Source organism: Epinephelus moara, chromosome 8, assembly GCF_006386435.1.
Source record: "Epinephelus moara isolate mb chromosome 8, YSFRI_EMoa_1.0, whole genome shotgun sequence".
Taxonomy (NCBI): Eukaryota; Metazoa; Chordata; class Actinopteri; order Perciformes; family Serranidae; genus Epinephelus; species Epinephelus moara.
In genome coordinates this window covers 25,613,148-25,679,117 of record NC_065513.1, presented here as the reverse complement: position 1 = coordinate 25,679,117, position 65,970 = coordinate 25,613,148, and the positions used below count along the sequence as shown (strand labels likewise).

Below are 65,970 nucleotides of genomic sequence, written 5' to 3'. Positions count from 1 at the left end.
CTTTTGCCAAGAGGGAACTTTAGATATTGGTCCCTAGATTATGTTCACCGAGTTTCATGCAGATTGGTCAAACTTCCTAGGAAGAGATCGATTTTAAGTGTTTTTCAAAAAATTAAAAATGGCGGAAAATCTATAGAACTGGAAGTTATGGGTTCTTGAAGTGTATTTGTTCCTCATGAGGAGAGACATCTCTGTGCAAAGTTTCATGTCTCTACAACATACGGGGCACGAGATATGCCCATTCAAATTTTGTAATTTCAATCGGTTGCTATAGTGCCCCCCTTCGGCCAATTGATGTAATGTTGCTTCATTCGCATCCTCCCATGACCCTCTACCACTGCGCCAAATTTCACATGGATTGACCAAGTCAGTGAGGAGAAAAATGTGAAACAGACACACAGACACACAGACAGACAGAGTTTTCGTCATTATATAGTAAGGTTAATTAGCTCCTACGATTACTGCTACAACTAAAACTACTACCACCAATACTACTACTACTACTACTGCTACGACCACATCTGCTGCTACTACTACTACTCTTGCTATGACTACAACTTCTGGTACCACAGCTACTACCAAAACTACTTTTACCACTTCTAAATCTACTACTTTTACAACTGCTGCTGGTACTTCTGCTACTGCTATCACTACTGCAACTACTACTACTACTTCTTCTACTACTACTACTAAAACTACTACTGCTACTATAACTGCTACAACCACTGCACCTTCTACTACTTCTGCTACAACTACTACTACTTCTACTACTGTTACAGCAGTGCTTCAGCATATCTTATTATAGCCTTTTCAGTTAATTTTAACCTTTGACAGTTTTAGAGTTTAGCTTCCACCTTCTCTAGCAATGTATTTCAGCTCTTAGCATCTATTGGTAAATGAGTTCAGCTTCCAGTTCTGCACATTTTACACTGAAGCTTTCAGTTTTTCTTTATTTTTCTGCATTCTTAGCAATGCATTTCAGAATTCAGCATCCACATGCATTTTCTGCAGGAAATGCATTTTCTAGACAAACTTGAAGTACCCAAAGTAAAATACTCATGAGGCAGAATGAGCCATTTCAGCACGATTAATGTAATATTATATTACTGGATTATGATTATTGATCATCATTAACATTGCAGCTACTACAGTGATCATAATAAGTACTTAATAGTCCTAAATCTAGTTGTTGATTATATTTTCTATTAAAGGTCCAGTGTGTAGGATGTAGTGGCATCTAGTGGTGAGGTTGCAGAACTGAAACTTTTTCCATGTGCCAAGCGTGTAGGTGGCCACTATGGTGGCCAATGCAAAATCACAAATGGCCTCACCTGGAGCCAGTGTTTGATTTGCACACTCTGGGCTACTGTCGAAACATGACAGACTTCGTAAAAGAGGACCCGCCCCTTATGTCGATATAAACATGTCATTCATGAAAACACAATGATTCTTATTTTTGGGTTATTATAAACTAATGAAACAGTTTTATGACTATCATGTGCCATTTCTGCCAATAACTAAGCTGTCAAATAAATGTAGTGGAGTAGAAGTGTAAAGTAGCATAGAACGAAAGCACTCATGCAAAGTACAAGTGCCTCAGAACTGTGTCTAAGTGTAATACTTCAGTAAGTAGTTACTTTCCACCACTGCACATGACTAAAATTGAGGCCAGGTGATGACAACTGAGTTAACTCAGATTTCAAGATACAGTATGAAGCTCTGGCAAGAGCTAGTCAGTAGATCCTGAGTTTAGATTTATGCATTTATTCATTTTTGTCAAACCTGTGATTCATTTGGTTCTTTCTGAAACTTTCTGACACAAGAGCCAAAGTGTTTACCCTACAAAGGACAACAAAAAATACTTTTCTTACAGAAGCTGATTTCAGTTTATTTCAGGCTCTATTTTCCAAAGCTACTGTTGATTTATGAAGCAATTATAGTTTCGGGCAAAAATACATGCCTGATTTTCTGCTCCAACCATCCAGGCCATCGAGGCTTCTGGGACAGGTCTGCTTTGTGTCCCCAAAGTCAAAACTAAACATGGAGAAGCAGTGTTAGTTTCTATGCACCACATATCTGGAACAAACTCCCAGACAACTGCAGGTCTGCAGCAACTCTCCGTTCTTTTAAAAAAAGGCTGAACGACTTTTCTGTTTGCTGCTGCCTTTTAATAAATCAAATAATTATTAATCCCTTTTAAATTTTAGTCCTGTATTTTACAACTGCCTTACTCTATTTCACCTTGTTTTTTTGCTCTTTAACAACTGTTTTTAAATGTCCTTTTGTAATGTGTGTTTTTTTTTGTTTTTTTAAGATAGCCTTTAATCAACAGGACAGACAAGTGTGAAAGGGAGAGAGAGAGAGAGGGGGGGGGAGTGACATGCGGGAAATGGCCTCAGGCTGGAGTTGAACAGCCTTGTACATGGGGCACCTGCTCTATCCACGAAGCCCCGTGTCACAATGTTTCTGATGTTTTATGTAAATTGCCTTGTTGCAAAAACATGCTGTATAAATAAATGTGCCTTTAGAACTGGCCTAAAACATGACATTTACATTTTTCATATTCATTGTTAAGCTTGAGGAGAAACCATGCATCCTTGACCCAAGGCAGAAAGAAAAGGAGAGACAGACAGAGAGATAGACAGAGATGACCTTTGACCTCTTCTCAGGAGCTTAATAAGCGGTTCAGAAATGTTATGAGACATGATCTCTGTAAACTGAGAGGTCAGTTTTGCATTCATGCACAGTGGAACTCTGAGCTTCCCTGCTGCCGCTTCTTTGAATTAGACACGCTTATTTATGACTTCTGCCACCGTGTTTATGTGTGTGTGTGTGTGTGTGTGTGTGTGTGTGTGTGTGTGTTTGTTCCCAGTGGGAGATCCATAGCTGCGTCAGTACTCCTACACTCCAGGTGAGTGTGTTTACATGTGTGAACCTGTCCTGCTGGCTCTCAGCCTGTTAGCGAACGGAGGTGTTTTCAGTCAACGTGCCTGCTTTAATAAAGGTTAACTATGTGGACAAACACACATAAACAACATGCACGGACAAAAATGAATAGTTGCACACACACACACACACACACACACACACACACACACACACACACACACACACACATACAAACACACGCACACAATTTGTTCTGACACCTGACTAGTGCTGTAATTGTATATGGTGTTAAAAAGCAACATGATCTGTGCATGTCCTGCACATGTTAAACTCACACTGGCTTCTGCACATGCATGTGTATGTGTGTGTGTGCGTGTGTACTGTGTATGTGTGTATACATATCAGTAAATTACTTAAGCTGTGTGTGTTGAGGAGCTTGGGAAGGCAGTGGGGAAAGTGATCAGTCTAATTGCTTTTCCTGCTGTGCCTCAGACTCGTGTACCTTCTCTCTGTTTCTCTCTGTGACGTCAACACATCAACATTTCTCCAAATGTAATATGCACCTTTTGGCCTGATCGAACATGTGACCTGTAACTCATACTTTTAGCTGATTTACGTGGGTGCATATTTGAGTGCCTTAAATGCCAACATATGAATTTCCTTTGCAAAGGACAACTTGGGGCAGGGATGAAACTCTGGACTGGAGCACAGGTGCCTAACCTGAGGGTTGGTGCCCCTTCGAGGGGTCAGGAGAGGAATATAAGACAATTAAAAGAATAAAAAATTTAAATTTTGTCCCAGTAATTTTCTATAATTTTTCTTTTCTTTCCTTGTGAAAGGACAGCTGGACAGTTTTATCTCTTCAAACCTCAGAATAATGTTAAAATGTAAAAATCTGTAAATCTATTTCACAACCGACACATGCAGTGTGTGACAAAGGGGTCCCAAGTTGACTTTGTGTCAGTTTTAAAGGGCCAGTGTGTCAGATTTAGGGGGATAAGTTGGGAAAAATGGAATATAATATAAAAAAGTATGTATTCTTCTTAAGTATAATCACCTGTTTTTGTTACCTACTGTAAGAATGAGCTGCTTTTATCTGCATAGGGAGCGGGCCCTCTTCAATGGAGATCACCAGTTGCATCACCATGTTGTAGCCCAGAATAGAAAGCTTCAGCCACCATAGTCAGGCGCCCCTCCATGACAAGCCACTTATATTTAAAGTGAAACTGCTTTATCCTGTATTTTTACCAGTTAAAATCATTGTGCCTGTTTGTTTTACACAGGAAGAGACCTCTGTGGATAATTCAGCTCATAGTAAAAACCACCTGAATGTCTGGACCTTTCGCTAAGCCCCGCCTCTTTGTGATGGTCAGTCAAACTGTCGCAGTAAGCATGGAGCCCACACTGTAACTAACTGCACTCCCTGAAGAAATATTATCATATTTTTGTTGGGAAAATGAAAGAGTGATTCCAGAGAGAGGCAGCCAGAGGGGTCTACAGTCTGTGTTTGAAGGATATATCCAGGATGTCAAACTGACTCAGCAGCAACAACAGGTTAAAAAGACAAAGATAGTTAGAAGCTAAAGCCAAACTATAGGCTACAGATCACAGTGTAAAAGTGAACCACCACATCACTGCTGATCGCCACACAAGACAATGAATATAAAGGGAAACTTTGCTGATATTGAACCAGCTGTGTGGCATCACAGTGTGTGCAGGTGAACAGTGTTTGGCTTCACCCCCGTGCTGCTGCCAGCACCTGGACCTCTGCTGCTGGACGGGCAGGGATCTCCGTGGGAGTCAAACAACATTCATCTGCGCACACTGCGATGACACACAGCTGGTTGAATATCAGCAAAGTGTCCCTGCTTCCCTTCACTGGTTCCTGTACAGCAGGGTCGGCCTTTGTTTCACTGTTATAATCATTAAAAAGCAAAAGCAGCATGTGTATACATTCAGTAGGCTATATCTTCAGTAGCTAGCTAGCTAACCCTACACTTTTCAGGGTTTGATTTTGGTTTTGGAACAGGGAAGAAACGTATATCTTTTTCCAACCTCTCCAGGTAACGAGTATCATTAATACACGACGTGCCCCAGGCACAACATTTAGCTCCAAATCCACAAAACCAGCCTGAAAATGAAGGAAATCTGAAATGATTGCTTGCTCTTTTTTATGCACTAGCCTTAAAATGTTGATTTTCTGGCATTGCAGCCCTAGAAAACCATTTTAAAAATGTAAATACTTCAGTAGATGTGTCGTAGCATCATCATAGAAAAAGAACAATACCATAACATGTTTGGATTTCACATGTATAACTGGTGGTGATATATTCACGCCTTCAGCTATTATTTCTTTCTGACTTAGACTTGCTTTACTGCTTAGACACGTCATCTAAAATACGTTATTAAATGACAGACATAAAGAGCAAGCTACAATATTAACAGCTGAGAGCCTGTCTCACATCCAGTGGTATGACGTGCATCAAGTCCATTTTATCAAAACACATTCTGCTTATCTTGGAAGACCTCATGAATCTGCCCCCACCACCACCTGTGAGCTCGGCAGCACTTTTCTGACTGTCATTTTACTGATATCATCAGCCAGTCAAGTGATGTCCTTATCTTGAGTGCCTCTCACATAGCCACCGTGACATAAGTCCTTCCTTCACCCACACACTCCACATGGTGATGTACAGCGGAGGCCATTCACCTCTGACCACACATGACCTGCTGACAGTGAGTTATATACTCTCCGCTGCTTTAATGTGGCACAGTGATTAATCTCTCTTCATATATATCAAACTGGAACATTTTAAGGTTCACAGTTACCATGGCAACAGCATGTTAGATGCACCTAAATATCTATTTATCTGCTCGAGTGCTTTCAGTCTTATCACATTATCCTCATCAGTCTTGGATCGTGTCCGAAATCATTCACTCATTCACTGCTCTCTACTTACTGTAGGGAGTTCTGTGTACATTCATTGAGTGCAATGCATGATGGGATATAGTGCTTGGTTACTGAGTGTCGGTGGAACACTACTTTGCACAATGCATTGTGGGATTCTTTGAGTGTCTAATATAGGGCATAATAATTCTCACTATACATTTGGACAGCACTACAAAATGGTGGAGTCACTATATAGTGAGTCGTGAGTGATTTTACACAGAGCCCTGGATTGTCTTGGAATTGGAGGTGATTTAATTTTTTTTTCTGAGCACTTCAAAGACTTTTTAAAGTCAACATGAACAACATCTGCTCATAAAAGTGCTCATAAAACAATAAAATTTGACCCACAATTGAACGACAACTGGTCCAACTCCATGTGCTCATCAAAGCTCCAGAGCGGCTGTCAAATGGACCTCATGGTGAGACTCTTTATGTAAGAGTGAAGGGTTTTGTTCTTGCTTTCTTTGCCTATATATGTTAGAAATAAGGTATATTGACATTTAAACATTTTAATATATAGATATTTGTGACTGAGCTATTTCATTGTAGTAATCCACACAAGTGTATTCGTGGAAAGACTATGTGCAAGGAATGTGTCCTATTTATTTTTAAATCCATGTTAACTTTATACATCACATGGTGACATTACCTGGTTTTAATTTGGTCTTACAGTAAGTAATACTGTGATGTTACTCCATAGCCTATATCTAAAGACAAGAATAAAGTCGTTGCAAGTGGGTCACTCCTCCTGCCAGAGATGTGTCTGCCTCAGCTCTGACTAAAGGGAGACTTCCCACAGAGCATCGTGGGATACACACAATCAGAGTTTAGACTTACAAATACGCCTGACATACTGCATTGAAAATGTCGCCTCTGCTAACAAAGCTTGGTTTGCTGTGGGTGAAACAAAACAACAGCAAATCTGTTTTAAAACAGAGTGCAGCAGGAGCTTCTGAGAGGATGGCAGCCAGCGGTTTATTATCACGTTGTCTCTGCTGCTGCGACTCTGCCAACTGTGCCACAGAGAGAGTGAGGCAACATTTTGAACACAGTCACTGTGATAGAACAGTTCAACATTTATAAACATTTCTAAAAAAATCCTTACCCAGGGCTGATGCTTGCTATTTGGGTGCCCTAAGCGCAACTACGGAGAGTTAATGCAATACGACTGATGATGATCATATGGATATAATGAAACTGTCGAAAAGATAACCTCTTACAAATATTTAGGTACCTTTTTATTAAATGTGATGTAAACACTGCAGATATTGTGAAGCGAGGGCAACAAGGAATTCACCTTCTCCATAAACTAAATTTATTTATATTATTTTTCCATCAGTCCCGTCATCCTCTGCCATTTTTATGTCTTTTACTGAGAGCCTCCTGTGTTTGTCATTCATCTGCTGGTTTCACTGCCTCACACTGAAAGACAGACACAGTCTAAATAGCATTGTAATAATCTGCTCTAAGATCACAGGGGACTTGACCGATTTTTGCAATCAACAAATCCTCCAGAGAGCCACATGTATTTTAGCTTCCTCTGGACATGATCTTACGGATGAATTTGCTCTGTTGCCATCAGGGCGCTGTTGCATTTTACCTGCTTGTCAAACTAACTGTTATTCAAAATCTTCTATCAATAATCAGTCCATTAACTTCTTTTATTACTGATTCCTTTATTCCACTAGTGTCCTTGGAACATTTTTTCTTTTTATTTATTACTCATCCATTTATGTGTCTACATGTTACTGTATGCTATAGTATGTGTGCAAGGCACGCTGATTAAACATATTGCCCCTGGTTGGATTAAAAAGTTGTCTGGATTTGCATTGGGCTGTATTGTTGCCAACCCTAGCACTGTTGCCCCACACACAGTGCGTGATGTGCCTGGCCATAGCTGTGGTGCTATCATTACCACCCTCATGTGTGTATTGTAGCTTATCTTAGCTTAGCATCGTACAAGACTGAAAACAGCTAGCCTGGCTCTGTTTAAAGGTAAAATCTGCTAATCAGTGCCTCTGAGTCTCACTAAATAACACATTTGTTCAACCTGTACAAAAACTAAAATGCAAAAATGACAAGTTGTGGTTTTACAGGGGGTTCAAGTGGTAGACTATTGATGTGGACTAATTACGTAATCCAACTTTCAGTAGAGAGCAAATAAGTGTATTTTCACTCACTGGCAGTCTGTGTTGAAAGGCCCAAACTTTTTACCATGCACAAGCTTGAAGAAAGGTATCCACACATCCAACTGTCTCAGATGCAGGTGTGTTGGAAAATATCCCTTAAGTCTTTGAACAGAAAATCCCACACACTGCTCCCGCTCAGCTTCACAATTTACTTTCAACACTAACATTTCAGTCCTCCTGGACCTTCGTCAAAAGTGTTCAACACCATTATTTCCAACGCTGAGCTTAAATAGAAACTGCCCCACTCATTTCACAGGTGTGCACAGGTGTAGGGGAATTAATCAGCTGTGGGTGTGTTTCTTAATAACTGACAACAGCCTGTGCTCCATATGTCACATATCCCACAAATGAAAGAACAAGGGACCAAGACAAACATTGGAAAAACCTAGGAAACTCAAGCTCCTTACACAATAAAGGCTATTTAAAAGATTATTTACAAAAAAAATGCTGATCTTATGAATGAACACATCGGCCTTGCAGCTTTCATAAATCATTCAAAATGTTCAGCATTGTATGCTCTTATGCCATGTATCATAAATTGGTCTTTTTAGATCCCTAAATCCATTATAGCATGACATGCCATGGTATCTCATCATTTAATCCTTTGGGAGATGGTGTTTGCAGATTAAATATCCAGTACACTTCTTTTCTTTTTCACAACAAGATATCATGTTTTAAGTCACTGAAATGTACAGCTACTGGGTGATCTATCATTTCTCCCTATGGAGCTCTTGTGTTCACTTATTATCTGCGTCAATGCATGTGATGTTTGACCAACATAGCATAACCCGCAAGGACATTTGATCATATAAATTACATGCGTGGTGGAACATGTGATGACATCGTTGATGAAATACTTTTTCCCCAGTGTGTGGATGAGTAAAATAGTTCCCTTTGACCCTATCGTTACATTGAGCACATCCTCTGCATTTGTAGCACCCATATGGAAAAGGTTTTAACAAAGACTGTGTATTTATTTTCTGATTTTGCATTAGCATGTACCAGGCTGTCTCTAAGATTACATCCTCTATGTGTGGTGGTTCTTTTAAATATACCATTTACCATGCTCAAGCAAAATGCAAAATGTCTTTGAGAAACTTTCAAAATATATGGGAAACCCAAGATGATTTACTTTTGTGTATAGACTCATGTAATGCTGTAACATCACATTATCATTTTCTCATTTTGTCTGCCTCCGCACTCTCATCTTGAAAGCTGACTTTTGATTGAAACTCGTACTTCTTCTTACTGGATTAGCTCAGTGTTTGGTAAGAAATGCTTCCTGAAACTGTTTCTCCTGAACTGATTCATACAGTGACGCAGTGTCATGTGAAAGTAGAGGAAAACACCCCTGCTGTAAGTACAGTACATCGACTTCACTCACTTCTAGTTAACATGGTAAATCACATTACCGTAAAATGTCATGGCATCTGTTAAATACTGAGCACCAGCTGTGGCCTGGCCTCTTCTCTGTAACTACACTACCAGTTGATTAAGCATTAACTAGAATAAGTGAATGAAAGCTCACATGGAGCCTGGGGATTGTTAGAGGGGTTTTTATTATGAAGCTCTGTCACTGAAAAACGTTAACTTTGTGCCCTTCTGTGTTTCTGTGTGTGTGTGAGAGGGAGAGGAGAGATAAAGTTACAGAGATGCCCTGCAAGTTTAAGAGAGGAGTTGATTGCAGACGTGCCGCTCAGGGTTCACAGGGTGTAATACAAGTATGTGTGTGAGGTTTAATGAGCAGGCTGGCCATTCTAAAGTCCATTGCTGCTTGTGTCACCCAACCCCTGGTGTCTTTAAGGATGGCTAACGCTACAGTCAGAGCAAGTTGTTCTCACAGAGAGAAAGTTCAGTTTAAAAAGTAATTTTGCACAGCAGGAAAAGGGAGACTATGATGGGTGCCATCATAATGTGCAATTAAACCCCCCCCACACTGCCATGCACCTTTGAACTCTGGCTGACATTCAGTCCTGGCTTTGCTGTTTTTGGAGGAGCCTTTGGAGGTGTGTGTGTGCCTGAAGGATTTTAATGCCCTGAGGACTTCTGATGTTCTGACATATCAGCCACAAGTGCTTTGATGGGAGAACTGGAATTTCTATTTCTAAATCTGGCATGTAGGCAGATCAGCTCATGTTTATTCCCCTCCCTTTGCCACACCCATGAGTCCATGTGCACCCCAATTTATTCAACTCCCTTTATTAATAAAAAAAATAGCACTCCTGTAACAATGGTTTGGGGACTTCAGAGTTGCATTTCTGCTCTTTGCAGATGATGTGTTTCTGTTCGCTTCATCACATCGTGAACTCCAGCATGCACTGGGCTGGTTTGCAGCCAAGTGTGAAGAGGTTGGGAATGAAAGCCAGCACCTCCAAGTCTGAGGCCATGGTTCTCTACTGGAAAATGGTGGATTGCCACCCCTCCAGGATTGGGAGAGAGTTACTGCCCCAAGCGAAGGAGTTTATCTCAAGGTTTTGGTTCACAAGCGAGGGTAGAATTGAGTGTGACATGGACAGGTGGTTTGGTGTGGCATCAGAAGTGATGCAGATGCTGTGGCGGAGGGAGCTGCACCAGTCAATTTACTGGTCCATCTACTTTCTGACCCTCATCTATGATCATGAGCTCAGGGTACTGACCAAAAGAATAAGATTGTGGACACAAGCAACCAAAATGAGTTTCCTACATAGGGTGGTCTAGCTCCGCCTTAGAGATAGGGTGAGAACTCAGACATCTGAAGGGAGTTCGAAGTAGAGCTGCTCCTACTTTGCGTTGCTAGAGGCCAGTTGAGGTGATTCAGGCATCTGAACAGGATGCCTCCAGGGTACCTTACCGTTAGAGGTGTTCTGGGGACATCGAACTGGTAGGAGACCCCGGGGCAAACCCAAACAAGCTGGAGGGATTATATGTCTCATCTGACCTGGGAACACCTCGGGTTCCCCCAGGAGTAAGTCGAAAACATTGCTCTGGAGAGGGTCATCTTGAGCACCTTGCTCAACGTGCTGCACTCGTGACCTGGCCCTGGATAAGCGCATGAAAATGAATGGATGGATGGACTGTTGCCTACTTTACCTACAGTACAATGCAACTTGATCAGCAGACAGTTTGGACGTAGAATCAGGTCTGTTATGCAAGTGGCGGCTATTGTAGCCTCGACCTGCTAGCTTCAAGCAGAGAGGAGGCTACAGAGGTTTGGAAATCTCACTTCTTACTAACTCAACAGCCCCATAAATCCTTTCTACAACTTTAGGCTACGTCCTAAAACCTGTAAACGGACTCTCATGTGTAAAATTTAATTGAATTCCCCTTTAAAGCACAATTTGTTCCTAACTGTGTGTGCATGTTAAGATATGGAAACAAGGGAACACAGGGAGCTAAATTTAGAGACGAGAGAGGATAGAGAGAGAGAGGGAGATGTAAAAGCTTGGATGGACGTATCAGCGGTATCAGTGTGATCATGAGTAATGGACACCAGCAGGTTGAAGCATCTAGTTTATCCTCTGGACACTGGATCTGTCCCTGTCCGATCCCTGGCATCTCAGGAGCAGAGCAAACACTGTTGCCGCTCTTTGTGTGAATTATCAACTGCTGAAAGTGCCAGGCCAGTAAGAGAGGGAAGGAGACTGTGTGTATTTGTGTCTGAGTGTGTGCATTTTCACACCTGCGACTCATTATGTGTCTCGGCACATGAAAGCATGACATAATTGTCAAACATGCAAACTAGACAATACCAGACAAGCACAAGATTAGAATAGAAAAGACAAGAATAGAGAATCAAACCTTGCTCCGTAAATGAGGACATTTCGATGAGCCTTGACAAAAACCTGCATTATACATTCGCACATTTGTTCCAAGGCTGCAGTTCTGACCATGACTGCTCTTTTATCTGCAACACTTTGCGCCCACATACTCAGGTCTGTGTTTGATTGCAGAGGCGCAGTGAAATCCTGGGGAGGGTACAGTGAATGGTGATTAGACAGAAAAAAGGAGCTACCTTGTGGAAATGGTGGATTCTCAAAAGAGCGTGGGCAGGCCTGATGAGTCAGTGTGGCAGATGGTTTGGCATTGGCAACAAATGTGGGCACAGCCAAGCATTTACTGATCAAGAGGAATTGTTGTTGTTCAGGGTGAATTCTGAAAGAGGGAAATGAAAGTGTTTTATGAAATGAGGGAAATATCAAAGACAAACAAATACAGAACCTGACAGGAATGGGTTTGTTTTTCAACTCAGAGTTCTATCTATTGGTCGGAGATGAATACCTGAACAGGAGCTTGGATTGTAACTGAACGTGACCGGCCCGTTTTGATAAGTCATTGTGATAAGGCGCAGACTTTGATATTCATCTTCTCACATTTGCGTCATGAGTCATGTCACCTGCCTCTTACCACACCAGATACAGTAAGTACAGTAAATGTCAATAAAACATGCTCCTTGTGTTTGAAGTGTAAAGCAACTTCATATTAAGCACTATATTACTGCATGTCTGCAACTCTGACCTGTGTCTCACAGAAACTAATCTGGAGTTAGTTTTCTGAAGAGGCTATCTCACAGCAGTGACAATCTGTGTGAAATAACATGCACAGCTGATGTGAAAACAAAACTCATGTTACATTTACTATGATAAAACAACAATCCAACAAAAGCTGAACCACAAACAGGCCACATTATTTATTATAAAGCTTTGTTTTGATGGTGGAACCATCATTAATTTCAAGTTCCCATGACCTACCTCAGTTTAGAATAAAGGGGTTAGGACAGGATCAGGAAAAGAGTGCATTGTGCACCTTTTACAACATTCTTCTTTTGGAGCCATTCATGTTGCTGCTGCCAAACTTTGAATCTGTTCTCTTCTCTGGTCCTGTTAGCTGTCATTTTAGGCGGAAGTGTAGCGCCCTCCTCCACCCCATTCACCTCCAGTCACCTCATCCAGAGCCCAGGACGAGCTCATCGAACTTTTCACATTTGTCATACTTATGTGCAAATGTAAAAAAAACTGTGTCAAGAAGTTGTTAAAGTTACGTGTTGGTGCATGTACGTTTTTAGAATCAGTAGGTAAGTAAGGTTTTTTTTAAGCTTACATTATGATTTTGCACATTTATTTCTCCTATATTTACTTTGTATTGTATGTTTTCTTATTCTGCAAATTAACCTCTCTCACAACATTCTCAGTCGTTAAGTAGCATTTCTTGTTGCAAGGTACTTTGGAGAATTTTTCTTTTAACAAATGATGCTCTTTAAAAAAATGGGGACAAAATTGGCCATTTCAGAAAGTGGCAGGGACATGTCCCCAGCGTCCCTGATGTATATGACACCTTACGCCTTGTTTCCACTTACATATGTGTACAGAGACGAGGCACTGGGAAGTACATTCATTCCTATAGCAATATCCATAATATTCGATGTGCCTGCATAATATTTCGGTCCGGAATTTCCCTACATTAAAAAAATTGAACTTTTGTGGTGGATTTCGGAGAGACAGTACTATAGTGTGCTAGCTTAGCTAACAGGATGCTAACTGGCAATTTCCTTCATTTCAGTTACCTGTGTTCATTGTCAAGTGAGATTGTCTGATTTAAAAGAACTTGATAATCTAGTTTTAACACATCGTGAATCTGAGTGATGTTATTCTGCTAAAGAATGGTCATACATCATATACAGTGAGATTGTCATTATGACTCGTTCAGCCTTTCGTTTGTCTTTTTAATTAAATATTTAACAACACATGCCACGTACCTCGCAGGTTAATGTTCCAAGTGCATAATCCAAACTACTGGATGGTGAAAAATGGACAACATTATCCTCTCCCCCATGGCTACAGGTAGTTTCTATCAGGTATCTATCCATACGTAAAGAAATGCACTTCCTTGCTTTGGACATTAGAGGCATCATCCGTATATTTACAGATCAATGGACACCAGTGACATTCGTAAGTGGAAACGAGGCGTTAAATGTGTCTTTCACTGAAGGTCAGTGAAACCCCAGACTGGCTCTTCCAGGTCTCATATTTATATCAGTTTTATAGATTACACAGACCCCAGTTCTCTAAGCCATGATAGATACTAGCATATGGGTGAGACTGAAAAGGATGTCATAAAACCGGAGACACCGATATGGGTGACAAACTTAGTTTATGGCTTCCATGAACTTTGTAAAGGAAGGAAAAGTTCTGAGCTTCACACACTGTAACTGACCAGCACCTGGTTTCCTGATTGTGAGGTAACAAATGCCTGGCTAATCTGTGAGTAAAATGGCCGCTGGGTTTGGCGGTGTCACCGCCTCACTACTGTCACTGGCTTAAGTTTCAGGATACCTACTCCTGAGTATGTTCGTGTCAGGGCAGCCACCAGCAGCAGCTGTCCAGGTTACCCCAAATGCCCCATGTGGAGTAGCTACAGAGAAACAGATCCATCCTCATTTATTATCTCCTGAGCTGACTGAAATATCTTTAGGAGAGAAGTGGTGACAGACAGAAGATCAAATGAGGCAACGGGGGTTACACTCTGTGTTGACTGGTTTCCAAGTAATGATTTTAACACAGTGTTAAGTTGTCATATATAATATTCTATAGACCCTGAAAACTTATTTTTTGTACTCATCCCTTTTTTGCTGTGAAAAATAATCCAACATGTTTTAAAATGTCGACTTCAGAGATGTGGACCAAAGTTTATTGGAGAACACAAACTTGGTGACTCTGATGAAGATGCACCCCTTGTCGAAACGTTCGTCCTCAAATAAAGTTTGTTGCCTGAAGTCCGTGTGCTCCAGTACACTTTGTATCAAATCTCTAAAGGCTCTCCTGATGCAGACTGCCCTACTCTGAGAGCAGCGGACAGGCCTATTTCTTTTGAAGCACGTGTAACCTCTTCCTTTATGTTTTAAAATGGCTTGTAAACCGTTTCTCATGACTAAAAGGAAAATAAAAGGGGAAATATCAGAAATGCTACCAGGGCGTGTTGGTGTCTGTGTTTGACTGACAGCAGAAAAACAGAGACAAGCCCCTTCAAATCACACCCACCACAGTACAAGACAAACCCACCAATGCATCAGTTATTTAAATAATTGTAGTAAAAAGATCCTTTTACTGTTAGTAAACAGTATGTTTTTTGGTGGGCGTGGCTTAGCTGGATGCAAAACAATTCTCCACAGACATTAGTTAGAGCTAGGGAGCAAGTTCTGTTGGCTTGTTTTTGACAAATGAGGAAGATAATGCAAGTGGTGGTTTGAGAAATATTCATCCAAGTGTCAGTGCACACTCTGGCTCAAACTGGACTGTTAGTAAATTTAGAGTGGCTTTGCAGATGGCCGGCTTAGTGGTTAAGTACTATGCCAATCTTACAAAGGAGGACGTGAATTGTTTCCTCCAGTTTGTTTTGCTATGGAAGCTAACGTTAGCTAATGCGTTAAAAGTTAGCATTATGGAGAAATCCAAAATTCCTCTTCATACCTCCCCAATTTCTGATTAGGTGGACATAACTCTTAATACACGTAACATTATTCATCCCTACAACAACCCTAACTTGATATGAAGTGTGTGCTGCACATGTGAGCATTTTTGAGAATCGCCTCTGTCAAGTCTTTTCATCTTATCACATTTAACCATAGTTGTCTTTGTTTTTGTTGACGGGCAGTGGGGGCTGGTATGTTATAAAATTTAGGTTTTGAGCCATGACTCCTTCTATTCTGGCTCCCATTAACACAACAAGACAACATTTTAAGACTCCTATGTAGCCTACAGCCCTGTGGTGGAGAGCCATCTTTTGCCTCCAGCTAACAAACTGACATCATTGTGAAGTCGGCTCTAAAAGGGTCTATAAATGTGAGACCAAGCTTAATAACTTTATGAGTCATTACAAATGAAGACATTATTCACCAAGTAACAAAATATAACCCTTACCCTTACCCTAACTCTAACTAACTGCCTCTCGTTTGACCTAACACTAGCCTACATAGCTAACTTAGCATTTTATTTAGGCCCTCCACTTCCAATGAGCAAAGGAGGCTGCAGTGTAGGTATGGTGGGCAAGTCATGTTGCTGCTCGAACCACAGGTATACCTTGAAATCAGGGGCCACGATCATAAAACCAAAAAAAATATATAAAGTACAAATTTCTCTGTGCTTTAATTTTCTCAAAGGAAAACACTGTGATTCACAGCGCAGATGAAAAGGAGACTTGTTGGACCTGAATATTTGAAGCCAAGTTGGAGCTTTAATATGCAACAACAAGTATGTAAATATGTAGCTCTATGATCAAAAACATGATCACAACTATTAGATTTCACACTGTGGCTCAGAAGTAGAGCAGGTCATCCACTTATCATAAGATCAGCGGTTCGATCCCCGGCTCCTCCAGTCACTATGGCAAAGTGTCCTTGGGCAAGATACTAAACCCCAAATTGCTCCCAGTGGCTGTTCCATCAGTGTTTGAGTGTGTGTGAATGGTTATGGAGTAGCACATGGCACCATGTATGGTGATTGTGTGTGTGAATGAGTGAATGTGACATGTAGTGTAAAAAGCACTTTGAGTGGTCAGCAGACTGGTGCTTTTTAAGTGCAGTCCATTTACCAGGAGGTTAAAAACACATCCTGGTTACAAATTTGGTTACAGCATTTGAGTTTAGCAGAAAAATCACTGGAGAAGTAAAAATGGTAAAAGTGGCACGATGCATTAAAATGAATCAGAACTATCTTTAGAAATACAGCAACTGAGCAAACTCAAGTGTACTAGAATAACGTGGCACTCTTATGATGCACTTGATGCACACCATGTGACAGGGATGTCCCTGGTTTGAGTCCAGCCAGATATCTTTGTGCCCCACATTTTCTGTCTGTATCTACACTGTATGCTGTCCAGTGAAGGCAAAAATGCCAATAAAGAAATACATAAATAAACAAGGAGTGAGTGTGTGTTTGGGGGGTGGTGTGCAGGAAAGTGCAGACGACAGTAGGCTATGTCTATGTGCATGTCTTTTCAACACTGTACATTAATTAGCTTGAATGACTGTCTAACTCGCAGTCAGAAGAGGATCTGTGTGTGTGTGTTGTTATTCGTATGTGTGCATTGAATTTGTGTATTTGTTGTTATAATCACTGCCATGCCAGCTAATTCTCCCTCTATTCATATGAGTGTTGTTTTGACAGCTGACTCAAAGTGGAAAGTGTCGGTGCCAGAGTGCTCGGAGAGCAGCAATCACTCTTTCTCTCTCTCTCATACACACACACACACACACACACACAGACACACAATAGATAACTTTTATAGTTACACACACACGTACACACACAATTAGCAGCTCCCCTGGTCCAATCTGGGACATGTGTGTGTGAGTGAGACAGAAAGAGAAACAGCGAGGCAGAGACTGTGGAGTCCAGCCCAGACCAGTATCAGATTCAGACCACAGTGATCCCCATGTTAATACCCTGCCTATCTATTTTAGCTGCAGGGGCTCTTATGTAATCGGTCACGTTTTCCCAACACCACTTTCTCAGTCACCACCTTCTTATTTTACATTCAGCAGGTGCTCCTCTCATCCATAGCAATGCGCTGCGAGTGCATCGGAATAAACAGGAAAAAAGAAGTGGGGTACTCTGGTGAATCAGTGCAGATCAGGCTCCATTTCAGCTCTGTTTAGAAAAGACTGTGTTGATTGATTTAAATGTCCCAGGGCTGAAGGACTCAAAGGAGTCAAATATTCAGCGGGCGATGAGTTCAGCATGTATTCACACTGAGGAACCTGTGGAAATGTATCTGAACTCTGGAGGGTTCAGTTCATGTGGGCAGGGGAACACACACATGTGTCTGTGTCCCCTGTCAAGTCATAGTGAAGTGGCAGTGAGGTTTGTTAAGAATAGAAATGTAATCTGTAGTACAGTAAACAGCACAGAAACATTTGGTTTTAAAGGGTATTTTGCTATTTATCAGTCCTCATTGTTTTAGTGTGAGTTGCCAAGTGTTGGAGATATCAGCCGTAGAGATGTCTGCCTTCTCTTGAACATAATGGAACAAGATGGCACTCGGCTTGTGGTGTTAGAAGTGCCAAAAAATACATTTCAAAAACTCAACAGCAATGTCTCTTTCCAGAAATCACAACCTGGCTACTAAAGATAATACACAGACCTTATTATTTTATTTGTACCCAACTGTACCCACCAGCTGTATCACAGTGCAGAAGGAAGCATGCATTGACTCACTGGCGAGAAGCTTGTGCTCCTGACAGCGTGAGATGCAAATATTGGCGTCTTCTTTGGTTGAGCTTTAACGTTAGCTAGCTTGGTGGTGCTAGATGAGCTATCAGTAGATGCACGCTTCCTCAAGCCCAGTGATTCGGTTGGTGGTGGATTATCTTGAGTAACTGTGTCATTATTTTTTATGGAAAGAGACATTGCTGTTGAGTTTTTCCAAATGTTTTTTGGCACCTTGAACACCACAAGCTAAGCGCCAGTATACTGAAGAGAAGGCAGACATCTCTACAGCCAACATATCCAACACTCAGCAACTCACACCAAAACAGTCTAGACTGATAAATAAAACAACAGGTAAGAAGAGGAATACGTGCTTTTGATTTTGGGGTGAACTGTCCCTTTAAAGATGTAAGGAGGTGGATGTTGACATCTGACAGCTGGCAGTTATTAATGCTTGGAAAGTCCAGCATAATGAAGGTGAAATGTCAAAAATTCCACTCCCATCAGAGGCTTTGTAAGACCAAGGTAGTGCTATAGTCAAGAAAAAAAAAAATCTCAGACCAGGTTCAGGCAAGTCTGAGGCAAGACCAAGTCAAGACTGAGTCTGGCAGAAAGCAAGACGCTAAGCCTAGCCTAGCCTATTTCAAGAAACCAGATTTTATCATGGAGGAATTTTGCCATCTAACATTAGCTGAAGTAGCTAGCTCGTAACTTGCTGTAAGGGAACTGTGGCGGCAAGTGTTTAGATCAGAGCCAGCATTGCTTGCAGAATTGATGCAATGCAAGACGGGAAAAGGCAAAGGGAGGGGCAATTTATTCGCACATCATGTTTAAGAGCCACCGCTGCTCCTTCGCGTCAAAAGGTGTCAGTTGAGTTGGTTCGGGCATCTGATTAGGATGCCCACTGGGCACCTCCCGTTAGAGGTGTTCTGGGCATGCCCAACTGGAAGGAGGCCCCAAGGCCGAACCAGATCATGCTGGAGGGATTGTATATCTCATCTGGCCTGGGAACGTCTCGGGGTCCCCCAGGAAGAGTGGGAAAGCGTTGCTGGGGAGAGGGGAGTCTGGAATACTTTGCTCAGCCTGCTGCCCCTGCTACCCAGCTTTGGTAAGTGCATGGAAATGGATGGATGGATGATTCAGTAACAAGCAATGCTCTGTACAACTGATCCTGAATCAGCAGTGGGAAACAACTTGACAAATTCTCAATAGCCCTACACCAAGACAAGTGCAAGACTTCAAAAAAGTATTTCCGAGACTGGACTACAGCTCTGGCCCAAGGTGCTATCAAATGCCTCGTTTATTGCACTTTATGCTTTTACCCAGTTTAGTTTTATGTCTCTGCCTGAAATATTCACAATAAAACTTGATGAATGTACCTTGCTCAGGTTTTTGGGTGTATATATACCATATAAGCTCAAATATATCAATATGTTTCCTATGAAGAAAATGCTCTCCTCCTTATCAAAAATCTTTCTCTTGCCTCTAATTGTAGAAATGAAGGTGGGAGTTAACTATTTGTTGAGTCGTGATCTGATAAATTCATCCAGAAAAAAGCAGCAAAAATGTAAACCCTACAGAAGACAGCAGTTTCTCCTGCTGCGGTGGTGACCAAGGACAGAGAGAAGGGAGGACAGAGAAGAGGAGAAAAAATAGGGGAGGAGGAGGAGGTGGCAGACAGACACCTACAGACAATGACAGATAGATAAACAGACACAGTCATACAACATTAAAGAGACAATAGGCCTAATGTCTTATTCATGATTGTTACTGCTCTCGTGAACGTGCTCTGGCATCACTCTGCTTGTCAGTCATGTCGATACAACCTGAAATGAACTGGACTGATTGGCACGTGGAGACGGATGGAGGCACGGGGAAAGGAAAGGTGTCTGAGGCGAGTTCACATGCAGGTATTCAGAGATGGAGGCGCACACTTAATGTAGGACAGCTTTCCAACAGGGCATTCTTACGCCCTAAATATAGACAGGACAGAAGTAGGCTGAGCTGGGAGCACCGCCAAAAAGGCCATGAAAAATAAGCCATAATGTGAAGCCTTGTGTACGGTGTGTGAGGGCTGTGTGTGGTGTGCACTCATACATGTAACCCTTGTGTTTTGTTAATTGTTTAGGTTCCCACAGACCCCACTGCTGTACAACAAAAAAAGTCAAGTCTTCCCTTGGCAACAAAGTGAACTCGCACATGATGATGACAGTGACAGAAAATATGACCATAAAGCTTTATAACACCAATTGAAGAAATATTTCATGTTTTATATGTTGAAGCATCTATACACACACAAATACATATATCCCCTTTGTTGGCCAAAAAAAACATTCACAAACAAAGGACCGTGCGGTATGTTGTAAAGTGACTTTATTATGTTTGGGTCTAAAGCAGTGGTTCTCAAATGGTGTGCCTCAGCACTCTGGTGTGCCATGATGCCAATCCAGGTGTACCATGGGATTTTGTGATAACCACACATTATTATTACAATATTCACGGGACCTACATGTATACAAAAAGTTATGAACTTTTGGGTATGTCCTCCTGAGACCTGAACTATTGTTTGGTATGCATTTTCAATTGCTCCTAGCTATATGACATCAATAGGACCTGATAAGTATAAAAAAACTAAACATTGTCAACAATAGTAAAGTCCCAGTGTCCTTAAACAAAATGACAATAAAGTCCCAGTGTCCTCAAATGAGACGACAGTGAAGTCCCAATGTCCTCAAACGAGACACCAATAAAGTCCCAATGTCCTCAATTGAGACGATGCCCCAATGTCCTCAAACGAGACGACAGTAAAGTCCCATTGTCCTTAAACTAGACACCAATAAAGTCCCAATGTCCTCAAATGAGACGATGCCCCAATGTCCTTAAATGAGATGATGCCCCAATGTCCTCAAACGAGACGACAATAAAGTCCCAATGTCCTCAAACGAGACGACAGTAAAGTCCCAATGTCCTCAAAAAAGACGGTACTAAAGTCCCAATGTTCTCAAACAAGATAACAATGAAGTTCCAATGTCCTCAGAGGAGATGATAATAAAGTCCCAATGTCTTCAAATGAGTACTTCCTAATTAACAGTGTCTTAACTTGTTACTGTTGCTAAAATTGGTCAAAGTTGTTGCCATATCAAACTACAATCATTATTAATTATACATAAACAAGTTTTGACCATAAAATGTGATCAGGTTTTGGACCTTGTCCACTTTTGTGTCAGGATCGGCCGCAGACTGACTTGACAGAGATGGCTGCCATCTTGTTTTTACACGGATTAGTGTATTGTGCTCTTACTACCACTAGATGGCACAAAAAAGTGTCCACGAATGAGAACAACAGGTCTAAGTTCAGTAGAATAAAGTATAAGGTCAAGTAAACCAAAAATGTGATGTCCTCATATGAAGACACTGGGTCTCAGGATGATATTACTATTGTTTTAAGGCAAATTTTAGAGAAAAATTTAAACCTATCCTTTAACTATTGTTTTGGGGCTTTTGGGGTTCCTGCCTATGTATAATATCCACTATGTCCTGTCCATCCTTTCACACAAAACAAAGAATTACCCTCTTTATGGAGCTGGTAAGGAGTCTGTATCTTACTCAAAGACAGTGCAGCAAGGTAGATTCTCGCCAACTTCATGACTGGGACTTCACGGGCTACCCTCTGACTCACTACACCCCCTCCCTGCTGAGCTGACGAGGGATTTTTCTAGAAAATCTGGCTTTTAAACAGCCTCCCTACAACTCATTTCAGCTGGACTCCTTTCTCTCGTCGCACCCGTTTTAATCTCTCCCTCATTATGTCAACATCTAGTTCCCCACAGAGCTGACGGCACTGTTAACCTCCAGTGTCAGAGTAAGTGTGGCTGCTGCGCCACATGAACACTCACATGCTTTCCACTGTGCTGTAACAAGCCTCGACTTGTTCCAGCCACCGAGACCCAGAAACACCTACAGCGTATACTTCACAATTACTGTCAATGAGAGATGTTAAGATTCCTGCTGGAGGAAAAATGGGTTAACTGAGGTAACAGGTTGGAAAGACAGAAGAGTTATAGAGATATGGGTGAAGTCAGATTAATTTTCCCACTCATAGAGTTCCCAGTTATGTGTTACTCCTCACACTGAGTAAAGACAAATAATCATGTGTCCTCCTTCAACTCATTGTGTCTGTGCTATTTTTAGCAGGTAATCCTGGGTGTGGTTACCATAATTCAAAACAGCACAGTTCAATGACACTCCTCAGTAAACCACATGAACTCAAACACATCAAAAAGTATCCTGTTTGCACCATCTTTTTCATTTTTCTCTTTGCAGTTTGGTTTTCTCGGGTTATCTGAGCTCTCTGCAGTCATGGTTCTGTTGTTTCTGTTATGTAAGAGTAACAGTATGGTTTCAAGTGGCTGTGTGTTGTAGACATTTGTTAGAGTGCTGCTTTGGAAAAAAAAGTCCCAACAGTTTTACAGAATCCTTGTTTACAGATCACAAAATGGACTCTTGTTCTGCTATGACCCACGCAGATGGTAAAAAATATCTACCCAAACCTGCTCTGCTCAGCCTCAGCCGCCCAGTACAAACACACACACACAAAGACACGTACACACACACGCACATACCTACAGTGATCGTGACTCATTAAGAAATTCCCACTCTCCACTTTGCTTCAGATCCTGGCAGTGACTCATCGGTGAACATAGGATAGGTGTGACATTCTGGGACCGACTGCTGTTGCTGTACATGTGGAGGGAACAGGTGGTGAGATCCTCGCTGACAGAGGGGAGGGGCGGGGAAAAAAGTTAAAGGACAACTTAACTGTTTTTCAGCCTGATCTTCATCTGTCTGAATTAGCGATATCATGTGACAAGCACCATGTTTTATAACTTTTTCTGTGTCTTTGGGAGCAGCTTCAAAATCAGCTGTTTTTTTGCAAACCACTGACGTCATTGTTTCTTCAGAGAAACAAGAGCTTGGATTTGTACTTTCAGCCTCTGGATATTTGGGGACATGCCACTCAAAACAGACCCCTCCTCCTCCCAGCCAACAGCAGAGGATGCAGACGGGCCAGCTGTAGAGTCCGACTCCTTGCTGCCGTCCCAATGGTGCATTAATCCTCCAAGAATCAATAGAAAACCCTGAAAAGCCAATTGGGGTAACAGCTCAGGTCTCGTTGCTGGGCAGACTGAGCCCCCTGGTCTGAGGTCCATGGCGGGGAAAGGAAGCCATGATCCCGCCAAACCTGCACACGCTGACGAGATGTAGACAGACTTGTAGACATGTATGTCTGGCTTGCATTGCAAACTAGCTGAGTGTCCAACAGCGAAAATGGAATAATTTAATGTGACTGCAAAGGATGTTATAGAGAAGGATACTTGTGTTTTGGCTGACTCAATATTGAAGTAGGGTATTTTTTAGAGCCACAGAAATGCAGCGGAGAGAGGACAAAGAATGCACCACAACGGAGGCTGCAGCTATGTTAGCCTTGGAAGAGGATACATCTGCCGAACCTAAGCTGCCGAGATCGAACAGCCACTGCGAATTACTCTCAAAAGCAAACAGAAATGGAGTCATTCTGCTGCATGTTGGATGTTGACATTGACGATTGTCTGACTATGTCACCAGTTGTTTTTTTAAGGGGAAAGGGGCCAATTTTGTCATTTTATTTTTCTTCTGCCTCCGTAGAATGACTGAGAGCTGCTGCTTCGCCATCAGCTGATAAACAGCGTTGTGATCCAAAAGAAGGTTACAGGTCCATTCCTAAAGGGCCACAAATGACTTGTGAACATGTCAAGTTTGTAAAAAAAAACACACACTGTACTTTGAAGAACAGTGAATTTCTGATACAAGCTTTTATTCTGCCATTTCCTGATGTAGAGTGAGTGAACATCGGACAGAGACAGCAAAGTAGCTCAGCAACATGGCCAAACGCAAGTCAGATGTTGAATATATTAAATTTTGTGGACCCTGGATAAATCTGGACCCCGTGGCTGGACTAGTTGGCACCCACTGGAGTCGAGTGTTTCACATCTCATGTCCGTAAATTAAGGGTTTATTACAATCAAAGCAGAGTTTCATTTTGTCGCTGGTTGCTGGATTAATTGTGGTCGTTTGGAAAATCACTAGACACCTTCTTCAGGATCGCAAAGAAAAACTGGAAAAGACAACCAGGGCCAGCAGGGCCAGGAGGGCAGATGATTAATGAGTGAGTATTTTTGTCACCTAACCCACCTATGTTTTGGCAAACAAAGAAATAGCTTTTAGCTGGGGTGATGATACACAGCTTCCAAGCACGAGACACTAAGGCATGTTTGTTGTTGACAAAACTAGTGTTGTTCAATTTATGTTTTTTTGTGTTCTAGTTAAAAAGTGACATAACGTATTTCAGAAAACAGAGCTGCATTTGAAATGCCCACCTCCACGTGCTGGGCAGGTTTGGGAAGTATTTGGGGCTCGAGCTTGACCACAGTGCATCCTGGTGCATGTAACAGCTGTGCAAAAAGGAAATCTCACATAAACTCATCTTCTCTGTCAGTGCAGCACACACTCAGGAATTTATTGCTTCAGCTGACTAGAGTTACCATCAACACTGATTGGATAGCCACATAAAAAGTGGGAAATTTCTCCTTTAATTCACCTTTGTATTTGACCTTGTTAGCGATCCAGACATATTTCAAACTGAAATACCAACTAGGATCATCTTTAAACCTGGAGAATAAACCACAACAAAGGTTCCTAACAACAGAGAAACAGCCTAAAGGACGAGGCTGCCATTTGTTGATTTTGTTACATGAATATTTCCAATGAAAAGACAACATTGCACGGTCTACAGCCATGCCAGTGAAGCTGTCCTTAAGCACAGTCTCTTTGGTCATAAACCTTATGACTATCATAAAAATACTGGACACATGGCATTTTTGAGGACAGTTATTGGGATGTCTGTGCTCAGCAATAAGATGGAAACTGTTTTTCATTTTTTGATTTCTTATTTGGTTAGTTCTTATGACTGAGTGGGCTGATAATGTCTCAACAAAGGAAAACACAGTCCCATGTTCTCTGCAGAACACCCAGTCAGGCACTGATGTTCCTTTTTTTGCCGTAAGGAACGAGCACTGAACAAACAAGCCACAAATCAGCATGTTTTTATTTGGGACCGTTCTTGGAAGTGACTGGATGCACAACATGAGCAACCCCTCCTGCAATGTCAAAGGTTTCTCTGGACACATTCCAGTCCAGAGGGGTCCTCTGTGTTCCCGCTCCCAGCTCAAGTGTCTGGACTGAGTCCACTGCTCAGTGACTCTGCAGTAAGAGCAGCAGGAGAATGGACGAGAACAGTCTGGAAATCCAGTTAAAGCTATCAGATTGAAATAGTCAACAGGCACAGAAGCAGAAATACCAACTAGTAACTTGTGGTAATAGCTGCTTTTTGCCTTAAGCTGTGAGATAGGTTTGTAACACGTAAAGTTATGTCTTTCAGTGGTTTTATATATATTTCAGTCAGGATTTAAAAGCAGACTTTTTTATGAGATGCAATTTTCCTGATGGGAAAGATACATGGGAAAGATTTCTTTAAATAAACTGCCCAAATTACACCACTTTTTATAGGCCGAAACTGTAAAAACATACAATTATTGACAACATTTTCAACAGTTTATACACTTCTGTCAGGAAAAACAACCAAATCTAAGCTTAAAATTTATTCTACCTGTCTCATTTAAAATTTGACCAAAAATTCACTGGCCAGATCCTGTACAAAAACATTAAATTCTGCACTCCTCAGTGCAACAGGGAGGACATTAATGACTCAACTGAAACCACAACTCAACTTTTTCCATTGTCACTCTTGGCCGCGCCAGGTAAAGCCATGCAGCCCTGATTTGTGTTCATTAGGGGTGTTTTCACACTTGGTCCTTTTCAGCCCTCTAAACTGACTCAGAGTGGTGACTCAGCATTTTTTTGCGCATATGTGAACACTCTGAGAACTCAGACCCCTCTGAAGCGAACTGAACTCAGACCACCTCAAGTCTGCGGTGTGGTTCACTTTACCTGTGCCTTGTGAACACAAAGCACTCCAGGTTTGCTTTGGTCTTTGCCATTGTATTTAGCTCTCTACATCACATGCTATTGCACTGGGATGCCTGAAAAAGACAGACCGAACCACGTAGGCCTGTCGCTTGCAAGGACACAGGTTGAGGCGCAGTTTGGTCCATGGAAGATACTGCACGTCTCCAGATGTGGAATGTAGAATACATCAGTCTACAGCAAAGAAACGCTAAGGTTTTCCTCCAGTTTTAAGTTTGAAAGCAAGAGGCTTTATACCTGCACTGCAGTGCCACGTCAAATTAAAAACAAAACTGTCAATATATATTATATACGTACAGGCTATAGTGTGAACAGAAAAAGGACTGAGGCCCCATCAGAGCTGAAGCTGACCAGAAAGAGAACCGAGTCCTCTTTCAAATGAACTGACAAGGTGAACACAAAAAGAACTGAGTCCCTTTCTGTTGGTCCACTTTTTGGTGCACTTGGTGAGTTTAGTTTGTTTAAAGAGAACTAAATGTGAAAACACCTTTAGATTCACACACACAAAATGTTGTAAAGATTCTATTTCTCCAACTATTGTAAAATAAAGAAATTCAACATGTTTTTTTGATGATTTATGGGATTATAACTGTGTAATCCTGCACAAAAGACCTTTCTGAGTCCCCCCTTAATCTGGTCATGATTGTGCTGTTTCCATAGAGGTGCAGGAGCGATATATTGCAGTGAAAGAAATGTGACAGGAGCAAAAAACACCCTGAAACTGCATGACGTTCAGAGGACTCTCTGACACTCCAGTAAAAGCCCCACAAACAGACAGAATAAGGAAATAAAAGACATTCGGACAAGGAGACAAGTGCAACATGGGTTTATTGTCAAACTGGTTATTAAGACATGAACTTGATTAATGCCATATCAAATCTTAAACTCCGCTGTAGTAAAGTGCAGATTCAAATCAAGTTGCCCTGGGAGTCCTCATACATTTTCTATGTCTGGTTTTGAACTGTCAGGTTAAATAGACTGCAATATGAAATCCTATGAATTATGAAAAGCCCTTTTTTCAACCCACACATCTAGAAGCTAATGTGCAAACAAGATAATTCACAAAGCTTTACTATTCTGTACGTCAAGGCGTCCTTCCACTCATCTGTGTCTTCAGCTCTCATACAATTGGACGACGGTTGTACAAAACAAGCAGAACTATCCTAGCTGTAGTCTGGTTTGGAGTCTAGGAGTTCTCATGAAAGGTTTTCTGCAGTGACTGGTTGGTTGATATGCTGCTGCTGCTGCACATGCACAGTGGGCCAATGTTGGTAACCTACCTAGATTTTTTTTTCCTTTTTGATCATGATTATTAAAAGAACGATGGCATTTTAAAGGTCGGCCATGTACAAACGTTAAGAGGTCACTTCTGTGTACAAGCCTGCACACTCCAGCGGTTGTAGACACTGAGTTTGGCCGCTGTGGGTTTTAGTGGCAGTCATGTGCATTATGGAATCTCGATGAGCGCCACTTCAAACTCTTGTCCTCAATAATTTGTGTAAGCTCAAAAAAACAAAAACAAAAACAAAAAAAACACTCTGCATACATGAAACACACTGTGTGGCACTCACACACAGACAAACATACACAGTCACTCAAATTCATTCACACTTCTTACAACAATCAGTACAATGGTTTTGCGTCCCCTCCCTTCTCTGAGTGAAGGAAGGGGACGCTGAAGGAAACGGCAGCAATGAGGTAAACACAAAAACTCATAGAGATATTGCACAGACAAGTGCCGGCACAGAATACAACAGTCTCTCTTTCCAACAGCCTAGCCTGTGCATAGGAAGAATAAAGCACTTATGGTGTTCGCAGACATTAAACCCTTCTCGTAAAGCTTTGTTATACACTAAAGAGGGAACGACGAATGAGTCTAGAATCCACACTACTTGGCAGATATCCAGAGTTGCATGACAATAACTAAATGTTTTGTAAAAGTACAAAAAAAGAGGAACCTAATAATAACTGAGGAAGGGTCCATGACTGTTGGCAACAGTGATGGGACAAACAAAAAAATAAAATAACCTGAAGTCCCAGCATATGTAGAAATGCCTCAATCCTTATTTTTAGAAGAGAGACGCAGGCAAAGTTGAGGCTGGGTTGGAGCCAGCATGGAGAAAAATCTCTCAAGTTTCATTCAATAAATAGCATAGTGGAATATGCAAAAAAAAAAAAAAGAAAATCAAATTTTTCTAAAGCAAAAAATATGTAAACCCCGTGCTCAGTTCATCCAGAGATACAACTGTGTTTGTCCATGTTGCAATCCACTCGTAATACATCCCCACAGATGGAACTACAGAGCTGTGGCTCCATCAAAGAGCAAACAGAAGAAGAAAACTCCTTCCTCCATTCACCTCAGATCATTTTTCAGTTTATCCTGGTTGAATGAAGACATTTTTGATCACACTAATCTTCAAGTTCATATTCTCCTCTGATATTCTAGTTTGAATTTGCAAACCTAACCCACAACACTGTGTCCTTCCATTCCTCAAACACCTCGTGGGTCAGGCCTTGAACTATGACGCTCCTCAGTCTGTCCACTCCACTCGATGTGATCACACCCCCTCCTCTTTTCGTCCATCGATTCCCCTCCTCCACGATCATTATCTGTGGAGCAACACAAAGGCCTCTAGTTTCTCAGGGATGTTTCCCCGGTAATCGAGGCTGTGCTTGACGATGGCCCTGGCGGCCAGGCACTGCAGCGTGGTGTGGTTAATGGGCTGGATTACATTCCTGGACAGCTCCTTCTCGTCCAGGAGGTCACAGGCCGTTTGTTGGAAGGCGTTGGTGCTGTCAAAGTGAGTTCCGCATGATATCAGCAGGTTCATGATGTCAGGGTGGCCGTTGGATGCGGCTATATGGAGGGGGCTGGTGGGTTGGAAAAGATAATAGATCCTCAATTTGATTATACTACAAAACATGTTGTTATCATTGGACATGTTCATGCTATTTGTTTAACTGGTGGCTGTCATAATGATGCAATTTAGGAGCTTTTTAGGAATTTTATCTACTTTTCTCTTTACAAACAAAAGAAATACAATGTTCTTTCTAACCCTTTCTACAATATCTATAATCTACAATATTTCTGTCAATGTTGTTTTTTTATTGACAGAAATATTGGTAAAAAATTAAAACCCCTGATGACAGTGACAGAGCTAGGAATGTCTGTTTCAGTAAATTTGGCATTGATAGTCAGACACCCCTTAACAGGTAATTTTTCAACAAAACATCACAAAATGGTGTGAAATACAGAGGTGTTTCCTTGTAGTCTGGCACTCCATTACCTCAGTGAGCTTTAGCACTGCATTTCAAAGTTCTATACATTTATAGGTGGTGAAATTTAAATATTTTGTGATGCAAAAGTCTTGACATTTACTTTATTTTCTGTTTGCTCTGCTGTCAGAAAGCCAGCTGACTGTGTTAACATCCAGAAACATAGTACAGACTGTCTAACCTCTAGTCTCCACTGGTTAGCTAACGTTAGCCGTGGCTGCTTTGCACGACACACCATCCAGGTTGGCGAAGTTGCGTTTCCTTGAATAGCCAAGCTATGGCCTGCCCTACTCTGCCTTACCCTGATATTTTTACCCTAACCTTAACCAGTCCCACTCCTCTTGCCTCAACATAACCAACCCAACCAACCTGAGTCCAAGGCAATCAGAGCGAAATTAGGGTGGGTCATTCCTTATCCATCCAAGGAAATACAAACTCACCCAATGTCAAGTGAGAGCTAGCTAGCGGCACTGCTGCAAAAACATGGTGGCCACCCTTCGGTCTGCCCCCAGCTAGCTCCTGTAAGTAAGAGGCTTCATTCTGAGCTGCAAAACCCCTTTAGCATTGTTAACTGACATGCATTAGCACCACTAGCCGTGCTAACACTACTACAGTGCTGAGCCAACAATGATAATCTAGTTCACAATGTTAAAAGTGGTTTGCGGCTCAAAATTGAGCTGCTTACTCACTGGGGCAACCTAGGGGGAGAGCGGAGGGTGGGCACAATGTTTCCCTAGCAACACTGTTGGGTCTGGATGTTAATAGTAGCAGTAATCGCTGAATAAGAAGCACAGCTAGCTCCCACCAGACCAGGGTTGTGTGCAGTGCAGTAAACTAAAGAGTAGCAAAATCAAGCTAGAGGCTGACATGTGTAACCAATCAAAAATATTCTCAGTGGTAAACCAATTATCCGTTAACTGTTGACATCCCTAGAAAGAACAATTATGAGAGCTTAAACAAATAAATAAAAACAAAAACAGACCTGTTGTCATCTTCATCGCGACTGTTCACATCTGCCCCACACTCAAGAAGGATAGAGGCGACTGTGAGGGAGGGGAACTTGCAGACGGGATACCGACCCACACAGGTGGTGTTTCGGTCGACTGCCAGGTGTAGTGGACTGTAGCCGTTCTTACCACACGGCTGGAGCTTCAGGAACCTGGAGAGATGAGGAAAGATGTCAAGTTTTCAGTCAAAGAAGAGCAACAAGGCGACAATGAACTACAATTGTCATGGTGACAGCACTGAGGAAGGACTGGACTACATCCCACCTGACAATGAGGACTTCAGGTTTGATTGAACTATTGACACAAATTTACAAAAGGTCTGGCGATGTGGCCTATGAATAATATCGTGATACACTATATCTATTTCAATATTTTGTAATCTCCTCCTATTGTAGACTACTGAAATACAAATTTACTGAATAAACTACAGTCAAAATAACGTTAAATAAAGTACTGTTATAATAAAAGGTAAATGAAGCACCGTTAGAATAAAAGATTTGTTATCATCAAATCAATCTGAGCAAAACCGCTGGTGCTTTTATTCTGTAGCACCCAGCTCGTCTCAGGCAGAAGTGTTGATGTTTTTGCTGTGAACTTGAAGCTTCCAGTCAACAGTTAGATGTAAGTTAGCTCACAATTAGCTTATATTAATATTTGCAAGTCGCACTGGTGCTCCATGATTGCAAAATGCGACTAAATGGTTGCTGTGTGGCGCCCTGCAGATATAAAAACACACACTTGTAGCTCTTTTTTTCCATTATTGTGTCTGAGAGGGAGAGAACCAAAGAAAAGAGCAAAACGCCTAAGCCGGTGGCTAAAAAACTGATGTGACAATGTGCACTCAATATTTGCGATATAGTCATTTTATACATCCCACTTGGAACAAGCTGTGATACATAGATTATAAAAGATACATCGCCCACCTCTACTTCAACTGACACTCTTATTTGCTGAAAAAGGAGAATATGAAAGCTGCTTTGACTGGTGCAAGTTCACACTACCAAAGCAAATACAAGGCAGGGCATGAAAAAGACATTTTTAGAAATGAGGTTAAAGAAAATCAGTGCCACAAAAATATGCATTTCACTCAAAACTGCCCTATTTTGCATTGCAGACACACATAATGACCCCTGTCTGCAAAATTACTGAGACAAGTTTCCACACTGAAGACAAATTGTTGGCAACATAAGTAATTTACACATGAACTCACTTGTAGATGGTTTCCTTCTTGAAGTGGTCCTGCTCTGCAGTACAGGGCACCTTCTCTAAAAGACAAATGAGGTGCAGGATGATTGACAGGGCCTTGCTGAGCTGGGCAGGGTCAGGAGGCATCGGTCCATTTTGTTTAACCGCCCGCTCAATCTCCAACACGCTCTTGGAAAGGATCCCCATCAAGTCCTCAAATGACACCGATGTCCCCAGGAGCCCTTTGGCTCTGTCCTGCAGCATGAAGGAGAAGAGCTCGGCGAACGACAGCAGGCTGGAGGCCGTCATGGGGCTGAGGGGGTCCAGGTTGGTCTGTTGCATGTCCAACGCATACTTCCACAGGTTGATGCAGCGCTCAAAGTTCCCAGAGTCAGCATAGACGGCACCACGGTAACGGATGTAGTAAGAAGTGTCTGGATGTTGTGGGCCGAGGATTCTTTCACGGATGAGCAGTGCCTGCATGCGCATCTCATCCGGGTCAGATATCAGCCCGTCCAGCTCCTCTCCGTTTGTTACCTAGGAGGAGGATTACAAGGTCAAGACAAGAGGCAGTTTATGGTTTCCCTGTATGATGAAATCATGCTTTTCAGAAGCAAAATTTAACTTAGACCTGACAGTGGGCTACTGCAGCAGGTTCACAGTGTATTATACTGTATATATATTTATCTGTTTTGTTTCCTTTGTGCATGGTCTTAAATATCTGGTTCTTTGTTTCATTTCTTTATAGTAAATGCCAAAATTTGCAGCCTTTGTTTCTCATACAAAAAGACTAGAGTGTGACTTTCTAGGTTTTGGAATTTATAAGCAGTCACCCTGCTACACTCTGCGTGCCTTTACCAACTTATGACCACGTCAGCAATAATAAAACATATTTCAAGAGCATTAAATACAATGCAGGATCACTGTGGGATGGTGCTGGGTGGAAAGACAGACTCCAACTGACACTCACCTCCCTGGCGTAGTCGTATGCCATGATCAGCTGCTTGGGTTCTGGTTTGTGGACAATGTTGTTACTGTCCATGTACCTGAGGTCCATGGCTCTCTTCCAGTATTTTAAAGCTCCGAGCAGATCTCTCTTCTTGTCAACAAACGTGGCTCCCAAGAGCTCCAGGGCATCAATGCGCTCTTTGTGACTTGTCTGCAGAAGAAGGAAGATATTTTTTCCATTATATTTTTAAAAATTTCTCCAAGACGACTATATTCAAAATATCAATGCTAGAGCCTTACATACATATATGCAGACAAACTCTCTATTCTAAGTGACAGAAACCCTGACCTGTGGGTGCGTCGTCAGGTCGTCTACAATGTTAGTGTGGCCTGTGACACTGGCGGACAGCAGGGGCGTCATGCCGTAGCCGTCCTGCTCCATGGATGCTCCGAACTGCAGCAACATCCGCATGATCTCCAGGCTGCCCGACTCTGCACAGTCATGAAGTGCTGTGTTGCCTGTGAACAATTAAACATTTATGGTGACTTTTCAGTTACAGAAGTAGCCAGCATAAACACGTAATGCTGGATGGTCTTCACAGAAATTGAATTGAAGAACATATATTCATACTTCAAGAGAAAGAGGCAATTGTGGCCTATACTGACGCTATACAACCAGTGGGAACCCCCAGCTGAGCCACTGCATTGTGGATAAAGCAGAAATGGTTTTTAGGGAAACTGGTTGGTTTGCAAACAAAAACAAAAACACATTTACCAAGTCTTACAGTTTCTACACAGAGACCTAGAGAGTTACAGCAAAGCCAGAAGTACAGCTGTTTATCCTGCACACTGTCGTTTCTCTTAGAATATATTCAAAATGGCCGCAGATCAGTTGATATCAGGATTAATGTGGAGGCTGCCATCGAGTCATGCTTGTTACATGCTCACTTCCACACATGGTTTACCCATTTATGTGAAACCTGTCATGCTTGCAGTGTGTACATATGATTCTCAGCATCACTCATTCAGACAGAAAAAAGCAGGCCGTGCTGCCTCTAGTTTTAGTATAGTGTTAAATAAAAGCTTCCCAGTGGGATGTCAGCTCAGCTGCTGCAAACCTGTGCAGGTGTAGTGTGAAAATGCTTGGTTAAATAATATGCCCAGTCCTGGCACTGTCCAACATTTTTAAATGGTCTTAAGTTGTTTGTTTGCCTTCACATGGTGGGTGTCTAAAATCATAAGCAAAACCTGGTGAGATTTAAGACACTGTGATGTTCTTAACAGCCAACAACACATAATGGAGCACATTTTAACCACAACACATGTATTAATGTTCTGATACTTCCTGAATGAGAATGTGCAAAATGACAATGTCAGCTTCTGTACTTGCAATCAGTGCTGACGCAGCATACGAGCTGAGTGGAAAATCTGAGGAAACAATAAACGCTCCAGCTGGTGGGTGACAAAACGTTAGCTTATCAGTTCTGACACAGGAAACAATATGGTGACTGGCTGGTGACAAACAATCTCGAATTACAGTTCAATAGTAAGCTAAAATGTCTCTGAAAAAACATTTTATATGAGGAATAGGCAACATAGAAATGTAAACCTAGTTCATGTTTGATCAGCACTGCCTAGTTTCACCATTGACCTGTTTGTCAGCCTTGGCTTTTACAATATAGGAAACAGTATAGACTCGCTTCTTGTTTACACATTGTCACATTACAGCCACACAGTGTACTAAAATATGTTTCTGAAGACATTTTTAACAAAAAATAGACAATAGAGTAACAGAATCTAATATATACATGTTTATATTTGATCAGCACTGCCTAGTTTTACCATTTAATCTGAGTTTGGTTTGAGTGTGATAGAGACAGACAGGGGGCTCTCTGTCTCTCTCAGCTTCTATGCTCTTTGTGTCTGTGGTGGCGGGCATACAAAAATGCCTAAGTACAAGCTGTAGTTTGAGCAACAGCCCTAGAGCCGCTGAAAATCCAACAGATGATGCTAAATTTGAGCTGGGAGATGAACAGGGAGATCTAGGCGCTGCTAAGATGGAGGGGGTTTACTACAGTTCATTTGCACATGCTACCCATATTATTTTGATATAAAGCTGGTTGAAAATTGGCCACGTATACCATTAAGACTGAAACTGGGTAATTTTAAATACAGCGACAGTGTACATGTGTTGCTGACCGACATCATTTCAGACAGCAGAAAGACCTTATGCATCTAGACAAATCCTTGAGTGACACCTAAGTATATGGTTTGATGACAAGTAGCTGTTATATGGATGCAAACGTCTGGAGGTAGAACACTACTAAGCCTTGGCATGTCTTGCCTGTCCTTGTCCTGCAAACTTTTCTTTAAAATAGGTAACACAGCCCTGGAAATCAGGGTCAATCATCGCACAAAAACAATGTAAACAAATACGGTTTCCTAAGATGGCTGTTCCTACAGTTAGCCTTGAGTACTCCTGGGGAAGACTGAATGACAAAGAACAACAAAACATATATAAGTAAATGTTTAGGTAAATGAGTCCAACACACCTCAAGACACTTCATGTCTATCCTCACCAGACTATCATTTCAACACTTCTGTGTAATGTTGTTGTGCTTTCACTTGTGTCTAGCCTTATCGCTCTCAGGACACTACGGCTAATCCATATTCAAGCAGACCAGACCAAACAGGGTTAGCCAGGGATTAACCATTATTTATACTCCGCAGTTTGTGCCAAAACTACACTGATCCGATTCTTTTTTTTACTCTTACCCTCGCCGTGACAAAGAAAACTTGGGCACAGCAGCGCAGCCAGTTTTCATCTAGTTTATTAGAAATGAATAAGGCAATCTGGGTTAATACTGCAGCAAATTGTTTAACACTGCTGTTATGGTTTTGGATGGCTGAATGCTTTCAAAACAGAGAAGTGATTTTGTTTTAATATTTTTTGGGATATCAAATAACGTTTGCTACAAAGGAATATTATACTACTTAATCATCATGTTGACATAAATTTGTCACAGTGCCTCTTTTGGACCTTCTTTAAAACCTACTGCCACCGAAGTTGACTCCTTTTCTGGGGGAATATGATAACAGTTTTACCTGGTGAATGAAATATGTTGAGCTTGGCTTGTCTGGATGATAAATTCACTTCCACTACCAAAACAAGTTAATCCAGAAACTTAGGAAATCCTCTCCAAAGCCTTTGTGCCTAGCCTTAAGTATTAGTCTGAATACTCATTATGCGCTTCCAGACTGAATTTAGACTACCGTAAGCCGAAGACAGGAGGGCACCTCAATAACAGGTGTTGTACTGAGGGAGTTTAATAAACTAGGCTAAGTGTTGTTTTGTCTGAGGAGGAAGCAAGCTGATCGCAGCTTTTTCAGCAGCTCAAATCAGCTGTGATTGTAGTGTCCTGACCATTTTTTTCTAACTCGCTTGCTTGCTTGCCTTCCTCCATTAACACAAGGTCCATTGTTTTTGGAAATTTGCCACTTCATATCTAATATTACACATATACTGCTTCCTGTTGGTTCAGCTGTTGTGGGAAAGGCAATAGTCTGGGCTAGGAACTATTTTCCATGTCAATCACCACACATGATATAGTGGCAAGCTCACTTGCAAACACAAGCACTGGTTTGTGCACAAAAAAGCACCTGCTTTTTGCTATTTTTCTGGTCAGGAGAACGAAGTGTCTTGACATGGGTGTTTTGGCTAGAGTCGATTAATTTAGAATCAACCATGAATGAGCTAAAGGGGGGTTCATTGAGCAAGCCGAGGACAAGCTATAACTGCACGGTTCTGACTTATGAAGCATAGGAGGTGTGTGAAAACCAATACTAGTGCAAGTTTGACAGAGTCCTGTGTAAGGATTAACACAAACACCATACACAGAGGTGAAGTTGTCTGTGGTTTGAAATATTTCTAAGGACTGATTGATTTTTTTTGCAATCATGAAATCTGGTCATTTTTTAAATCCACTGATACAAACCTGAATTCAGACTAACCACCGCAGCTGTGCTCCAGAAGGAAGGAGCAATACATTGAACATTTGCCAGGCCTCTTACACGTCTACAGTGGTGTTTGATGATCCACAAAATTATTTAAAGCAGGATATCACTTTCATGATTTTCTCTGCAAGCAACCCTTTGGTCTGCAATCTCCTATAAAACAATTCCCTAAAATATGAATGGACAATGTTTTTTATGTATTCATGAAATATGATAAAAGGAGAGCTCATGACACACCCACAGGATTGGTCCAAAGTGACGTTGACATCACCACAGCTTTCCATTGTGAAACCAGAAGTTCATGTTATTGTGTTGAGTCATTTCACAAGGAGACAAGCAAATGCTTCTGTTATTATCCAATAGTACTACTCCTGCAGGTTACGGTAAAGTCTTTAGCTCAGTGTGTGTAGTCACCTGTGATGTTTGGAGGGTATTTTACCTGTGGGCATTTCTGACATACCTTTATTATCTATTGATCTGTTATTTGTCTGGCAACACTACTGCAGAATAGGACATTCAAACCATATTGAGCTCTAAAATACACAGTGCTGAATCAATCAGGTTTCTCAGGGTCAGAGACCATGTCAATAAAGTGTGTCACTTACTGCTGATAGCTGTGAGTGTGCTACCCACTCACCTTTCACACTTTTCCTGTTGACGTCTGCGCCTCTCTCCAGCAGGTACTGTGCTATCTCCTTGTGTCCTTTGTAGCAGGAAATCATGAGACACGTATGACCGTGTCTGTTGGCCACCTCCAGGTCAGCTTTGTGCTCCACCAGGTATTTCACAATGTCCAGGTGGCCGTCAAAGCAGGCTGCCCTCAGCGGTGTCGAGTTGGTCAGGGTGGTGCTGTTCACAGACGCTCCGTGGCCCAGCAGGGACTGGACCACCTTCAGGTGACCCGCCGCAGAGGCTGCCCACAGGGGGGGCGCTCCCTCGATGGTCTCCCCGTCAAAGTTCACCGACCCACCGACCTCCACGGGAGCGCTGCAGCACTCCAGCAGGTACTCCACCAGGTCTAGGTGGCCGTACCTGGAGGCCATCAGCAGCGGGGTGGCCCCGTTTGTCTTCTCACCCATCAGCTTGGTCACCTCGTGTCCATCTTTGTTCTCCAACAGTTTCTGAAGCAGCCGGAGCTTACCGTCCCGTGCTGCGTTAAACACTGCTGTCTTTAAATCCATTTCTGAGAGTGGGTGTCACTGCTAAATAAAAAGGCAACGATGTCCGTGAGACAACCAGCCAACGTCAACCCGAGGTGTAATGTTGCTGTGGACAGGTGGAGCTCGGGACCCTTTGTTTACAACAACCTCCGACTAACTGGCTAACAGTAACCAACTGACGTTAGCTAGCGTGTTTGGTTAAAAAGCCAATAAGAATGTGTGTTTTCTAAACTTTAGCTTTAAAAACTAGCATCACTGGCCTCTTGTGTGAATCTTTAAATCGATTAATAACACTTGAGACGACCCTTGGTCCAGTAATACATTTGTCGCCGAGTTAGCAAGGTGGCTAGTCAACTTCCTCGATCAATGTAGCCGACCGACTAGCTTCGCTTAGCTCAACTACTTTACCCCTCTTTATCGACCGTTCAACCGACACTCATCCACTGACGTTCCTCCTCTCCGACAAGCTCGTCTCCATTAGCTCTGCCTCTTGCGCTTGTCATTGTCCCACAACATACTCCTGAGACGTTATTTATATTCAGCTTCCCGAGGGCCGAGATGTAGAAATCCACCCCCACCCGTTACGCCGCGCTGCTGTTAGCTTAGCCTGTGGTAAACGACGCTCGGTCTCTGGCTCGGCTAAACAATCAGGGGATATCCCCAACGTCCGAGCCGATTTCCTCTCACACACACTCCCACACACACACGTCGAGATACAAGCCAGAGATGTTACCCCCAAAACGGCGAATAAAAGTCGTCCATGAAGCCACCCAGCAAACTGCAACGACAGTAATCTCGGCGACGGGGAAGGTAAATAGGGAAGGCTATCCACCCACGGCTCCACCGGATGATCACGACTCAGTTTCTGTCAAATCGCAAACCCAACGCAGTCTTTTTTCTCCACTAGCGCAGGTGATTGACGTGTGAACAGCCAATCACAGAGCTGGAAAGCGGTGACGTAGTCAATAAAGAACAACAAAAGGGAACAGTTGCTCTTTTAGTACCTGGGACTTTATAAAGAAATAATTACTATGGAAAGAGAAATCAACGTCAAAACGAATCTAAAAATACTTCCTTTATATCTTGCAGATTATTAAATATCTTTAAATATTATAACTGAGAAAGCTGACCTTGATGGCCTTGGTTATATCACTCCCTACAGGATAAAAGAAGCATGGCCACAGACAGTGTGTCGACAAATCTATCACTGAAAACCAAGTGTTTAATAATGCTGATTAAATAAAAGCACACCCCGACATTTTAACAGAAAGTTTATTCAGCCATCCCAATAACTTAAAAAGTTCCCAGAATGCTTGAGAGCTAAATGTGTGTCCAAAAATGACCTGTAAGTGCACAAACCCAAAAGTGAAATGCCAACACTGCACCACTCACCAAAACTGACAATGAACACATGATGAAAGGGGAAAGCATCACAAAGGAAGCAAAGCCAGACCAGAACTAATAACTGAATAAAATAAAAAAATACTGTAGTTTTCTATGTCTAGTTCTGACAGTTAAACAAGACCGAACTGTAAAAAGTGTTGAGTTTTTGGTTTCTTCCAGTGGCTGTCTTTGTCATGAATATAAAAGTAATAATTACCTCACATTATATTGATGTCTTCTAGCTATCTCAGGAGGCTATCTGATCTCAGCCACCACCATTGATGTTGTGTACTGTGAAAATTCTACAGGTGAGCTTCAAAATGACTACATTACACACAGGTATTCCATGTTTAAGCCTTAATGCTTGTGCCTAAGAGCAAAATTTGCTGTCAGATTTTGTGTGAATAGTGAGAGAAATAATGCCCCACTGACTTTCACGTGAGTCCTTGCTGAAGTGACTCTGCCAGACTGAACTAAGCCAGCATGTAGCGCTTCTTACAGGCATGAATGTTCAGAACCAGTCATATTAACAGATTTAAGATGTCCAAATCCTCCTTCCTCTTAATTTAGAAAATTAACTGAATAGTCTGCAAGGGAATAAAATTTCAAATTACAATCACAACTCAATCTTATATTCAAGCAATATTTTGCAAAACAACATAAATTTTACAACAGTGCTGTATAAAACCAAGAGGATCATAGCAGCCCACAAAAAATAACATGTTACATTTTTAACAGTAAAGGCAGTACTAGACAAAACATTGCAAGGGAACCAGTGAAATACAAAGTTTTTGAATTTAAAAAATCTGGCATGGCCACTTAAAGGAATGCTTCAACTATAAAATGACCTTTTCACAATCTAGTAGTCATGCCGTGTTACCTTCTCACTTGGCTCCACCAAAAGCAGCAAACATTTTGACTTATTGATTGAGTGGGGACCATGTGTAACAACAAAACTATATGAAAACATCAGTTTACAAACTCTGACACAACTTGCATAGTGTAATCCAAGTCTCATTTATCCAGTCATATGCACAGTACCTGCCTAACTCATGTGTTTTTGCTAAAACCTTACTATAAAGACTGAACTGAAAGGGAAACTTATCTATGTTCTCTTCCATCTAGCCTCCAGGACTAAGGTTTTTTAGTGAAAATGCATGTCTGTGGGAAGTACTGAGCATACGACTGGGTAAATGAGACTTGAATTATACTGCATGAGTTGTGTGAGAGTTTGTACACTGATGTTCTGATATGGTTTTGTTGTTAAATGTGGTCCCTGATCAATCAATAAATCAATACGTTGACCACTTTCCATGGAGGCATGCCAGAAAAATAAAGTTTCTTCATGAATCAAGGTGACACAGCATGACGAATAGATTTACAAATGGTCATTTTGTGGGTGAAGTGCTCCTCTAACACATACAATGTGTCATTTTCAAACACAAGGATGATATCAGTCATTTCTTTTTTTGCCTCCCACACCGAGCCACACAGATTATTTTGACATTTTTAGGAGGCAATTCACTGAAGTGTGGTCAACCTGAAGACTAACTTTACCTCGGTGTTTAATCGAGCAAATGGAACCCAAAATGCAGAAACTGACTTAAACTTTTCAAAGGAATTGGGTCTGTAGTCACTCAACGGAGACCACTTGCATCTCTAAATTCAATCCTTCAACCCAAATCTGAACTGTCTTAGCTAATATTAGATTAAATGATGGCGTTCTCTCTGTACAGCACACTCTCTTCTTATAACTCATCTAAAATGACAAAGCTGATAAAAGCACAACACAATATCTACTCTTTCTCACTTAACACAGTGAGGTTTAATAGCAAAGAAAAAAAAGAAACAGATTTTTCAAAACCAAATACAACCTTCGGGGGGAAACGTTCTTTGCATTGTCGGCGTGGTTTTAGAGACTCAATGCACTGCAACCACTCTTTGTTATTTCAGTGCACAGTTTGGGCTGAAAAAATGGAAGAGATCAGGGTAGAAGATGACGGGGTAGAAAAGGACACAAATAAAATAAGAATACATTTAGAAATAATTTCAAATATTTTAAGTATTTAAGGTTTGCTGTAACTACATGACCAGCTGCTTACACTGCCTCCAGTACAGATAGTTACAAGCAACACAAGAAAGCCTTTTTACAGGTTTTCTCTTTTACCCCTCTAAAACATTTTGAACACATACAACCTTTTCGCTCAAGACTCATTTGCATGAAGTTTGTATGAATACCAATGCTGAATAAGGATGACATGTCAGATTGTACGACCTGGCAGTTTGATATGATCCAATGTCAGCTCAGCACTGATATTCCAACCTACTCTATGCACACGAGCCCAGGTACGGCTAAAGAAAGTGACGAATCAGATCCTGGGCCTCAGAGACTGTTATGATCCGACGCGTGTTGTAGTGGTCTTCTTGTCAGAGAAGAAACTCCTCAGCAGGACCACCTGACTGATGCTGACCACCAGAAGGATAATGGCCTCTCCGATGGACCAGAACGCAACACGGGTGTTGAGGTCCTCTGCCCGACTGCGACCCTGGGCCTCACGGAGGCGGAAGTGAGTCTGGTAGTCGATGACCGATTTCAGGGCTTCGTGGATGGAAACACAGGCTGATTCCATCTGAAGATTGGTAGAAAACATGAAAGCCAAAACCAACATAAGATATTTAGACTGTGGCTGGAAATTAATAATTGACCAACAAGAGCACCATTTTACCTTTGATTCACAAACTAGAGGAAAAACTTGAGGAAATATTAAGTTTACTGGAAAATCTAGTTCCTTGTCCCTCCTATTTCCCGGAAATGTGTCACCTGTTGTCACAAAAAAATATCAAACCACGACTGGGTGTGACTGCAAAAGCCTGTAAAAATATAATCAGTGGTTCAGTTGGGTGTGGGCAAAATAAAACATTACAGATTGTGTTAATGGTGGTTAAATATGCAAAAACTTCAGGTAACATAAACAATAAGGGGTCATTCATGTTTTTCTGGCCAAGGACCCCTTAGCTCACAGAGTGATGGACCAGGGACCCCTACTACATGTACTGTATAATACTGAGTTGCAGATTACACTGGGCATACGTTATAAAGTGCCATGTACAAAGATGCCTTTTTTTACAGATTCATATATTAATACATCATGATTTAATGTTAAGTATACATTTGGAAGGCACATTTATTTAGCATAGGTTAGCTAGCTCACAGGATTACCGAGGGGGGTGCTATTATTTCACATATTTTAATTTTTTTGGGAAAAAAAAAAAATAATAATCAAACACTAATTTGGCAGCTGCCAGTTTCTTCTGTTGAGGACCCATGTAATAAACTGTTTACAGACATGGACTCCACATGTAACTGTGAATGACAGAAGATCACTAACTAGTGCCAAGCACACCCAGACAGGTGTTCGAGTCATTGTAGCAGGTTTAACCTCTTTTAGGGTAAAGCTGGGTGGAGCTTGTCCGGGAATTTGCAGAATTCACACAGCAACATGTACTTATAGTAGCCACAAAGGTGTTAGCTGTAGCACCCTAACAGATGCAATTAACCCCAAAGCAGAGTGAGAGAGGAAAGTGTATCATCTCATGTTGCACCACATACTGTCTCAGAAATGAGCCTGTAGTTTCTTAGACAGATAAAATAAAACATGTTTGAGCTTACGTCAGAATCAGACAAAGCATTAAGCATGTATGATTAAGTCTGTGCATCCTCACACACACAGCTTACCTGAGTGAGAGCAGTGACTCTGTTCTCATTAGGGAAGAGTGGAGGGTCATCGCCGACCTGGAAGTCAAAGTACACTGTCTTGTGTGTGAAGGTGGAGAACTCGTTACTGAAGCAGAACTTGTAGGTGCCATTCTTGGCTGCTGTGAAGGTAAAGCTGTCATATTGCTTCTTCATCTCCTTGTAGAGTGTCGTGCCTTCTGGGTCCTCCAAACGACAGTCCACATCATAATGACCACCGGTCACCACCTGGGAAAACATTAAGACAGGATGACCATTAAATGAACAACATTTGACAACATTCAATTTGTCTCAGATTATACAGAGACAACGAAGAGAAGCGGCCAACATGGACAAAAATCATTTTCTGATTGTCACATCAGTCAAATGTAGTATTTCACTAGAGCGCAACAATACTATGATTAAAAATAAATGTGCACTATTATATATTATCTCAAGTTGTGAGAGATTTAAGTCATACTTAGACATGAAAGACTGGCATAAAGACAGAATACAATTTATGAAACAACTACAAACAATACAATTAATAATGAATTTGTTAATGAAATAATGAAACTGTTCATCCTGAGGGAAGAGGCAACCATCTATATTCAAAAAAGAGGAATCTAATGAAAGCTTAAGGGCAAATACTGCTCTCCCTAAGGCTAACGTAGATTGTACATTGATCTGTGTTACTGAGTTGGTTTTAATATTTGCCTTGAAATTATTGTTTGCAAACTTCAGCTTGTTACAGCAAACAAAAAATCTGAGAAAACTGTACAACTGTGCTGTAAAAACACTGGTATAAATACTGCAGGTTATCTTGAACAGTTCAAGAAATAAACAAAAACTTAGACTTGTATAAATATATAATAAATAATATATAATTCCTAGGATTTATATTGTACTAAAATATGTAAAAACATACTAAAAAGTGAAAGAAATGTTGACTTAGATTGTGCTTCATAATATGAATAGATATTTTGCCTATGCAGGGAAAAAAACGACCTTTTTGAGTAAACAACACTTCATGCATTGAGCATCCATACACGTGAATACAATGGGGAAAACAGACAAAAACTCCTCTGTTTGTAAAATACATTTTAAAAAGTGTTGCTTTTATATTGGAAAGTTGGTCATGTATTAATCAGTCATGTAACTGATGATTTAACCTGTTCCTAGCCCTGGGTTGTTGATCACTAAAGCCTGATGATGCCTGTAAGAGAGCAGGTTGGACTCTGTTCTTCAACACTTTGAGAATGACAGCTTCCCATTGGGGCCATTAATAAAACAAGCCGAGCTTTGGGCTGAAAGAAGACCCACGCACCTGAAACTCCAGTGTACATTTGGTGCCAATGATGATGTCCTCGTAGAAACACTGCTTGGCGTTGTCTGGCAGCTCAAAAGTTAGCTCGGAGCCCAGCACCCACACACACAGCAGCTGGGCCGACAGCACCTGCAACAGTAACCGAAAGGATCCGTACATCCTGAAGACCGAGATCCAAGCTTCAAAATGAACTCCTGAGCGGACCTGTCGAAAGAAACATAATCAGAAATCAATCTACAATCGACACATAGGAAGGCGAAAAGACAAAAATGGTGACAAAGCAAACCCGGACATTGATATCATCGACAACTTGTTAGCTTAAAGCTAATGCTAACTAGCTAGCTGCCTGGCCTTTATATATTAGAGACGGAAAGCCACTGGGGATTTGTAACATTTTCTTGTGGCTAGTGTATTTGTGTATTAAGGGCGCATTCGCGGTCATTGAAGTTAAAGTAAATATAACAATTAACGTTTCTTAATTCATTATTTTGTCCCAGTCAGCATTAGCTACTCACCTTAAAGTGCTCACCCGGATGCGACTAATTCTAAGTAACGTATTACAAACGTAACACGGCATTGGCTGTCATTGGTAAGAGCCCGCCCCCCGCGCTCTCTCATTGGTCAATTAAGAAGAGTGCTTGTGAAATCACGTGGGCCACGTCCACATAATTGGGAAGCACCTTCCTCTTTTTCATTTTATTCCAACGTGGCTGCGATTAAAAGACTGTAGTTAGATATAATACTGCATTTGAAAAATATGTTGTGCTGAGCAGTTTACAAGATACCACAGCTTTACTTAAAATGCTGATATTTTGAAATGTAGCACAAATATTATAATTAGGCCAACACCGGTAAAAATCACAGAGCAATATAAGTAAACAGTAAAAAAACACAAGGCAATGTAATAATTAAACGGTAAAAAAAAAAGCTAAATATAATAAACTGACAGGCTGATGAACGTCGGAAGTATAGCACAGTTGAGCATATTGCACTTGAGTGATGATTGTAAACAGTAGAAATAAAAGCAAGATATACCCAATAAATAGACAGGCTGGATTACTTGATTCTCATTATTACACACAACTGCATGTTGTTTTTTTGCATTGCCCAAGCTTATGTAAGGTTTTCTTTTTAAAATAGAAAACATGACATCTAAAGAAATGTGCTCCTATGAACTGATAGTGTATGTATGTGCTTTATATTCTCATGAAATCTACAGTATGTGCAAGATACTGACGATAATTGCCACAGAAAACGTCATACAGCAACATACCTTTCATAAACTATTTTGATGAGACTGACTTAAAGTCACAGTACACTCTGGGGTTATTGTGGCCAACAGTGCCTCACAGAAGCAGAGATAATGACCTGCAGTGTGTGGTGGATGTCTCTGGGTTGGGATGTGTTGTCCAAGACAGTAGTATTTTTTTCTCTCATTTCCTCTATGGAGTCTAGCAGACAATCTTGCATATTCCAGCCTCTATCTGTTCGGCCAAGCAGACCACCTCTTGCTGGAAGCTCACTGTTGTATGCAAGGTTGCCCTGTAAAGACATGGTCCTACTCAGTTGCCTTCAAACCAGCATCTTGTTGCATCAGAACAGAGCCTTTGGACACTTCCTATAACCTATGCATACAGCTATGGTGGCTGGCATGGGGTCAGACACATACTGGTCTATTGGCTGCTAATATATATATATATATATATATATATATATATTCCTTGTCCTCAATCAGAGCTTTATCTTATGATAAAACTTAAGTTCTTTCTACTTTTTTTCTCTAGGCTGTTTGTGCAGAATAGGCCTAAATGCCACAATGTCTGTCTCTGAGACCTTACAGAATAATTTTCCAAATGTGTCTGGGCTTGTAGCCCATCATAGCAGCAGGGGACCCATAGGTATATACATAAATTACCATGAATTATTCTCATGACTCAACACCACACATGTAACACCCCTGCAAGATGCGCGCCCAGTGCGTCCTCCTGACAGTTGTGAATACACGTCTGACCCATAAATGAAGTATCGCGATAACCAGCAGTGCGGGATTACAGTGTAGGGAGGGAGGGCTGCATGGAAAACTGGAAAGACAAAACAAAAGCCACACATTTCAACCAACAGGCGCTGGTCGCTTTTTATTTTTATTTTTAAGCCCAAACAAAATCGATTCACTACTCGTATCGATTTCCGTTTAACGTCAATATTAGAAAAGTTTTGCATCATGCCGAGCAGCACGTCTTTGCTGGAGGCCGACGAAGGAGAGTCCGAGGTCCCACCGCCGCTAGTGCACGCTTTCGCCGGTATGGGCCTTGAGGAGCACCACGGCACCCAGAGCCAGACCCCCGAACAAATAGACGAGAGCATCTCCTTTCACCGCCACCACCAGCTCCCCCCGGTGTCCCATTTCAGCCTCCTCGGTACGGTCCTAGACTTGAAGCCGCTGCCTCTGCATCGGCCGCCCTCGGGAGATGAGGTGAACAAAACGGCTGCGCCCGAGGACGAGGAGCCAGAAGTTGTAGCCGACTCCTCGCTGTTAGTGCAGGCCCACCGCCACCAACACCTCCCACCGGGGCCGGGTGGCTCCGTGATGCCGTCCGGGATGGAGCCGCCGCACGTCGAGACGGTATTGCTGTACAATGGAGACGACCGGGACGATACTGGAGTCGGCGGCAGCGCCCTACCACCGGCTGGCAGCATGGCGATGCTGCCGCCCGGCGTGTACGGGGAGTCGGGCTACGAGGCCGAGTCGGCGCTGTTGGCTCGGCGAAAGAGCGTCAACACAACCGAGTGTGTGGCGGTGCCGAGCTCCGAGCACGTCGCGGAGATCGTGGGCAGACAGGGTGAGTCGGTGTTGTCTTTCGTTTTTTTTCTTGGATCCATTAGCTAATGTTTAGCTGCTAATGGGAGTTGGGACGAAACTTGGTGGGAAGACAGTTCATAAAAACAGTTAAGTAGGCAAAATAATATTACACACATCTTAAAAGGACAGTGAATATAATGCACGATAACAGCAAAATATAAATACAACGCAGAATTATGATGAAACGTTAAGCTAAATTATAGATTATTTGTCGCAAGTGGGAACTGCCGTTAGTCAACAAGCTAACGTTAGCTAGTAACTTATTGTTGTCAGCAGCACCAACATTAACGGTTACGCGCCATTTTACATAATAAACTAATATTTTTAGAAGCTACATTTTTTATATGGGACATCTCATTCGTGTTTAATAATTTAGATATTAAAAAAATGACCAACAATTAAACATAACTGCCATTCAGCTTCATAAGCAACAACAGTTAGCATGAAACCAGCTAGCTTAGCAATCCTAACTGGGTCAACACCGCCACTCGCCCAACACCCTCAACAAAACTTTGCATCACAAGTTATATGAACCAGCAGACCCCCCTATGTTTTCTTGCTTTGTCAGCACGTCTGGGTTATGGATGTTTTGTCTGTGCTTTGCGGACAGACAGTCTGTCCTCAGCCGTGCCTCGTCGTGCTAAACCGGGCTTGGCTTTGTCTCGGAGGAGAACATGAAAAGCAGTGTGCTGGCTGCTGGTCACCATTGCTCTGCCACATCAGCTGTAGGTTATAGTTAGCTCCGTGACATAACCAAGGCTTCTGGGTTCAGCTAAACACGACTGGCTTTTCTTACATATCCAACGCCTTTATCTGGTCTTTTACATAAACTTTACACAGCTCAATGGCAGGGTTGGGAGAATGTTATTATGTCGTCTTTGAGACCAGTTGGGGGAGGGTGCACACAGACTGCAGTGTTGACAACAACAGGAAATGGCTCTGGTAATGATGCTGGACTCTCAACCACAGCTGAAAGGAATATTTAATTTATAAGACATGCTACTCTTAAATGGCATTAGTGACTGGAAACTGAAATTGCGATGCCATAATCTTTTATATGTCCATCATTAAAGTTTAATGTGATGTGTATGTAATGTAGTGTGGTACATTTTAAAAGTGAATCGGAAGTGATCCAACATTCCTCTGCCTCTCTTTGCCTCTCTTTAACTTGCCTCTGACAGGCTGTAAGATTAAAGCGCTGCGAGCCAAGACCAACACCTACATTAAGACACCGGTGAGGGGAGAGCAGCCTGTCTTTGTTGTGACGGGGCGCAAAGAAGATGTGGCCATGGCTAAGAGGGAGATCTTGTCTGCAGCCGAGCACTTCTCCCTCATCAGAGCCTCACGGAACAAGACGGGCCCTCTGACTGCTGTAACCGGTCCAGGGACCCCCTCTCTACCTGGACAGACGACCATTCAGGTCAGCAAATGGGGTTATGAGTCATAGGGTCGGTCAGTGTTACGAAAACAGACATTCCTATGCAGTGAATCACATTATGTGAAGTCATTATAATACAGCGTTGTGTATGTTACCATGCACTGTTGTTTATATATAAGAGGCTTTCAGTGTTTTATGTTTTTGGCTGTGTCGGCCATTTAAAGTGTGTGTACTTACCCTGTGTCATTTCAACCCTTCAGGTGCGGGTACCATATCGTGTTGTTGGGCTGGTCGTGGGTCCCAAAGGTGAGTCTTGTTATTCATCGAGTAGTTTTTGCTCCACTTGCAGGACTGTTGTAAAAAGAGTTCATAAGATTTAGGCTATTGCATTTGTTTCGATAGTTACTTTTTAGTGTGAATACTAGCAAACACAGGTAAAAACAAGTGTGCAGAATTTTGGACGTTTTTAAATTTGTTTTACACAGTGGAAGGAACAGCATGAGTATTTACAGTTAGGCAATACGGTTTTAGTTCATTATTTTCACACTATGAAATTTAGGTTTTGGGAATATGAAAATTTAACTCCCAGAATGTGACTTTGTCTAAATGAAGTAATCATCTACTTGGTTCTTGACTAATAAATGAACCACATTGTTGTAATAGATAATACTGTACACAACATATTTTCCAAGCATTTACAGGAAATTATACATTATCTAATAGTGTGTTATAAGTTGCTTGCAGTTTCTGGAAGAGTTCTAATATGCTCAGCTTTACTCCAGAAGGTTACATTTTGCTCTCGCTGAGTCTTTAACCCCTTGCCCTGTTGACATTAGCACCTCGGTGTCAGAAAGTCCTGGGGTTGATTTGTAAATTGAAGTGCGGCGGTTCTCAACCATGTGCCATTAGGCTGGAGAGGGTGAGGTCACCAGTCAGAATGACAACAGATTTGGAAATGGTGAGGAGAGGCAGTGAGGAATTTTGATTTTTAACAGTTGGTGTGTACAAGCATTGAGATAAAAAGTGTGTGTTACTTGCCCATTCATTGCGGCGATTAAGTTTGTTCACGTACTCTCTGCTTATTTAGTCTTATCCAGATATATATGGTTGGTGTTTGAGAAGCTGCTACACAAGACTGAAACTCACGGTGTTGTGGTTAGGTGGTATGCACCTCTGTTAGCTGAGTCACCAGAACAGCCTGCAGTTGTGCCCTGTAATTATTGGACAGCTGTGTTTCTTCTAATTTCAGTGTCAGACGTTGTTGTTAGGGGAAAAAAACAAGTGTATTGACTGAAACTATTTAATGCTGTTACTGTGACAGTCTTTAATCTTACTGCTTGGACTAGTTTGCCAACTTGACACTCGAGTCATGCTGTAGTTATGAAACAACAATGAAATACACACATCTGTTCTCCAGCTGATGTATTCAGCACTATTAATACAATCACACACTTGATTATTTTTTTCTTCTTCAATGTGCCATTTGTTTATGCTCAGATGTATATTTCTTAGGAATGGTCACACATATCACATGTCAAATTAAATTTAATGGTTCACGCTTGACAGGCATGTAGCCATGTGACCAGAGCAGTTATTGAAACTCAGTGTGCAACTGTTGAAGTACAAGGGTCTTGGTCTGGTCATGTCTTTCAGGGGCAACCATCAAACGTATTCAGCAACAAACCCACACCTATATTGTGACGCCGAGCCGTGACAAAGAGCCGGTGTTTGAGGTCACCGGGATGCCGGAGAACGTGGACCGGGCAAGGGATGAGATAGAGGCACACATCGCCCTCCGCACAGGAACCTGTGGAGGCATTGAGGCCCCTGGTGTAGACAACAATGACTTTCAATTCAACGGGACAGACGTCAGCTTTGAGCATTCTGCACCACCAGTTGGGTTGGGGGAGGCTGGGTGGCTTCATGCTGGTGCATCATCACCAAGTGGTGGTGGTGGTGGTGGTGGTGGCTTGCTGCCAGTGAGCATCAATGGTACTCAGCGAATCAATAGCAATATTAACAGTGGTGTCAGGATGTCTTCCACCTACCGCAACGACAGCTCCAGCTCTCTGGGCAGCGGCTCCAGCTCAGCTGATTCTATGTACAGCAGCAGTAATGGTAACCGGATGGCGGATTTCAGCCCAACCTGTCAGTTTAATGCCAACGCTAACAACAACAACAACAGTAATGGCGGCAGTACAAGTTTCTGGTTTGGTGAGAGCCTTCTTCCTATGGGGTCCGACGAGCTGGTCAGCCTGGGAGGCGGATCGTCCTCCTCCTCGGGGTTTGACCCATTAACCATCTCAACTGCCCAAGCCTCGCACCCTGCTGCGCAGCCACAAATCTGGAGCCCCTTTGTGGACCACCAACCCCCCCAGGCCTTCGATGCACGTCAGTCTCAGGTATCTGAAATTCAACAGGAGCACACAGTTTATGACCTGCTGTGGAGACAATAAATAACAGTCCCACAGTTTGCCTTGTATATATTTCATTGTAGACAATATGGGGTGTTTGTGTTATGATACTGTCAAAACTGTGATTACTACTGCACTTATGGATATACCAATTGCTTGTCTCGTGCCACCCACCTGTCGCTCAAAGTGGCCACACCCTTCATTATTCATATCTTAAAGCCTTAATACCATTTAAAAGGGTGAGTTATATAAAAATTCACCCCTTGGTACAGTTGTCACGAAGAGTGAAATTCGTTATAGTGACCAAAACTGCCTTTGTAGTGGGTTGTAAACATGTTTACTTCTGCTGTTAAGTTGGCCATTTTAACACATGCATCTGGTTTGATGTATGAAGACTGTACGATGACAACGCCTACTGAATCGCACGCTACGGCGTAGGCTGATTGATGTCAAAACACATTTTTCAGCCCTGGAAGTTTTAGTTTGGAAAGAAAAAGGACAAAGTCTGTGCAGTGACTCTGACAGCCCAGAAAATGCATCAATGATCCATTATGTTGATAAAGAAATTTAAGAAGCATGCTTTATGTTCATGTCATCTAGTAACTGTTGATATTGATTTCTCCAGACCAGTCAGCCTGGGACGCCTCGGCTCTCTCCAACCTTCTCGGGGACAGACGCCTTGGAGCACCCTCAGGCCCAGCGAGTTCACCGAGGGCCTTTCGGCTCGGCTGGGACCCTCGACGCCCACAGGTTCCCCTCTTACAGCTCCGCCTTCTCCTCTTCCAGTGAAAGCACCGCCTCCTCTTCCTCCCCCCCTGAATCCTCCCTCTCCTATCGGCCGGGGCTTGGATCAGCAGGGAGAGGGCAGGAGATATGCATCCACTGTATGGATAACCAGGTGATCGCTGCCTTGGTTCCCTGCGGCCATAACCTCTTCTGTCTAGATTGTGCCACACACATATGCCAGGGTCCAGACGCTGTTTGCCCTGTGTGCCTGTCCCCAGTCACACAGGCCATTCAGCTCCGCAACATGTGATTTCGATCCATTTCCTGATGAGGGATCAGCCTCCCCAACACTTCAAATTCATAATGTGTGGGGAAATTACAAAACTGGCCCCAAATCAGTGTCTAGGTGTGTCCTCACCCCTGTTTTGTCCAAGCTGGTGTTTGGTTGACAAAGGTGAGAAAGAATAGGTGACTTAAGAATGATCTGTATTTAGGGCATGGGTTAGGGTGTTCGGCCCGTTCATGTGCCTGCTATTGTGAAGTCTTCTTCCATGATTGATTGATTTGATCAATGGGAGGGTTGGAAACCCTCTGTGTAGCATTGGGTGGGGCGGGATATATATATTTTTTGCTCATCGTGATTTTTGATTTACATTTTCTTCTCCCTGAAGCATCTGGTTATCAGTTTCTGCCTACCTGTATTTTATCAAATTGTTTATATGTACTTTGAATTATATTAGATACACAATGTTGGCTTTCGGGTCAAAGATATTTTTTTGTCTACATCTCAAAATTTTTGTCCATTTTTTAAATTTTATTTTGCTGCTACAGTTGTTTTTATGTGCTGAAATATGGCCCCATTGCCTCATTTGTTGTGCTCACAGCAAACTTTAAGGAAAGAAAAGAAGTGAGCATGTTTACATATAGTGAGTCCCACATATGAATATGTATAAACTAATAGTATTTTCCTGGTTACCACAGATTTTAAATGCCTACCGCGGTGAACTGGAAACAACGTACACATGCTGCATTATCCTGGCAAGAGCCACTCTATCCCAGATAATTTGCGTAAATATTATCAGGCTAGGGAAGTGCAACTTTAAGCAGGATATGATGTTTACACGCTCCAGATCATAAATCAGAATTTCTGAATTTTTAAGAGCATATTGATACACATGCAAACACACCCACGGAGGGTTTTTAAACCAAGTGGGTCAGACCTGCAACTACAAAAAATGTCACACTCCAGTGAGCCTTTCCCATAGCAGACATTTTGACTTTTCATAGTAGGAAAAGCACAGGCGGAACTAATAACATGAGCGATGGCACTGTTAAATCCAAGGGCTGCAGTGAGAGTGACAGTGAGCAAGCATTCAGAGCAGCTAAATGGAATTCAGCCATCATTTATTGTATTTTTTTTTTTTTACACCCGTGTTGTTCCTACTGTGACGNGCGGAACTAATAACATGAGCGATGGCACTGTTAAATCCAAGGGCTGCAGTGAGAGTGACAGTGAGCGCATTCAGAGCAGCTAAATGGAATTCAGCCATCATTTATTGTATTTTTTTTTTTTTTACACCCGTGTTGTTCCTACTGTGACGTGTCAAAATGCCATCTTTGGAAAAGGCCTATGGCAACCTCTTGTTGCCTCAGGTTTCTCTTTCCCAGACCAGAGTCTGAGGATAATTCCTTTTTTTCTAGAGTACCAGGACGTTACAGGCATTCTGTATTGCCACGTTGCTTTGCATTTCTACTTTTAAAGAAACTGTTTACGGTAAACTCGTGCCTGATTCCGTTCTGTAAACAAAGAGAAACAACTGGTTCAGTGGACGCACAGTGTTGCTCTGTCTTAAAACAAACGTGGCCTTTTTCTGGAAAGCCTGTAATTAACTGACAACACTATCTACAAATCCAGATCTTGGCTCAATAGATCACAAGCTGACAGACCGAGGTCTTAATGTATTCGTTAAAGTTCAATCTCTTAAAGGCATCTCGGTGGAACAAAGGTATTATATCACAGGGATGCTTTCTTTTGCTTCCTATTTCTGTTGAGCCTTTTTTCAAGTATTTCCCACCTATTGCTTTTATCTTTTTTTCACCAGACACTCCCATTTAGTTTATTTCTGTTTCCATCTTTATTTTCCTTCTCATTGTTTTTTGCCTTTTGGTTTATTTCTCGAGAACATCCTAGTATGGGGAAACCGTGTGCTGATTTTCAGCCAGAAAGATGTGCACAGCTTGTCCCTATGGAAACATTCCTCCACCCCCGTATTGCTGTCACTTATGAAGATGGTAGGAGTATGGCTAGGTTAGTGGAACCTCACCTGGGAGCCAAAAAAGCTGATATTCTTTGAAACTCTGCTACGAAGAGAGCTGCAATCTGGAAAAAAAAATCCTCAGCCATCTCAATAGTACCATTTCCTTTCATTGGAACTGCTCCACCCAGTGGCCGCTTCTCACAGCCATTTTGTGTCCTTGCTTGTGAGCATAATTCTATTGGGATGCAAAATTGAGACCGTGTCTACCAGGCCTATGCAACAATCATCTCAGTATCTTAACTTGAGGAAGCACTAGATCAATAAAAATACTTTGGTTTTAATCACAGAGCACCAGACATCTTGGGGGTAAAGTTGTAGACGGACATCTTCCTTCTGTTTTTCCTACTGCGTTTGAGTCGGGGTTCATTAGCTGCTCCAATGCACTGATGAGATTTTGAAGGCACACGCTTTGCTTGTCATGTCTCATCAGCTCATTTGTTTACTGCCCTTCCCCATATCTTATCACTTTATTAACAAGTTTGGATCCAAACACAGGCTGACCCCCACCTTCCTTTGTCCGACCAGTAAAGAAAAGGTACAGATTCATCTCAGATCTTAGCTTTAAACACCTGTGTCTCTAGACTTTGACAGGATTGAATGAGTTGACGGACACTGCGAAGGGGAAGCAGCTGGAATGATTTCACCATAAACCGTGCTGACACTACATAAGGTCAATGCTGTTGCTTTACTTTGTGGACGTTGGACCGCAGTCCGTCTAGCATTCCAGCTGTTAATAGTATTTGGGAGTTATTCTATTGCTTGGCTCTGTTTTTTAAATATCGTCCGTCGGGGATGATTTGAGTTTCCTCGAGGAAATTGAACAGAATGAGTCCCAAAAGTGCAAAAAAAAAACCCCATCTGCTTCTGTCCCCTCGGGTCTTCTCTCCGTCCTTTTTATTTGACTTCTCTCAGCTCTACGAGGAGTTGATCTCTCTTTGCTCTCTTACTCTCTCTGAGGGAATGCAATACACTGTCGGCCCTCGGTTTATTGACATGAATCTATTGACATTTTTGTGTATGTATTATACGATATTACTGTTAATGACTGATAAATATACAGAACTTATTTTTATTTTGTTACATTTCATATATATACATAAATATATCTATATTAAAATGTTTACAATAAGATTTTTAATTTTTTTTTTTTTTTTAACTTTTTTTTTTCTGAGTGATCAAGTGAATGAAGAGTTGGAAACCCAGAGATGATGCAGGAGGAGGAGGGTGTCAATGCTATCTGCTTGTAGTCTAGTTATTAGTTTACAGTATTGATGATAATAGTATTGATAGCTGCCGTTTTAACCTAGTGGAAAATGGAATGTGCATCACGAGCATGTCTTCATAATGTACCGCCAATGTAAAATGTCACACTGCAACTGTACAAAGGCCAAGGATTCAAGCTGCCTGTCATGTCTGTACGCCACCAAATTAAGAACGGTATACTGTACAATGTATCTTAGATTATCTATATATAAATAATACATATATTGTTAAGATGTACCAACAGTTCAAAGTATTTGCTAATTTTACTACACTTTTGTTATGTATATGTAGGGGGAGTCTTATGGCATATAAATTCTTCAAATTGAGTCAGGAGTTTAAAAGCAGACTATATTTTATAACGGCCTTTTAAGTTATTGCGGCCAAAGCACTGATATTATATATTTGCTGTAAAGAGAATTTAAGAGTTTTATTTTTCTGATATTAAAGTTACTTAATAAAGACGGTTTCATTTTAGAGTGTGTCTGACTGGTGTGATTTATACGTTATGTGAAATGGTGTTCAAGTTTGTAATACAGAACAGTGTTGAAAAGGTGCAGCACTCAGCCTGTTGTGGTTCCTACATGTCACTGCTTCTCTAGTAGATGGGTAAATGTTCTTTTTTATTAGAATTATTTATTGCAAGACAATACAAAACACTAAGACAGTGAATACAAAAGTGAACACACTGTCGTCAGGGGATAAGAGGACGAGGTTATGTTGGCTGTCGTGTGTGTCTGTACATCTATACAGGTTGACAGGTGAAAGGGTGAGGGAAGAGGAGGTAAGAAAAGAAAAAAATAATAAAAATAAACAAAACAAGCAATAATTCATTCATTCAAACCTTTATTTAAGACTCGGGAAATCAACCGAGGGAGACCCTCATTTTCAATGATGCCGAGCATGAGCAAAGACATTAAAACAATAAGCAAACAAAGAACAATTATGCATATCAATTAAAACAAAAATGAAATCATAAAAAACAACAGCAATAAATGATTGCTAAAAGTAGAAATACAGGGTGATAAACATGCTAAGGTGTAGATGTATAGTTCAAAACATTGACACTCAATTAAAACATCAGAAATAAAGCACTCAAACTGCCATAAGGGCGGCAGAGTGTCCAAGTTTAAGGTCTTTTGTAGATCATTCCGTGTATAAGGGAGTGTGACGGAACAACCTATTCCGTGAACGAGTACCATGAAGATATGCACACCCATTTCCCTAATAAAGAGGTAAGCTCTAGCTAAGCAATGTAATTTAATTTAATTTAATTTAAAAAACGCTCACAGAGAGCCTATTTATCACCGTCTGCATGTGGGAATTATAAGAGTGTGACACATCAAAAGCCCTGATTGGCAGCCAGTATGAGGGATGATAACATTTAAAAGGAGAAAGTCGTGAGTGGAATGGATCGCTTTATTGTATGGAGCAAATTACAACAAAGCACCACATTATGGAAGTTATTGTGCACAGATATAAATACGGGTGTGCCTTGAGATTGTTGCTGGCCCTCTGGTGTACCTTGGGCACAAAAAAATAAACACTGCCATGATCATGCTGCACCAATAGGTGGAGCAAATCACAGTCACACAGCTTCACACTGAAGCTGTCCTATCTAATAAGGGCAAAACACCAAAAACTATTCTTTCAAAAAAGTATTTCAGTTCTTTCAGATAAGGCCCTGTTTGATCATGCTCCGAAAAGTTAGTTGTGCCATTCCTGAAAGCAGTTCCTGTCTGCAATGACACAGAGGGCCACATCACACTCTTTACACTCTCAGGAGGTGTTATGCTTCACCTGCTTGGTCGGCTGGCAGTGTATACAGGCTCTGTGTCTTCTAATCTTATAGCTTGCATCAGCTTGAGGAGCGATTGCCACAGTGCCTCCAGAGAATGCCGTGTGGATTGTAGAGCAGACACAGACCTCTCGTGAGGCCATCTTCTTCACAAAAACCAGTGGGTCATTACGGATCCATCTGAAGGAGCCTCTAGGACTAAGTGAGCCTGTGTGTTTGCAGTCTCTTCTGTTGTCTCTGTATGTGCCTCATGCTCTGATACTCACGCTAAATAGATACTGGAGGAGCTGTGAACTGGTGTAGAAGTTTTCACGTGTAGATGAAAGCCACTGCCCGGGTATACTGTATTCATCAGGGACATAACCGAGTCATATCCAGTTCCAAAGTCTGATGCCAACTGTGGCTTTCCAGAGAACACAGCAAAGTTTGAGGTGTAGCCATTGCTGCTGTCACCAAAACAAAGAGTCTGAATCATCCATTTCCTCGTCATCACTGTAAAACAAATTAAAAGGTTTGAAGTATCCGGTCATATATATGTCGGATAAGAACTTGTTTTGTTGTTTCACCTCTCACACAGGTTGAGATGGCTGAGATAGGCTGATATCCCCCGACCCCTGAAATGACACTGAAATGTGTAGGCTGTGGTTGAACAGGGTGCATCTCAGGTCCCTTACGCCTCTAAACCACTGCAGAAAAAACCCACTAACACTGACTAACATGTAGCTTTTGTATTAAATGGGATCAGGGCTCCAGACTAACGATTTTTTAGTGGGAGCACTGTAGCTCCTAACTGAAAGATTTAAGGAGCACAAGCAGAACATTGAGGGGCACACCTTAAATCATCCTGCAACTCAGTTATTCACATTTCTGGCCATTTTAACTGTATCATAAACTATTTGTAGTCTACTGTGTATTAACACTGGACTGTTTTAATTATTGAAGTATTAAACATCACAGAGACTGGTGGTCAGTGGGATGTGAGGATTCTTAAAATAACATCTGTACAGATGTGAAGCCCTGACTGTATCTGACTGATCTTTAATGAAAACTGTTGTCTTGTATTTTTTTTCCTCTGAAAACATTAACCTTTTAGTCAGACACAGTTTATTTAGCCTGTGTAATTGAGGGTACAGGTCTGCTCTGCAGCAGCAAACTGATGTGCTGCTGATTTACATCTGAATTCATGTAAAATTGAGGTTGAACCATGAACATAAATTACAAATCGCCTGTAAAGCATTTCATTGAATGTATCTATTGTGATTACAACAATTGGAGACTGAGAACAAACAAATACAGGAGTTTGGATTCAGCCCAAATGTCTGGACTTCACTGCACTTGTCTGGGAGTGCTTAGGGCTGCCCAAATCTACAATTCAGCCAGTCTGCAAGGGGCCTCACACAGACTTTCTGCAGACTTCGAGAGTCAACTTGGGGTGCAGACTTCATTGATTTAATAACCCACAATTTATTACAATACAGACATGACGCTGTGGGTTTTTGAACTACTGAAAAACCTTATAAATGTGTAAAATAGTTATTGATAACTAGGCCTATTAAAATGTTATTTGAATTGTGTAGGCCAGAAATAATATTCAACCACATCATGAATCAGAGATATGTGAAGTATAGGCTATAGAGGGAATGAAAATGCATTTTATTATTGGGGCCTATCAGGCTGTGCAGTGCAGAGTTATTTCCTGTCCTTATTTACATTAATGTTTTTGAACATGTAGCTTGTTATATAGAGATGTATTAATACATTTTTTGTTTAGTCACAAAAAAGGCTAATCATGGGATTTATATCTTGTTATCTGCAGGAACAGATGAGTGGGCACTGTTCATCACCTTATATGACATATGAATATGACTGCAGCGATAGTTAAACGTTTCCACGGCAATAAGTAAAACAGTCTCGAGGGCTGTCTATCAGCCGTTCGCAGTCTCTGCCCTCGCAGACTTTACGTGATGACAGTAAATATGTCACACTTCTGAAGTCCGCAAGGGCTCAGTCCGCATGTCCAGGGGGAAGACATTTGGATTCAGCTGTGACTTCACCACAACTTGTCATGAGAGCCGTAGAAAAGGATCAAATAGTTGTAAATATTAAAGTATGTGTGGTAGTATTGTTGACGGACAATAAGTAGTATTGTGGGATCAATTCTTCAAGATAAGAAAGGTAAGGAGAAGGAACAGACTTTTACCCCCTTTCCACAGTCATGGGCTGGTTTGGCTTGGTTTGGTTTGGCTTGGTTTGGTTTGGGCCGTCAGCCCAGCACAGCAGGGATTTGCGTTTCCATTACAACAAGGCTACCTTCTTGAAGGTGTGTCTTAAACTGATGATGGCTGGTCTTGAGTGATGATGTCTAAGTCACCTGTTATTTTTGCTGCATGTTTTTTTCCACAGCAGGGCAGGTAAAAGACATTTACCTGTTGGAGGTGAGCTGTTTGCAGAGGTGCAGTAAGAGCCTGTTGTCTGCAGCTCTTCATCAACATCTCACTGTGGCTGTTACTGCTTTCACTTTCCTCCCTGCAGTATCATTAGCCTCACCTTTATTGAAGAGTAGCTGCTTACAAGGCTTTGCCAAATCAGTAATAACACATTTTATGGCCTATAGATTCTTCACAATAAAAGTCTCCTGTTATTTTGTTATGTAAAAACTATTACAGTGAAGCAGCAACATAAGTAAATGTTGAGTTTTCGAGCAGCAACTTCTAATACGGCTGATAGTGAACTGGCCACAGTCGGCGAGACCTCACCCTACCTGCTCGAGGGCCCGGCTATTGGACCTACTCCTGAGAAGGTCCATCTCCGGCACAGCTTGGCGTGGCAAGGCACATCTCAACACCTCTTGCATATTCCACAATAATCCAGTTCAGCCCGTTATGCACAATAAATGTTATTTTATAGATGCCCACCATTGAAAGAATAGGAAATAACATACTAAATGCCAGGTGGATGTTTTTGGGAGGGTTTATGACAGTCTGGTATATGGTCAACAACAACTTTGATCTAGATACATTTCTGTTTTTGAATGCAGTGTCAGATAATTAAAGTAATCCATTTAATACCCTCATAACCACTGTTGTGTATTTTACACGAGTATGAATACTAAATGACTGTGCTGCTCCAACTTCAGACTTGAGCATAAAAAATATTCCCATTATCATATTCAGGATTCTCTAGAAAAGAAAAAAAAAACAAACTTTGAACAAGAAAAACAATATTTTTTCAACAACATTCATTTAGAACAGACGGGAACAGAGGCACTGTGTGTGTGTGTGTGTGTGTGAGACAGTCTAGACCAGACAGAAGGGGCACACGTGTTACAAATGACTGTGGTGTGTTCTTTGCAAGTATAATTATCACACTTTTGGCAGATGGTTGTGACCATCCTCCTTTTTTTGACTGGGCAGTATTTGCACTGCCTCCTTGTGTCCTTGAGTGATTTGCACGAGGGAGTGACAGGGGCAAGGTCCTGGGCTTGTGTCACCATGGCAGCAGCACCTGGCTGGTGGGGAAGGCGCTGCCTTGTGGCCATCAGTGGAAAGGTCAGTGCCCTCCCCAGCTCCTCCAAGAAGAGCCGCCGACGGGTCAGGTTGCCCTGCTTCCAGTTGGGCTGCGCCGCTGTCCACAGGATTGATGCATTGACGGCAGACACGTCAATGATGTGGTGGAAAAGGGCCATCGGCCAACGGCGTGTCCTTTGCCTACACGAGTAGGTGGCCACCAGCTGCAAGATAATAATAATAATAATTAAAAAAAAAAAGACCAAAGAAAAATTGAATAAGTATTCTTCCTCACCGTACACAAATATATATTGAGTCTTTATATAAATGCAAGAATGAGGCTACTGAATATAAATATAAATACCTGATTCAGGACGTCCACACCTTTCTTCCAGCGGTTGTAATCCACCACCATCTGGGGCTTGCGACTCTTGCCGCTGGTCACTTCAGGCTTCCGATGCTTGGTGCTGAGTAGGATGATATTTTTCCTAGGCATCCCGATGTACGACACCAAGGTTGCTTTCTTGCGGAAAGCAAAGACGGCGGAGTTTATAACCCTTCCCCTCGTCTGCAGCAGAGCTGGGGGAAGCTCAGGCTTGCTATTGTGGATGTGACCAACAAGCGTGATCTTCCTCCGCAGGAGGTCCTCTGCCAGGCTGTACGATGTATAAACGTTGTTGCAAGTCACCGTATTTCCTTTCATCCCCTCAGTGAGTTCCAGGACGACCTGTTTGCCCTGGCTGGTTTTAGGAGCGCCATCTGGTGTCTTCCCTGTATGTACTTGCATACGGCATGCAAATGAGGTCTGGGCATCACACAGTACCCAAATCTTTAGGCCGGATCTGAATGGCTTTTTGAGCATGGCCTGCTGGAAAGGACACCGGCCTCTGAATAGGATCACCTTTTCATCTATGGTAATTTCCCGGTCTGGGATGAAAACACTCTCAAGTTGACGCAGCCATTTATCCCAAATCACCCGAATCGCCACCAGCTTGTCCGGCTGGCGGACTAAACATGCCTGCCGGGTTTGCTTGTCATCAAAACGGATGACGGTGGAGAGCTGTGAAAATCTCTTGTGCGCCATGGTCGCGGTAAAGATGGGCCGCCCAGTGCCGTCCCTCCAGAGGTTGACTGTCGACTCATTTCTAGACCTGTAGTAACAGTAGATCTTATCAGTGCTTCACAGTAACGTGCAGATTGAAATCACACACCAATATACAAACATAACAGAGACTATTTCACCTGTAGACGCCGGCCAAGATCAACAGCCCGATGTAGGCTTTAATCTCAGTAGTGTCGGTGTCCGTCCAATTCTTCACAGTGCGTCTACCATGGAGGTTCGTCATTTCCGTGATGTGTTTGACAATTTCAGGCGTTACCATGAGCTCGAAACTATCTTCCAGGTTAGTGATCCTGTCAATGGCATAACGTGTAGGTCCAGTGGCTTTGATGGGCGGAGCAATGTAGCGCATGGTGTCTGCATCAGTTGGAGACCATTCCAGCCCACTCTTGGATGTCCACCCAGAACTAGGTACAGCGTCATCCGTCTCCATGGTGTTGTCATTGTCAGCCGGGGAGCTGGAATCAGATGATTAGATTAGATCAATGGTTTGGCGGGATAAATTATTCATCTTCCTCTGAGGGTGATTCATCGCTGGAGGAGGAATCCCTCTCATCAGGGCTGCATGGAGGCTGAGTAAGTGCAGGGGTTCTTATAAGTCGTATGTGTGTGTCATCTTGCCAGGCTAAGGAAAGACATGACCTGCTAACCAAACTACACGTACTTAAACAAAGTCACTGATGGTCTCAAATCTACTGATATTAACAAACCACTTTTCCCAAACTGCTGCATCTTTGATGGCGATGTTTTCTGCGACTTCCTGTACAGACTGAGGGCTGTTGGAGACTGAACGACACCGCGGCTTTTTGTCACCGTCTTCTGCTACAGCTGCCTGATCTCGTCCACTTTCCAGGTGAGGTGCAGTTCACGGTATTGTGATGGTCCCTAGTTACTACTTGTAAGGCGCACACACACACCACTATCAACTGCTTATAAAAAGCCCAAAAATCCAATTTACGGAGCTTTGCTACTTTCCCCCTCCTTTTCATTTCTTTCTTGTCCTTTCTTACTACTCAAAAGGCACAACAGGTGTTTTTTCTAGTTCATATAGAATACGCATATAATTTTGGTATAGATTACTACTGACTGACCCCCCTTTCATTACATTGTGATGACGTCACCGATTTTAAAATTGCCTTTCTCTGCTTGAGGAAAGTTTTACAAATGTAAAACCTCCATGGTTCAAAAATTCAGAAAAGAAAGATTCATAATTGTTCTTGTTTGCAGTTGGACGTGTCCTGTCAACAATTTTCAGTTTAGACTACTGCAATTCCCTTTTCACCGGACTACCCAAAAAGTCAACAAGAAACTACAGCTAGTCCAGAGTGCCGCAGCCAGACTGTTGACTGAAGTCACTACACTGGCTCCCTGTGTCTTTTGGACTTTATTTTAAAGTTGTTTTACTTGTTTATAAAGCTTTAAATGACCTTACCCCTCCATACATCAGATTTTCTATTATTTTATGTTTATGTTTTACTTTTAAATGTTCCTCATTTGTCCCATAAAAGTCCTGGTGAGAGTGCTTCCTGTTTTTACGCCCCTAAACTGTGGAATTCACTACCTCTGGATATAGGAATGGCGAGTATTGTATAAATACTGTAATGTATTTTTAAATCAAAGACCTATCTTTTTAATCTGGTGGAACATTACAGTCTTGATTTTTAAATTTTAACCATTAGTTCTTACTTTATTTGATCTCTCCTGATTGTTTTGTGAGTTTGCTCTGTTTTGGTTGCTTTGCTTTTTCAATATTTTAATGTCTTGTGTCTGTGTCATCCCAACTTTGTCATGTGAAGCACTTTGGGCTGCATGTTTGTATGAAAGGTGGAGGTCTATGGGGAAAATGCTTTTTGGGCTGCAGGTGATTTTTTTTGGCTGCAATACTGCAAGTGGCCTCTGGGAGAGAAAAAACTTGCTGCAAGGGCGAGCTTCTTTCCTGGGGGGCTGGGGTGTCCATATTTATGTAGCCTGCATGAAACAACACTGTAAGGACGCACAGGGTGAAATATTTAGTTTCAGAACATAGTTGCTGGTTTCAACAGGATAGATGATCTCATTAACATCCGCCGTCGCATGTTATCGACGCAAGGTTGTGTAAACACTGTGGGATTTTCTTTACACCGTGGTGGTCCTCACCAAGATTTTCCCTTCCTCCCTTCCTTAGGGGGCTCTCCACCCTCCTGCCCTACCCCCCACCATGTGAATTCCTCACAGCTTTTCTTTGAGCTGGTCTGGTGGAGCATAGACATATATACATGTCTATGTGGTGGAGGTAAACATGTGATGGATACTTGTTTGGACCATCTGGTACTTTGCTAAAACCATAAAACGCTCTCCGTCCAAATGACCACTAAATATACAACAAATAAAACTATGCATATACATGTTTCACATACACTGCAAGTTATGTTACTTACTGCTCGTCAGAGTCTTCACTTTCCTCCTCTTTATTAACCCACTCTTCACTCTCTGCTCCTGATTCTTCATATTCATCTTCATCGTGTTCAGCTCCCACGGTGGATCGGGGTTCTTCTTCTGTGTTTTTTTCGCACGTTGTTTCCATGTCGGAAAAGTAAAACAACAATGTCTCTAATAGCTGCAGCAAGTTGGTTCGCTGTTAGCTCCGCTGACTGTCGTCTCCCGCGGGAAGCTTCGTCTTCTTCTTCTTCTTCTTCTACTTCTACTACTACTAATAGTGCTACCAAAGAGCATGGATACCAAGAGGCGAAGCTCCGTTGAATTTTGGCCAACAGCCACTAGGGCCGCCATTTTGGACTGTTGAGCTTGGACTGTTGCGCCCAGACAACATGCAGATGTCAAGGAGAAAAAAAGTAAAAGAAAACAGTGTAGTGCAATTAACTGCAACAACTATCAGTGGAACACCCCGCACCTGGCCTCCACCGTTTTCCGAAGGATCCCGACAGGTAAGAACTCCTGAGGTGTAAGTTTTGAAGTGTTTTAATATCAATTTAATATGCCAGTTTTGGAGGGAAGGTAACACACACACACACACACACACACACACACACACACACACACACACACACACACACATATATATATATATAAATATATATACATATGTGTATGTATATATATGTATGTATGTATGTGTATATATATATATATATATGGCCTCTTGGACCATTTATATCAGAACTAATTACTGCTTTAGCATTAAAATATATCATATTAAAATAGCCTATATATTATTATTATTACTGTCCCCTTACTGTACAAACTGTAAATAAATCTTTATTCCTGACTATGTGACGTCGCCATGTGTTTCTAGTTAAAATATCGATTTTTTTTAATTAATTAATTTTTTTTAAATTTTTTGGTAGATTGGCTTATGGGGCGATTTAGTCTCGCCACCAGACAATCAGAGATCTCCGCCTTAAGCAAAGCGTCTAAAGACTGACTTGTGAGTCTAGGGGTGATTTTGAAGGAGTAATTAAGTTAATGTTCTCATAAGTGGATGTAATATGTAGAGATGCCAGAGGCCGTTTTTCTTCGTTTTTTTTTAAGTCTATATTTTGCTTTACAAAAACGTGAAAAAGCAGCTGTGACCAAGCTATCACGAGGTGAGTAGCATTGTAAGCATAATTAATAGCGATATAGTTCAGTTTATCTGTGTGGTTTTGTATGCAAGCGGGTCTGCTGCGGACAGTCCAAAATGGCGGCGGTAGGACGAAACCATGGGCGAGTCTGTTGCTATGGGGCGTTCTATTGAGCTTCGCCTCTTGGTATCCATGCTCTTTGGTACTACTTCTTCTTCTTCTTCTTCTTCTTCCTCTTCTATCTGTTTAATGGCGGTCGGCTTCGGCGCATTACTACCACCTATTGAAATGGAGTGTGGTCCTTAGCAGTCCTTTATTCTTCTGCCTATCCCTGTTTTTTCCAAATATCTTGCCCTATATTCCACGTCCTGAATTCAACTGTAGTTTTTCCAGTTTGATGTGTTGATGAATTCGTCTTTCCTGCTGGTATTTTGGACAACAAACAGTAATATGCTGTTTGCTGCATATTACAATATTCACACAAACTGGTTTCATGTTTTCCAATTAACTTAAGTGTACTATTCAAACCAGTGTCCAAATCTAAACCTCAAAATTATATCTTCTTCTCTTTTTATTATAAATGAAACCCCAACTCTATTATTGTCTGTTTTTGAAGCATCCGTGAATACCTAAACATGCTAAACAGCTCCTTTTCCTCCACTCTAACATAAGCATGTCTACATGTATCTCTCCTAGTAACCAAGGTGGG

General features: G+C 41.8%; 5 protein-coding genes across 5 annotated transcripts in view; 1 reads left to right on the top strand and 4 right to left on the bottom strand.

The window, feature by feature from the left end:
- LOC126394011 (coiled-coil domain-containing protein 112-like) overlaps positions 1 to 12,081 on the bottom strand; it is a 21,833-nt gene extending 9,752 nt beyond the window's left edge. The window contains exon 1 of the mRNA XM_050050533.1: positions 12,020 to 12,081. The gene's annotated coding sequence lies outside the window, so the exon portion shown is untranslated. The remainder of the gene's footprint in view (positions 1 to 12,019) is intronic.
- Positions 12,082 to 27,098: 15,017 nt separating this feature from the next.
- Positions 27,099 to 38,742, bottom strand: fem1c (fem-1 homolog c). The gene is made up of 6 exons (XM_050050528.1): positions 37,356 to 38,742; positions 33,054 to 33,223; positions 32,727 to 32,915; positions 31,782 to 32,293; positions 30,547 to 30,723; positions 27,099 to 29,159 (listed from the first exon to the last, which is right to left on the bottom strand). The coding sequence occupies exons 1-6, from the start codon at positions 37,897 to 37,899 to the stop codon at positions 28,895 to 28,897; spliced, it is 1,857 nt and encodes a 618-aa protein (XP_049906485.1). The 5' UTR covers positions 37,900 to 38,742; the 3' UTR covers positions 27,099 to 28,894.
- Positions 38,743 to 39,132: 390 nt separating this feature from the next.
- Positions 39,133 to 44,912, bottom strand: LOC126394013 (transmembrane emp24 domain-containing protein 7-like). Its single transcript, XM_050050536.1, has 4 exons — positions 44,837 to 44,912; positions 44,322 to 44,525; positions 42,998 to 43,243; positions 39,133 to 41,891 (listed from the first exon to the last, which is right to left on the bottom strand). The coding sequence occupies exons 2-4, from the start codon at positions 44,478 to 44,480 to the stop codon at positions 41,655 to 41,657; spliced, it is 642 nt and encodes a 213-aa protein (XP_049906493.1). The 5' UTR covers positions 44,481 to 44,525; positions 44,837 to 44,912; the 3' UTR covers positions 39,133 to 41,654.
- Positions 44,913 to 46,370: 1,458 nt separating this feature from the next.
- On the top strand, positions 46,371 to 53,147 carry LOC126394005 (RNA-binding protein MEX3B-like). The gene is made up of 5 exons (XM_050050524.1): positions 46,371 to 47,161; positions 48,363 to 48,601; positions 48,820 to 48,865; positions 50,213 to 50,961; positions 51,599 to 53,147. The coding sequence occupies exons 1-5, from the start codon at positions 46,543 to 46,545 to the stop codon at positions 52,007 to 52,009; spliced, it is 2,064 nt and encodes a 687-aa protein (XP_049906481.1). The 5' UTR covers positions 46,371 to 46,542; the 3' UTR covers positions 52,010 to 53,147.
- Positions 53,148 to 54,859: 1,712 nt separating this feature from the next.
- LOC126394009 (piggyBac transposable element-derived protein 4-like) lies at positions 54,860 to 64,395 on the bottom strand. The gene is made up of 4 exons (XM_050050530.1): positions 64,119 to 64,395; positions 61,824 to 62,159; positions 60,946 to 61,732; positions 54,860 to 60,805 (listed from the first exon to the last, which is right to left on the bottom strand). The coding sequence occupies exons 1-4, from the start codon at positions 64,262 to 64,264 to the stop codon at positions 60,314 to 60,316; spliced, it is 1,761 nt and encodes a 586-aa protein (XP_049906487.1). The 5' UTR covers positions 64,265 to 64,395; the 3' UTR covers positions 54,860 to 60,313.
- Between the last annotated feature and the right edge of the window lie 1,575 nt (positions 64,396 to 65,970).

Bases quoted from the DNA above. Each gene is read 5' to 3' on its own strand.
- fem1c (XM_050050528.1), bottom strand. From the start codon at position 37,899: ATGGATTTAAAGACAGCAGTGTTTAACGCAGCACGGGACGGTAAGCTC. The intron at 33,224-37,355 runs GTGAGTGGGTAG...AATTGTTCACAG, and splicing joins CAACAGGAAAAGTGTGAAAG to GCAACACAGCACTTCATGAC. The intron at 30,724-31,781 runs GTGAGTTCATGT...TCATCTCTCCAG, and splicing joins AAGAAGGAAACCATCTACAA to GTTCCTGAAGCTCCAGCCGT.
- LOC126394013 (XM_050050536.1), bottom strand. From the start codon at position 44,480: ATGTACGGATCCTTTCGGTTACTGTTGCAGGTGCTGTCGGCCCAGCTG. The intron at 43,244-44,321 runs GTGCGTGGGTCT...ATGTTTTCCCAG, and splicing joins AATGTACACTGGAGTTTCAG to GTGGTGACCGGTGGTCATTA. The intron at 41,892-42,997 runs GTAAGCTGTGTG...ACCAATCTTCAG, and splicing joins GAGTCACTGCTCTCACTCAG to ATGGAATCAGCCTGTGTTTC.
- LOC126394005 (XM_050050524.1), top strand. From the start codon at position 46,543: ATGCCGAGCAGCACGTCTTTGCTGGAGGCCGACGAAGGAGAGTCCGAG. The intron at 47,162-48,362 runs GTGAGTCGGTGT...TGCCTCTGACAG, and splicing joins GGAGATCGTGGGCAGACAGG to GCTGTAAGATTAAAGCGCTG. The intron at 50,962-51,598 runs GTATCTGAAATT...TGATTTCTCCAG, and splicing joins TCGATGCACGTCAGTCTCAG to ACCAGTCAGCCTGGGACGCC.
- LOC126394009 (XM_050050530.1), bottom strand. From the start codon at position 64,264: ATGGAAACAACGTGCGAAAAAAACACAGAAGAAGAACCCCGATCCACC. The intron at 61,733-61,823 runs GTGAAATAGTCT...CTGTTACTACAG, and splicing joins ATCTTGGCCGGCGTCTACAG to GTCTAGAAATGAGTCGACAG. The intron at 60,806-60,945 runs GTATTTATATTT...ATTATCTTGCAG, and splicing joins GTGTGGACGTCCTGAATCAG to CTGGTGGCCACCTACTCGTG.